Here is a 72,089-nt window from a genome sequence, read left to right as displayed (position 1 = left end):
ACTGTATCAAATACCACCTAACTGTATCAAAATGTATCAAAAGTGTATCAAATTTGAACTTAGTTAATTTTGGCCATGCTTGTGGTGTATCAAAAGTGTATCAAATTGAACTTTGCAGTTTTTCAGTGTATGTAAAGTGTATCAAAGTGAACTTTTTGGTGCTAGATGTATATCAAAAGTGTATCAAATTGGACTTAGTCAAATTCTGGCTGCATACAGTGTATCAAAAGTGTATTAAATTGGACTTTGCCTGTTTTTTAGTGTATGTAAAGTGTATCAAATTGAACTTAGTTAATTTTTGGTGTCTAGAGGTATATCAAAAGTGTATCAAATTGGACTTTGCCTGTTTTTTAGTGTATCAAAAGCGTATTAAATTGGGCTTTCATAAACTGACCTTTTGTAGTGTATCAAAACTGTATCAATAACTGATCACATGTCTAGATAATGACTCATCATTTTCAAATTTGCCCATGTGGCATGTATGCAGTTAACACCAGGATTTGCATTTGGAAATGTACTGTATTTTAGAGCAAATTATGGTGTTTTATTTATCATGATGACGATACAAACATGCTTGTAGACTGCACATTAGGTTACAATGTAGTTCTAATCAGGGACTGTGATTAAAGAGGAAATATCTGACTTTGTTCTGATAAGGTAAGCTTACTATATATTATATATAGGCAGTGTTCGAAATAAGCACTTATCCTCTTGTCCTCTTGTCCAAAATTCACTGGGGACAACCATATTGAGCTATGTACTTATCCCCTGGACAACCACTATTTGGATTCTTTGCACTCAAAATCATGATATTTATATTTTGGGGACAACCAAAATGTTTTGAGGACAAGCAGATTTCATGCTTTAGTTGTCCTCGGGACAACCTCCATATTTTCCCTATTTCGGACACTGTATATAGGGCCTCAATGTATATATGTATTAAGCATGAATATAGCACATGCCTGTATAGTAGATGTTATTGGTAGCCTTTTTGTCTCTTTATTGAGGGTAACAACTTCAGTGACAAGCACTGCATTCCAAGCAGGCCTTCTGATGTATGTATGTTCCATTTTGGTTGGGTTTTGCTTCTTTTTTTTTTGATTTTTTCACACATTTATCCTATTGTGTTGTAATTTTGAACGTTGATAGGGAAAGTGCATTGAGCTGCTCCGTGATGGGGGAAAGTGCTAGAGGTCAGCATTAGCAGTAGAGGGCAGTGTTGAATTTGAGCTTGATTAGACTAATTTCAAAATTTGACCTTTGACCCCTTCACTTTGGGGTCATTAATGTTTGCAAATATGTTTAGATCATGTACGGATAATTCTTGTTGAATTTGAGCTTGATTGGACCAATTTTGAAATTTGAAAAACTGTATCAAAAGTGTATAAAAAACTGTATCAAAAGTGTATCAAAACTGTATCAAAAGTGTATAAAAACTGTATCAAAAGTGTATCAAAAAACTATCAAAAGTGTATCAAAAAACTATCAAAAGTGTATAAAAAACTGTATCAAAAAACTATATCAAAGGTGTATCAAATGGCATGTATCAAAAATAGGGCGGTCCAGCTGGCCAGCATTAGAATTGGAACGCTGATTTGATACAGTGACATATTTGATACACTTTTGATATAATTATGTATAAAATGTGTATAAAATGAAAGGATAAGAATTTCAATGCTAATTTGATACAGTTTAAATTGGCACGCTGATTTCATACAGTGACATATTTGATACACTTTTGATATAATTATGTATGAAATGTGTATGAAATGAAAGGATCAAAATTTCAACGCTAATTTGATACAGTTTAAATTGGAACGCTGATTTGATACAGTAACATATTCGATACACTTTTGATATAAATTATGTATGAAATGTGTATGAAATGAAAGGATAAAAATGTCAACGCTAATTTGATACAGTTTAAATTGGAACCCTGATTTGATACAGTTACATATTTCATACACTTTTGATATAATTATGTATGAAATGTGTATGAAATGAAAGGATAAAATTTGAACGCTAATTTGATACAGTTTAAATTGGAACGCTGATTTGAAATAGTTACATATTTCATACACTTTTGATATAATTATGTATGAAATGTGTATGAAATGAAAGGATAAAAATTTCAACGCTAATTTGATACAGTTTAAATTGGAACCCTCATTTGATACAGTAACATATTCGATACACTTTTGATATAAATTATGTATGAAATGTGTATGAAATGAAAGGATAAAAATTTGAACGCTAATTTGATACAGTTTAAATTGGAACCCTGATTTGATACAGTAACATATTCGATACACTTTTGATATAAATTATGTATGAAATGTGTATGAAATGAAAGGATAAAAATTTGAACATAAATTTGATACAGTTTAAATTGGAACCCTCATTTGATACAGTAACATATTCGATACACTTTTGATATAAATTATGTATGAAATGTGTATGAAATGAAAGGATAAAAATTTGAATGTTAATTTGATAGTTTAAATTGGGAACGCTGATTTGATACAGTTACATATTTCATACACTTTTGATATAATTATGTATGAAATATGTATGAAATGAAAGGATAAAAATTTGAACATAAATTTGATACAGTTTAAATTGGAACCCTCATTTGATACAGTAACATATTCGATACACTTTTGATATAAATTATGTATGAAATGTGTATGAAATGAAAGGAAAATGAGGGTAAAAATTTAAACTGTATCAAATTATACAGTATGAAATTGGAACCCTCATTTGATACAGTAACATATTCGATACACTTTTGATATAAATTATGTATGAAATGTGTATGAAATGAAAGGATAAAAATTTGAACGCTAATTTGATACAGTTTAAATTGGAACCCTGATTTGATACAGTAACATATTCGATACACTTTTGATATAAATTATGTATGAAATGTGTATGAAATGAAAGGATAAAAATTTGAACATAAATTTGATACAGTTTAAATTGGAACCCTGATTTGATACAGTAACATATTCGATACACTTTTGATATAAATTATGTATGAAATGTGTATGAAATGAAAGGATAAAAATTTGAACATAAATTTGATACAGTTTAAATTGGAACCCTCATTTGATACAGTAACATATTCAATACACTTTTGATATAAATTATGTATGAAATGTGTATGAAATGAAAGGATAAAAATTTGAACATAAATTTGATACAGTTTAAATTGGAACCCTCATTTGATACAGTAACATATTCAATACACTTTTGATATAAATTATGTATGAAATGTGTATGAAATGAAAAGATAAAAATTTCAACGAAAATTTGATACAGTTTAAATTGGAACCCTCATTTGATACAGTAACATATTCGATACACTTTTGATATAAATTATGTATGAAATGTGTATGAAATGAAAGGATAAAAATTTCAATGCTAATTTGATACAGTTTAAATTGGAACCCTCATTTGATACAGTAACATATTCGATACACTTTTGATATAAATGATGTATGAAATGTGTATGAAATGAAAGGATAAAAATTTGAACGCTAATTTGATACAGTTTAAATTGGAACCCTGATTTGATACAGTAACATATTCAATACACTTTTGATATAAATTATGAATGAAATGTGTATGAAATGAAAGGATAAAAATTTGAACGCTAATTTGATACAGTTTAAATTGGAACCCTGATTTGATACAGTTACTTATTTGATACACTTTTGATATAATTATGTATCAAATATGTATGAAATGAAAGGATACATTTCATTTGATACTTTTTTGATACATTATCTTGGCATTTGATACACTTTTGATATGTATAAAATGTGTATGCAATGTTAATTGATACATAAAAGTGTATGAAATGAGGGTTCCAATTCAAAGCCTTTTATTTCATACATTTTCATACGTATCAAAAGTGGTGTATCAAAAGTGTATCAAATTTCAGCCAGGGGTCTTCCATATGGGGAGTATGGATTTCAGATGGAATTTCCTGATGATAACCCAGCTTTCTAAATTAGTTTCCTGTGGTCAGGTTGATCAGATTGTTTGACATGTGTGTTTATATGATGTTGATTGGAACAAAATTGAAAGCGAGTCTAAAAACGTTCTTTCCTTCAACCACTGTTTAGACTTTGCAAAAAGCTTTCATAAAAGTTGATGATTGATTTGTGCTCAGACAATCAAGAGTAGAAATTTATTTATTTTTGCACTTTTCACAAGCGTCAAGCAGCTATCACAAAAAATAATAATGTGAAAATACATTTTAAAGGTCACTGTGAAGAAGCATAGAATCATGAATTTAAAAATAAGTGAAATGCTTATTTTGAGTAGTGGATGCCGGCTGCCACTACGATAAAAATATTGGACCTGCCTGTCGTCTATCACATGGTAGAGGATAGTAGAAACAAAATTTCCTATCGTTTATTCTCATTCTTAGTCAGTTAACAAATAAACATGTTTTACCCCCCTTTTTCTGAAATGAACAAAACTTGTTTACCATTTTAGTTGCGCGTACTGCGATCTTATTCACGTATTATTATAGAATGCGCTACATACTTGTGCTTCGACAAGAGTCTTCTATGGCGGCAGTGGCGTAGTGTGGGTCATCACATGGGGGGGGGGCACCAACCATGATTGGGGGCACCGGATCTGATGGGGGGGGGCACAAGCCATTATTCGGCAATTTTCCTATGGGATTTTTCAAATTTCAGATCGATTTGGGGGGCCCCTATGACGCTATGCCACAGCATGGCGGCGCAGTTGCTGCCATCTACTGTATGATAGACGGCATGCAGAAACCAATGAAATTCCGCGCTAACGAGCTAAGCTACAGCCACTGACTAAGAATTCACAATAATTGATATGCAAAGCTTTAACAAAATCCACTTTTATAGCATCACAGGGCAGCTAAGATGCATGCATATGCACAACTCAAATCTGTGGCACACAAGATTTATTTTCTTAAAGCAGGATGGTTCGGCTTTTATTATAGATGATATTTCTACCCTTGTTGAATGATTTTGACACCCCTCTCCATCTGTGATGTTTCATGCAGGTATTCCAAATTTCTTTTGACACAAGGCCCAAAAATGTGTATTTAAAGGCTCATGAAATATATTGCATGAAGAAAATTATAGGTCAACTTTAGACACATTTTGGCCTTTAAGACCAACAAAATAGAGATTTGACTCAGGAGGACCACATGTCATGTAGCTTTTAATATTCAGATTTCAGTGCATTAGTTCGTTCGTTCTTTCTTTCTTTCTTTCTTTCTTTCTTTCTTTCTTTCTTTCTTTCTTTCTTTCCTTTCTTTCTTTCTTTCTTTCTTTCTTTCTTTCTTTCTTTCTTTCTTTCTTTCTTTCTTTCTTTCTTTCTTTCTTTCTTTCATTCTTTTCTTTCTTTTCTTTTCTTTCCTTCTTTCTTTTCTTTCTTTTCTTTCTTTTTCTCTTTTCTTTTCTTTCTTTTTCTTTCTTTCTTTCTTTCTTTCTTTCTTTCTTTCTTTCTTTCTTTCTTTCTTTCTTTCTTTCTTTCTTTCTTTCCTTCTTTCTTTTCTTTCTTTTCTTTTCTTTCCTTCTTTCTTTTCTTTCTTTTCTTTCTTTTCTCTCGTTTCTTTTCTTTCTTTCTTTCTTTCTTTCTTTCTTTCTTTCTTTCTTTCTTTCTTTTTTTCTTTCTTTCTTTTTTTCTTTCTTTCTTTTCTTTCTTTCTTTTCTTTCTTTTCTTTCTTTTCTTTCTTTTCTTTCTTTTCTTTTCTTTCTTTTCTTTTCTTTCTTTCTTATTTCTTTTATTTTGACTAGGGCAAAGAAAGAAAAAGAAAGACACATGTTACTTCTGTCTCTCTGTTCAATTCAATCTCCCTTACCCCCCATCTCTCATTTTCTCTACAACAATTGCCCAATCTGTGTTCCACCTCATGAAGTAAGCAAAGAGCAGCCCTTACATTGAGCATGTTCACCACGTATTCAAGGAGATCCCCAGTGATAACACACTGGGTTTATTTATACACGCTCGCTGCATGTTAGTTATTTTAGAAACATGACTTGCTCTTAAATTAACAAAAGTAAAATATTTAAGTGTTAAAATAATGCATTTCGTGGTTTGGATGTAAATGAAAGGTTTTATGCTACATGTGCTGTACGTTTGCCACTCTTCCAGGGTATGTATTTTTACAGAAGAGTTTATTTTTTTTCATCTTAATGCTCTGAGTACTGACCATAGGCTTCAACATAAAAATTTCAAGTTTTGAGATATTTTCTCAAAATATCAAGAGCTATCTCAAGAACCACTGAACCAATAGGCTTGTTTGTACTCATTTTAATGCATGTTTCATGCTGATTCCAAATATGGTCATGATAATTAACATTTCTGAAATTTTTGAGTTAAAAGAAAATTGAAACTTGTCGTCTGCAGTCGACACCCGCGTTGAGAGACTTAAAGGCATATTCAGTGATTTGCTCATCTGGCGTATAGTATAAATCATCAAAATTCAGATTTTGGAACCTTTTTTAGTTTCATAGATGTGTTAACATAGCCTGCTAGTGGTTAAGCTGAAAGCTGTATATTAAAGACAAAATAATAAGACATTTTACATGAATCTGTAATTTATATACCTCTATGCTCACACAAAATGTTAACTACTTATTTATTTAGTGTATAGACTGTTGGAAATGTTTCTATAAAAATCAGAAAATTGTATGTGTTGTGTACAGCATGATTGCTTTTTTTACGGAATATTTAAGTTTTTTCACAACACATTTCTGCTTTTTGCAAAATTTTTCTGGTTTAAAATGAAGAAATATATTTTTCTATTTAAAATGTACGTAAACAGACATCTAATTAGTACATTAGGCAAGTCCATTTGACTTTCATACACCCTCTGTGAAAGATTCAATCTGAATCTTCCACAGGAGGAGGGTGAGTTTCAAATAGAGTTGGCTATTCCATTAAAAATTCATCCTCCCCCTGTGGAAGATATTTCCAAAATCTTCCACATCGGGAGTGTGAACTCTAAATAGATAAGCCCATTTTACTGGAACTGTTATCTTACGAAACAGGTTTCACTATGAGCAGTGTTGTATGGCATGGAGGGGCACCTAAGGTATATAACATATACATATACGTATGCATCTATTGAGATGGGAGACGTGGTGTCGATGGTAGGATAAACATTGGCAGCGTGCAAAAGTGTGGATGGCATTTAGTCATTTGATGGTACAAACATGGTGAAGTTTCAATTGTTGATCATTGACACTGATAGCAAAGCTTCATTGCAATCTGAAGTGGTGATGAATGATGAGAGCAGTTGCAGTTAAAGATGATATCTTACCCTTCCCAGAATCCTTTGCAACATGATACACCTTATTACATCAAATGATATGATATGATATGATTTTATTAACCTGAACAACATCGCGGCCAAACGGCCGAATTGCATTAAAAACAAGAAACACAACAAATATTATGAAAGAAACCAATTACACATAATTATAAAGCAAAAAAAGGCAACTTGGCATGGAGGACAGCAGAGAGATGCAAAAGGGCACAATGGGAAGCCACCAGCATGCAAGCACTATACTGCTTATTCAGCAGATTAATGTAGTTGGGAATGGGGCTTTTGGGTCGATCCTTCATGTAATTATTTCGTGTAAGCTAATCCTAACTCTAACCCTAATCCTAACCCTAACCCTAAGCCTAATCCTAATCATAGCCCTAATCCTAACCCTAACCCTAATCCTAACACTAATCCTAACCCTAAACTAACCCTAACCTTAACCCTAACCCTAACCCTAATTTCGTGTAAAATTACATGAAGGAATAACCGGCTTTTGGCAAATCTGCTTGTGCGCGCTCGCAATTTGGAGATATGGGCTGCATTTCTCAGCTGCCTTCCATGGACTTCACTTCTACTAGGAGGGAGCAGCATGTTGGTACGCTCTGATTTATAAAGCGAATGTTGTTCCCTCCTGGCAGACAGAGAGTCTAGCTTACATACACTAGACACTCCTATTACTTTATACAGGTTTCCTTTGTTTTTTATGTTGAGAATAGACTAGCAAAACATGGGTTGATACTCATATATTGCAAGATCTGGATGTGTTCTGTGCATTAGGCTGCGTTCACATAGAAGTATACTATTCGGGTATACGGTGCACGTTTTGCAGGTTCACGCGTATAGCTTAAATCGAGCAAGGCAATGTCATAGTACCGGGTCACATAAGGCTACGATCGCATAGAAGTATACTATTCGGGTATACGATGCCCGTTTTGCAGGTGCACGCGTATAGTTTAAATCGAGCAAGGTAATTTCATAGTACCGGGTCACATAAGAGCTATTCGAAAAGGCCGTATACCTGCGTTTAGTATAGTATAGTGGGAATCGTATGTGTTCGATTTTAGTGCAAGCGTATACCGTCCAAATTTTAAAAACCTAAACCATATGTGGGTAAATTAATTTTTTAATAGATGCACTATCTAATTCTGCACATTATGACACCTCATTGAATGCAATGTGACCTCAAGAAGTAAAGTTACAAGCATTTGATAAGACGAAGAAAATGGGTAAACTGACATACCCGCTGTTCGCTATACGAAATACGCTCATTCGATCAGGCCGAGTTCACATAGTATACTCCTATATGAACTCAGCCTGATAGAATGAGCGTATTTCGTATAGCGAATACCGTATACCGTATACTTCTATGTGAACTCAGCCTAAAGGTACTTTTTGTCAATCAACCCATGTTGCACTAGATAGCAAATAGAACTAATGATGAATGTAGTGGCTTGTTTCAAATCTGTCATATTGCATAACAAAAGCCTTTGTAATGCATATTGTAATTCCTATTAGTAAGTTCAAGAAAGGTTGGATAGGGTGCACTGATGTGTGAAACCAAAGAAGATTTTGTACCCTTTCCCAAAATCCTTTGCAGCATGATATGTCCCCTTATGTCATCAAATGACACTCCTATTACTTTGTACAGGTTCCCTTTGTTTTCGTCTTGAGAATAGACTGGCTAAATATGGGCCAATAGTGAAAAAACACCACATTTTGCAAGATCTGGATGTGCTCCGTTCACTGAGGTACAGTTTGTCACTATCGACCCATGTTGCAATAGATTAGTACAGAAAATTGAAATGGGAGAAATGCATTATGGGAAGTGTACGATATCTACTCTGGTGTGAAACATCTATAAACAGTTCAAATGGTAACAAATTGGAATGTATAGCACACCTGTAATACATCCCACAAACAAACACATTCACTTAATGTACCTGGGTAACCTGTATTTTGACTGCTCAGTGCCAGAAGTGGTTAAGTGCAATAGCTGCCCTGTGAACAATTGGCAATGTACACAGTATATTGTACTCATCTATACATGGCAGCTACTCATGGCAGCTATTGTACTTACCCACTTCTGGCACTGAGCAGTCAATTTTTGTACTGGTTAATTTATGATAAATATTGCTATCTACCGAAGATAGCAAAATATCATACGAAAATTGGTATCTATAATAAAGCTCATACTCTTGCAACGGATGTAAGATTAAACATTACTATCTACCTCAGATATCAAAATATCATAAAATTGGCATCTATAATAAAGCTCATACTCTTGCAAGGGATGTAAAATTAAGCATATTACTATCTACCTAAGATAACAAAATGTAAAAAAATTGGCATCTATAATAAAGCTCATACTCTTGCAAAAGATGCAAGATTAAACACATTACTATCTACCAAAGATAGCAAAATATAAGAAAACTGGCATCTATAATAAAGCTCATACTCTTGCAAGGGATGTAAGGATTTCAGCAACAGTATGTCTGCTTAAAAGGTAAGTTGTTGATGATGATAGTACGGTAACTCAATTTTCAAAAACTGCCTCCTTGGGCCTGGTTGGATAAAAACATGTCACAGTTACTTTCTCAGTAGTGTAATGGGCTATTCCAGTTGAAATCCATATGCCCCCTGTGGAAGACATAACCTTAATCTCCCACATGGGTATAAATGGCATCACCCAATAGAGATAACACACTCCCTGTGTGGGAGATTAAGATCATGTCTTACATATGGGGTGTATGGATTTCAACTGGAGTAGCCCATTTTGGAGCAGACGACATTGAGTGGGTAACTCCATTTGAAATTCACACTCCCTGTGTGGAAGATTAACATCATGTCTTCCACAGGGGGTGTATGTATTTCAACTGGAGTAACCCATTTTGGAGCAGACGACACTGAGTGGGTGACTCCATTTGATATTCACACTCCCTGTGTGGAAGATTAAGGTCATGTCTTACACAGGGGGTGTATGGATTTCAACTGGAGTAGCCCATTTTGGAGCAGACGACACTGAGTGGGTGACTCCATTTGATATTCACACTCCCTGTGTGGAAGATTAAGGTCATGTCTTACGCAGGGGGTGTATGGATTTCAACTGGAGTAGCCCATTTTGGAGCAGACGACATTGAGTGGGTAACTCCATTTGAAATTCACACTCCCTGTGTGGAAGATTAACATCATGTCTTCCACAGGGGGTGTATGTATTTCAACTGGAGTAACCCATTTTGGAGCAGACGACACTGAGTGGGTGACTCCATTTGATATTCACACTCCCTGTGTGGAAGATTAAGGTCATGTCTTACGCAGGGGGTGTATGGATTTCAACTGGAGTAGCCCATTTTGGAGCAGACGACATTGAGTGGGTGAATCCATTTGAAATTCACACTCCCTGTGTGGAAGATTAAGGTCATGTCTTACACAGGGGGTGTATGAATTTCAACTGGAGTAGCCCATTTTGGAGCAGACGACACTGAGTGGGTGACTCCATTTGATATTCACACTCCCTGTGTGGAAGATTAAGGTCATGTCTTACATAAGGGTGTATGGATTTCAATTGGATTAGCCTATTTTGGAGCAGACGACACTGAGTGGGTGAATCCATTTGATATTCACACTCCCTGTGTGGAGGATTAAGGTCATGTCTTACATAGGGGTGTATGGATTTCAATTGAATAGCCTATTTTGGAGCAGACGACACTGAGTGGGTAACTCCATTTGAAATTCACACTCCCTATGTAGAAGATTAAGGTCATGTCTTACATAGGGGGTGTATGGATTTCAACTGGAATAGCCCATTTCAGGTAACCCCATTTGATATTCACACTCCCTGTGTAGAAGATTAAGGTCATGTCTTCCACAGGGGGGTGTGGATTTCAACTGGAATAGCCCATTTTTTGAGTGGGTGTCTCCATTTTAAATTCACACTTCCTGTGTAGAAGATTAAGGTCATGTCTTCCACAGGGGGGTGTGGATTTTAAGTGAAATAGCCCAATGTTTTTGAGGCTCTATGCACTGATCTAATAAATATTTCTCCTATGTGTGAATAACATTGACAACATATCCACTCCTCATCAGGCCATTTGACAAATTACCGACGACTAGCGGCGGTCTTATACACAAGACTGATTGACATGGCGCAGCGCGCAGACAGGGACACTTAATCCCGATGATATTTCATACATCACGACTCACGGATTTATAAACGGAGAGCTTTTAATGATGAGCTGAGGTTCCTATGGTTTTAATGCTCCCTGAGGACGGTTTTGCTTGACTTTGGCATATTGTCTAGAATATGTGTGTTGATTGGCGATGGGAGGCTTGAAAGTTAATGATTACTGTTATTGCTGTGTGTATGGAGGTGTGTGTGTTTTTGGGGGTGTTCCTGTATGGGGTGTTGTAGGCATTGGCATAGATTTCTTTTTGACATTGAAGCTAAACTGATCAAATATGGGGCAAAACGGGAATAGATTTGCGGGAAGCGCAAAAAAAATCAGCACTTTTGGGGCTAAAATGGCCAAATATGAGGTTAATTTGGTCAAAAACCAACGTACAAGCGTCAACATTGGGGGGATGATTGTATGGACCATTTCCCCAGCAAAATATCTAGACCTACGCCTATGGTTGTGGGATACAGCTGTAAAGACTGGCAAATGAGGACCCCCATGCACATAAAATACAGAGTACAAGTAGACTAGAATCTTTATGGCAAAAGTTGTAGGTCCTACTTTGTAGGTCTATACAGGTATCACAATACTAATAAATTTCCCTATACTTTGTGTACAAAATAGGCTCTATTCAAATGGCTCTACCTACCTTACGGCGACTCAATTTTTCAAGTAATATTTTCCTGAAAGATAAACAAATAATTAAGTAAACAAACAAAAAGATATATGTTGTTGACCATTGAATTTTCGAACTACTGGACTGCGAAGATTATCAAGTTTGTTCACCTAATTTTCAGAATAGCGCCACTTGTAATATTACCTAGAAACTGGCGCCTTGAGAAATGCATTTAAAATCTGAATAAAAGTACTGAGTCTTTTTAAATCTTGGCAGATGCTTGGATTCAAGCCTACATTTAATACCTGGCACAAATTTTTCACAAAATCTGCCAATTTCTTTTTGATTTTTGATATTGATTTAATGTTGGTCAACTTTTACCGAAATGCAAAAACACTGCATCGGGACGGAAAGCGTTTAGAGACATTATTTGGTGATGTGAAATCTACAGGTTGGGTTGTGAATGTGTGTGTGGGTGGGTGCAGTGGCAGCGCCAGGAATTTTTTATTAGGGGAGGGAGGCATAGTGCGGTGTGGCAGTGGTGGGGGGAAAAGTGACCAATTTTGTGCAAAATTGCTGCAAAAAGTGAAAATTTGTGGAATTTTGGGTTTTTAGGGGGGTGGAGGCAAGAAAATTATTGAGTGGGGGAAACCCCCTTGCACCCTAGTGCTGTGCTGCCCCTGACAGATGTGTGTGTATATCATGAGAGGAGATGGAGAAGATGTGAGAAATGTTGGAGAGATAGAGAGCCAATGGGCTATTCTAGTTGCAATCCATACACACCTCTGGAAGACATGACTTTTTTAACTGCTGCTGATGTAAATTTCAAATGTAGGTACCCATTCAGGTAACACCTTTTGGAATTTGTACTCCCTGTGTGGGAAGTTGAGGTCATGTTTGTCAAAGGGGGTGGATGGATTTCAACTAGAATGGCCTAATCAAAACATGCAGAGGGAAGACACCCAAACAGACAGACAAAACTAAGCAATAATGAGAAACGTGCACACAAACATAGAAAAACCTTTGGAGCATATGAAAAATTCACCGGGACAGAATACAAGAGAACCGTAGTTATTGATTTATTGATTAAATATTGGTTTTCCCTCATTTTTGACTGTAACTCCACAACTGTTGTCTGTGCTGAAATAAAATTTTCAGTGCAGTAGTTGTAGTCCTTGCCCCTGCACTTTAATTTTTGAGAAAAATGCAAAAGTAGGCACAAAATTGGCCATGGGTGTCATGCAAATTGTAGAAATTCAAGAAGAATTGAGGGTTCACATATTATCTCTTTAAGAGAAAAATTGGGTGACTTTTCAGTTATTTTACTCGCAGTTTGTGCTTAAATTTTTTAGCAAGCCTGAATCTAGGGCACAGCAAGTCAGGTGTCAAATCTTGTCTTTCCTAATCATCAAACCACATTGATTCCTGTTAATTTGACTCCACTATTCCCTGACATAAATACACCAGCTACAGCACGCATGCATACAGACATACATAAAAGACAGACGCCCCCATACAGACAATTAATATCTGGAGTGAAGAACATAACTAGGCCGCTTCAATTTAGGGTGTCAGCCCTGTCAACTACACATAAAATAGGCACCCACTTAAGGAATCCATCTTCTTTACACATAAATGGGCTGTTCCAGTTCAAATCCATACACCACCCTACGGAAGATGTGACCTTTATCGCCCACACAGGGGGTGTAGATTTCAAATGTAGTCACCCATTCAGGTAAGCCCATTTTAAATTCACAATCCATTTGTTGAAGATTATAATCATGTTTTCTATAGGGGGTGTGTGGATTTTAACTGGCATAGCCTAACCTATCAGGGTACATTAGGGATCAAACACACAACAGCAACCTGTTTCTTCTATGTTGCTGAAGGTGGAAAATTTTGCAGGGTCAATCTTTTCAAGTGGAACAATTTTAAACATTTTACCTATAAGGCGATAAAAAACCCAGTTCTACAGGTGAACAGACCTTTCAAATAGAGTTGATTGGTTGGTTGGTTTCTTTTTAAGCAATTGGCTCTAAAAATCACCAATATAAATTATATTTTTTTCACAATTTCTTTCCCTGGCATTGCTCAAGTCAAAATAAATGTACTTTTTAGTCAAAACATTATTTTACATGCATACAGCAAACAATTAAAACAAATGAAAGATCTGGGTCAGTTGGTTGGGTTTTTTTTATCACATAAAGTGCCCTTTCCTGTGAGAACTGTAAATCCTGACATTAACCCTACACCTAACCCAAACCCTTCCCTTTAACCAAACCTCTAGCCCTAACCCAAATCTTAATCCAAACCTCTAACCCAAACCCTTCCCTTTATCCAAACCCAACCCTAATCCAAACCCCTAGCCCTAACCCAAACCCCAAATCTTAATCCAAACCTCTAACCCAAACCCTTCCCTTTACCCCAACCCCAACCCTAATCCAAACCCCTAGCCCTAACCCAAACCCCAAATCTTAATCCAAACCTCTAACCCAAACCCTTCCCTTTACCCCAACCCCAACCCTAATCCAAACCCCTAGCCCTAACCCAAACCCCAAATCTTAATCCAAACCTCTAACCCAAACCTTTCCCTTTACCCAAACCCCAACCCTAATCCAAACCCCTAGGCCTAGCCCTAACCCAAACCCCAAATCTTAATCCAAACCTCTAACCCAAACCTTTCCCTTTACCCAAACCCCAACCCTAATCCAAACCCCTAGGCCTAGCCCTAACCCAAACCCCAAATCTTAATCCAAACCTCTAACCCAAACCTTTCCCTTTACCCAAACCCCAACCATAATCCAAACCCCTAGACCTAACCCCAAACCTTAACCCAAGCCTTCCTTTAAACAAAACCCCTAACCCAAACAGTAAACCTAACCCAAAACCTTCCATAACCCAAACCCCTAACCCTAACCCAAACCCTTTCTTAACCCACACCCTTAACCCCAACCCAAACCCTTCCCTTAACCCTAACCCCCAACCCTTAACACTAAAGCTAACTCTAACCTTAAACCCTAACCCTTAAAATGGGGTGCATAGGGTATTCAGAAAATCAACACAGTGCAAAAATTGTCCACTTTTTTTCATCAATTTTAAACCATTTGCTTGTACTAGCCTAGCCCACTGCTGAATAATGAATTCAGAAAAATACAAAGATGTGTCAGAATTATTTTTAAAATTACCAAATTCAATAACCATAGTAAAATCTGCACAACAAATGCATGAAAGTGAGTCTAAACATGTCTAGCATTGGCACAGTGGTTCTTTAACTCTCTTCACGCGGGTGTCGACTGCAGACGACATGTTTAAAAAAAATTCTAAATTCTAAAATTTCAGAAATGTAAATTTTCATGACCATATTTGGAATCAGCATGAAAAATGCATTAAAATGAGTACAAACAAGCCTAGTATTGGTTCAGTGGTTCTTATGATAGCTCTTGATATTTTGAGAAAATATCTCAAAACTTGGGACTTCTTATGTTGAAGCCTATGGCTAGCATACAGAGCATTAAATAGCTTTCAATGTTTATATTGATAAATATCTATGAAAGCTTAGAGACATGTGGCTTGTCTTAGGTTTCATGTGCGTTTGATGCATTATTCTATGGTACATCGTGATTGAAATCCTTCATTTAGTGTGTTAAAGCAAGAATGTAGTATATTGGTATAGGTGTTGTAGCTGAGTTACCGAATTTCGTCAAATAGTCGCCCCCCTCAAATAAACGCCCCCACCACTTTTTTCTACCAATATTGTTTAAAAAATGCCCATATTTTCATGCTATCTTGTGTAGTAAGCTTACCAATTTGCTCACATGGTTGATAATAGCAGCAATAAATGGCGAAAACCTGCATCGCCAACCCGGAAGTGAACCAAAAGTCAGTGTCAATAGTTCATAGTTCGTCATTTTAGCGTGACTTTTAAGCTTACCTAATGATTTTAACAGGAATTGTCGTGCTAAAAATGACCTCTAATAAACGCCCCCCCTTGAGAAAATGTAACGCCCCCGGGGGCGGTTATTTGACGAAATACGGTATTCACATAAAAAGGTTATATGTGATGTGATCAAGCAAAATCAGTCGGAAGTTGGAAATATTGATTTTGAGATATAGCCAACCAAAGGAAATATTAAATTGTTTCCTGTTAATTTGGACATTCTTTTTATTGCTGATATCTTTGGATCTGGTTGGTCAATTTCAATGGGTTTTTCTGAAAAATGCAGCTTTGTAAGTGCTTTTTACTATCCTATAAAAACTGAAAATTGAATTTGTCCGACTTCAGACTGATTTTGCTTGATCACACCACTTATTGGGTCTTGGAGTTTGGCTAAAATGTGCCCATTGATAAAACCACTAATTATTTTTTGAGAAAAATTGTAGCGGAGAACAGAAAATATGCTTTTTTGTGGCAACTGAAAAACGTACGCCTAAAGAGAGCCAAAAGCAACTATGATGTGATTATTTAGGTTTTAAAATTTTAAAACTGGTTAATATGTACAACAACATCCAAACTTGAGGTTTAAAAAGAAAAAAAAAGGTTTTAGCTACAATTCTTCACTTGATAGCCTAACCCCATGAGCACTACATGCCAAATTATTGGCATCTAAGAACTATTTTTATTGGTTACAAAGCAAGACTATGTCATATATTTGGCCAATCAGAGATATGGTAAGATAATTCAGTAGAGCTAAAGAGAATTATGCTTAAAATTGCTGAGAGATATAAAAGCTCCACTTTGATTGGTTATCTGGATGATTATATCAAGTAGTTAACCAATCGAAAGCACTGTGAGAAAGATAGCGCCTATGGGGTTTAAGTGCAAACATTTTTTCCAACACCCAAGATTTCATGAATACATGAATGGATTGATCTGTTTCTGTCTGTGCGATGGTTTTTAATTTGACAAATTGATGGTATGTATAATGAGGTGTACACTTCAATAGTAAAATATTGTAGGCAAATCATGTTGCAGGCTTGTCGTAATATAATATTCGCTCTCATGATTGAAGATGTTGGTTATAACCCATTCCACACTTCCACACAAGTTCAAAAATTGTTTAAAAAATTTTGGAATTGTACTTTTTAGTGACCATATTTGGAATCACCATGAAAAATGCATTAAAATGAGTACAAACAATCCCAGTATTGGTTCAGTGGTTCTTGAGGTAGCTCTTAATATTTTGAAAAAATATGATAAACTTGGAATTGGGCTTCTGTTGAAGCCGACTCGTATTTGGCCAGCATGCAAAGAAATCATGTATTGTTTGAAGCCTACAGGTGGATGCCATTGATGGTCATACTGAGAGGAAGAATGTAACCCTGTGGAGACAATGGGCTATTCCATTTAAAATCCATACTCTTCCTTTGGAAGATTTTGGAAATATCTGACACAGAGGGAGTATAAATTTCAAATGGAATGAGCACATTAGGCAGCTCCATTTGAATTTCATACACACTCTGAGAAAGATTCTGAATCTTCCACAGAAGGAGGGTGCGTTACTCCCCTGTGGAAGATATTTCCAAAATCTTCCACAAGGGGAGTGTGGATTTTAAAGGGAATTGCCCAATTAGAAATAGGGGGAAGCAATTTTGTTAAGCTGCAAAGGGGGAGGGGGGGGGGGCAAGAAATGTTGACAGTTTGAAAGAAACGATGGCAGGGAATTTTTGCCACAAGGCATAGAAAATTGTTTGGTTTGAAACTTTGGTTCCCCAAAAATGATATGCACAATCAGTCAACATTAATAGGTAAATTTTCACGGGAAAATTTTCTGGACACGTGACCAATGCGTATCAATGTGAGTGTAACCTCGAGCCTGATCTCTGACCGGCGGTGACCTCGCTATTCAAGTCTTAGTAATTTTGAATTGGAATAGTATTTTTGACCGCAATTTTGATAGAAATGTGTGCATTGCAAATTTATTGAATATTATGTTATCTTAATTTTTTCACAATATCATCAAAACGTAATTTCAAAAATATCTATCTACGGAAAAAAATATTTATCTACGGAAACTCTTACCATAACATTATTAACTTGCGACAAGTAACTTATTTTGCCTCAAAGAAGGAATTCTTCCTATTCAAATACATTGGAAGAACACCCGCTGTGCTCGGGTCACATTCCATAATGCTAATATGTCTGCGCCCATGGGTGTCACGTGTCCAGAAAATTTTCCCGTGAAAATTTACCTATTAATTCTGACTGACAATGGAGGAGGAGCAACCACTTACTTTTTGGCATTTTTGGCAGACATAACAGACCTTAGTGGTGCACTTCCTATTATATATACAAACAAAGGAGAGATAAAGAGGGATAAAGTGAGTGGGATTCACAGCTTTGCTTGCTCCATGATTGAAGATGTGCTATGATCAATTGTTTGTGCCCATTATGTATGCCCTGATATCAGTGGTCATGTAACAGAGGTTGATTAAATGTAAGCCCAGAATACATTGCAGCCACTGACAGCATGTTTGAGAAACACATGGTTATTTTCAGAAAACATCACGATGGGCTCCTGCTGTGCATGGTCAAGGTTCTTATACAACAAGATAAGCTATGCGTCTGCATGCATGCATGTGCAAGAAAACTTTGCTGGTTCCACCTCCTTTTCCCAAGCATTTAAAATATCTAAAATTGTTAAAAAACACACGACTTTTTAACTTTCTTGGTAGCAATGTATCAACAAACATTACCCGTACCCAATTATCAATTCAAAACATAAAAGTCGCGATGAATATTCCATCAAAACTACTGGTTCTTATTTTGCACATAAATTTGAATGTGAAATGGTGTTGAAATGGCTCATTTATTACATTGCACCTAATATCATACTGCATGCTGGGATTACATTGAATCAACCTCTGGTCATGTAATGCTGTTAAAATGCTTGTTGTGCTGCTCAGTGGAGAGTGGGAAGGGACAGTGGGGGCTTTGCTTTGTTGCGGTGGATGTTATGTCATTGTATTGTTTTCTGGTGCCAAAAACATTTTTGAAAACTTGATACAAAACATTCTTAACAGAATGTTATTTTGGGGTTGAAAACATATTTTGCAAAAATCTTTACCCAAAATATTTGCAATAACATTTTAAAAACATTTTCATGACATTTATATAACCCAACATTTAATGTTAGTAAAAAAACCACACACATTTTAAGAACATTTCTGTGTTTGCTGCGTGGGTAGCTATGGGTAACATGGTGGAGCCATTTGATGTGCATTGTGGTTGTGTTAAGTGCATGTTTTGCTCGCAGGAGAGAGGAGGGGGAATAAAAAAAGGGGTCAGGAGTATTGTTATACCTTTGCACATAATGTGTAGCGGTATACATTTTTTGTGGTTTGAAATGTTCAGAGAATTTTGCAATTACTTATATGCTCGATTACAAATTAAATTAAATTAAATAAAAAAAGAAAAAAAAAAGTTCAAAGGCCTTTATCAAACACAATTTACAGCTTTAAAACTAAAAATTAAAAAACCCTACCTACCCACCCTATTTTCTTATGTTACACCAGTCAAACATTTTTTTTAGGCCTTAGCTGCTTGGAACGTGAAAAGTGCGAAAATAAACGTAGCATGAAAATTTCCACTTTTGGGCACCTGTTTTGTATAGGAGTTGGGTAAATGTAATTCTGTAGCTTTGTGCACAGTATTTGGTCATAGGAAATGGGTTTGCTTGCATTGCTTGCAGGAGAGAAAAAGGGAAGGAAGAGAGAAAAAGGTGGCTTGAAGCCTTATCATAATAATCCCATACAAGTGGGAGGTGTATGACAATCTATGCATTTTACTTTCTATGTAAAAGCGTGTGGTTATCTGATGTTATACCAGGGAAGATATTATCTCCTTCCCAGAATCCTTTGCAACATGATGTATCACCTCATTTCATTAAATGACACTCCCATTTCTTTGTAGAGGTTCCCTTTGTTTTAAGATAACACCTCATGCTATCTACTGAAGATAGCACTTTGTTTATATTTTGAGAATAGGGATGTGTTGCACTATAGTCTGTCTCGTCTCAAGTTGAGAGTTACACCATCTTCGATTTTGCAATGGCAGATACTAATCAGTGAATGTTTGCAGTTGCGTCGCCAGCGTGTGGACAAATCACACTTCTACGCATGTGTATACGCTCCGCGGAATAGGCTGGCGGGTGTGATTCAAATCCAACATGGCATTACCCTCAACTTGAGATGAGACACACCATAGGTAGCAAATCAGTACAGGAAATTAAAATAGGAGAAATGCATTATGGGAAGTGTACGATATCTTCTGTGATGTTGTACAGATTGGGAAAGAATTCTAGTATTAGCATAGTGCTTGTTTAATTTGCTTACAGGGAAAGATCTTGGTTTTCATTACAAGGGACTTGTGGGTACATTACAAAGCAATACAGTTGTTTCTGGTCATGATAAGTGTTTGCTTGGCTTAGGCAAAAACTTGCAAAGATTTTAAAAATCCAGTGTGGAATGATGATTTTTCCATCTTTTTTTCTCCTCAACTCCCACTTGGTTAAAATAAGTTTAAGATTTAAAACTTTTAAACTTTAAAAAACTGTCATTCTGATACTCATAATGAAATCATATACTCTGATTATAACTAATATAAGGTGCTTATCATACAATTCTACCAAGATGGTTCTCTCAGAAAGCATATTTTAAAACATATGTTTAATGTTATTTTCATGCTATCTACTGAAGATAGCATATTGTGTTATCCCCTGGTATCACCTTAAGATAACACTTCATGCAATAACACATCGTGCTGTCTACTGAAGATAGCATTTGTTAAGATAACACATCATGCTGTCTAGATTGAAGATAGCATTTGTGGTATCACCTTAAGATAATACTTCATGCTATCTACTGAAGATAGCATTTTCTGTTATCATCTGAAGATAACACTTCATGCTATCTACTGAAGATAGCACTTTGTGCTATCACCTTAAGATAGCATATCGTGCTGTCTACTGAAGATAGCATTTGTGGTATCACCTTAAGATAACACTTCATGCTATCTACTGAAGATAGCATTTGTGGTATCATCTGAAGATAACACTTCATGCTATCTACTGAAGATAGCTTTTGTGCTATCACCTTAAGATAACACATCGTGCTGTCTACTGAAGATAGCAGTTGTGGTATCACCTTAAGATAATACTTCATGCTATCTACTGAAGATAACTTTTGTGCTATCACCTTAAGATAGCACATTGTGCTGTCTACTGAAGATAGCATTTGTGGTATCACATTAAGATAATACTTCATGCTATCTACTGACGATAGCTTTTGTGCTATCACCTTAAGATAGCTGTCTACTGAAGATAGCAGTTGTGGTATCACCTTAAGATAACACTTCATGCTATCTACTGCAGATAACTTTTGTGCTATCACCTTAAGATAGCACATCGTGCTCTCTACTGAAGATAGCATTTGTGGTATCACCTTAAGATAACACTTCATGCTATCTACTGAAGATAGCATTTTGTGCTATCACCTTAAGATAACACATCGTGCTGTCTACTGAAGATAGCATTTGTGGTATCACCTTAAGATAACACTTCATGCTATCTACTGAAGATAGCATTTTGGGCTATCGCCTGAAGATAACACCCCATGCTATCTGCTGAACTTTTGTGCTATCACCTTAAGATAGCACATTGTGCTGTCTACTGAAGATAGCATTTGTGGTATCACATTAAGATAATACTTCATGCTATCTACTGAAGATAGCTTTTGTGCTATCACCTTAAGATAGCTGTCTACTGAAGATAGCAGTTGTGGTATCACCTTAAGATAACACTTCATGCTATCTACTGCAGATAACTTTTGTGCTATCACCTTAAGATAGCACATCGTGCTCTCTACTGAAGATAGCATTTGTGGTATCACCTTAAGATAACACTTCATGCTATCTACTGAAGATAGCATTTTGTGCTATCACCTTAAGATAACACATCGTGCTGTCTACTGAAGATAGCATTTGTGGTATCACATTAAGATAACACTTCATGCTATCTACTGCAGATAACTTTTGTGCTATCACCTTAAGATAGCACATCGTGCTCTCTACTGAAGATAGCATTTGTGGTATCACCTTAAGATAACACATTGTGCTGTCTACTGAAGATAGCATTTGTGGTATCACCTTATGATAACACTTCATGCTATCTACTGAAGATAGCAGTTTGTGCTATCACCTTAAGATAACACATTGTGCTGTCTACTGAAGATAGCATTTGTGGTATCACCTTATGATAACACTTCATGCTATCTACTGAAGATAGCAGTTTGTGCTATCTAACTAAGATAGCAATCTTTAATAGTTATTATTATCATACCAATTATGTGCATTTATTATATCAAAACTTCTGTCTTATGTAATTTATGTTATGTTATGTTATTCCAGTTGAAATCTCTCTGTGTGCAGGACATGACCTTAATCTCCCACACAGGGAGTATGAATTTCAAATGGGATTACCTGAATGGGTAACTCCATTTGAAATCTACACCCCCTGTGTGGGGGATGTCTTCTATAGGGTTGTATGGATTTCAGCTGGAATAGCCAAATTTTAATAACAATTTTCACTTCAACCGATGATGATGATAAAGATTTCCTTACATTGCAGTATTCCATAACTGATATCCTATACGGCACCTCACAGGTGCATGCAATACGTGACTTAGGGGGAAAATATTGCTATTATGCAATTATAGGAGAAATACTTAAGGGATGTATGCTCTTAAAGCCAGGTGGGTAGGTGTCCAAAAAAGATTCTTGCATTTTTATCAAGAAAATATGTGTATTTATGATGTGCAATACAGAAAAAAAAACCAGAACAATACCCAAAAGTTTCCTTTTTTAATTGTTTAGTTAATAAGTATACCGTAAAAATTCAATAATAAGCATATGTGCCTATTAATGAGTTGCTCGGACAAGAATGAACTTTTAATGTAGTTTGTTAAACTTTTTCATTTTTTTATTTTATTTATAAATATCTGTAACACATAAAATATAAATTTGTTCTTGTCCAAGCAACTTGTTAATAGGCACATATGCTTATTATCGAATTTTTACGGTATATATGATTTTCCACAAGTTGCAATTGTTTGCACTGTGGGTGTGTCCATGGTCAGGATGATAGCAAAATAGATACATGTAACAACTGGAATAATATACAGAATTATGTGACAATACTGGCCGAAGTTATGTAATAATCAGATTAACTACCATTTAATATACCGCGCTGCACTGGTATGTTCATACGGTACCTTTGCATTGAACTATATCATGCTGATCACTCACACCTGTAAGATCAGTATCTTTGAAAAGTCCGGTAAATGTATTCAATCTACGATTGCAGACATACACAGGTGATGAATGCAACCTGCTTGTAGTGCAGTGTGATATATTCAAAATTGTTTTCACCTATTGCTATGGTAGTTAATCTGATTTATTACGTCACTTTGACAGCGTATTGCTTTTATGCATTTAACTATGGTTCAAGAGAACTACATGCTAAATTTTTACTTCGACTGATGATGATCGATGATGATGAAGATTTACTTCCATAACTTTATATATATCCTGTATTGCACCTCACAGGTGCGTGCCGTACATGACTTAAGGGGAAAATACTGCTCTTGTGTAATTATAGGAGAAATACTTAGGGCAAAGAGATCACTGAATTGAGAAGAGTTGTGCTTACTCATGAACGAGAGCTATCTAGTATATAATATTTATACTCTTGGCATGTCAACAGGAGGTACTCGGTACAAATGACCATACGGGATGTGCCGCAAACATCATGTTGCCTTTTTTGTCATTTAGTATATGAATGACCTATTTTCTAGGCCAATTTTGTTATGGATGCATCTTTTTTTTTTAATTGTTTTCTGAAAATAGGCCAATTTTGCCTAAATGTTCAAAATTTACCAAAAATTTGGGAAATGTTACCAAAAGTTTTATGACTTTAATATGGTATAGGTGATGGGTCCAATTTTTATGGGAAATTGTTATATGGATGGGTCCACTTTCAAATTCTCAGCAGTTCACCCCTACCAAACTTGAATCTCCCTGGTATATTAGTGATGTGTATTCATTGGGTACAGCTTCAAATTTGCTGAAAGTGTTGGTGTGCGTACATATGCGCACATTTAAAGACATTGTATTCGCAAGCAAAACAGCTGCCTCATCGCATTGACATCATTGAGCGTGTTTATAGTGAATATACCACATTTTGAGTATACCGTATATGATAATCCTTGTATATGTATACCGATACCCTTGCTGTTTATAGTGAGACACAGATACCGCACAAATTATATACCAACTAACATTATCGTACATTTGCAATGACCCCGAGGTCACACAGGGAATGTGTAAATATTGTGGCACGAGCTATAAACAGCCCATTCAACAATATGATCATGGCGGTGAACATGTAGCTTCTGTTTTGATAACTCTTGGGGTGAGAATCTTTCCGAATGTCCTGCGCGCATCCTACGCATCATGAAGAAGCTCCTACTTCCGGTAATACCGCACACAATTTATACTGGTGTATTTATAGTGGGAATATCTCGCCACAATATCCTTCAGTTTAGAGGGATATCGATGTACTGTACATACATATACTGCTAGTGTTTAAAGTGGGCAAGTATCCGGATAATCTCTAACTGGGTAGAAATTGTACCGCAATGTACCGCACATCTGCTCCCACTATAAACACGCTCATTGACCCGCCAAGAGTGAAAATGCTATATCATGGAGTTAGTATGCTAATAAAAAGGATTATAGATAAGCTTAGATAAGCTGTTCTTTTCAAGGTGACTTATTTGTAGAGTGCCAAAGAGATTGGAGAGATCAAAAAGAGGTCAGCATAAAGGCGGCTACAGATTCCGAGTATTCGACGTAGAATATTTGATGTACGTTATTTAATCTATTACATTCTATTTCCAGTATTGTTTAAGTTCTAACGGATGTTTGATGACGTAAACTCGATATTTTGTTATCGAGAATATCTGGTAGAAATATATCATCGATTTTACGTCATTAAACATTTGTTAGAACTTAAACATTACTGCAAATAGAATGGGAATATATCAAATTAAGGTAGATATGTTACATCAAATATTCTACGTCCACTGAAAAGTCTCAGTGGCGGATTTAGAGGGGGGCGCACCCGGCGCGCGCCCCCTCTATTTTTTGCAGATCGGCGCCTGACTCTGTGTATTTTTGCAGAGCGGCGCCTGACTTTGTGTGGGCGCCGAGCCGCAGCAGCGGCGGTGGTGGCTCGGCGCCCCCTCTATTGAAAATTCCTGGATCCGCCCCTGAGTCTGTAGGGTCCTCTAGGGCGGTTGGACTCAATATCAAAGACAGACCTTGTTTGGGAATATAGAGGGCAAACCAGTAATCATATGAATACACAGACACAACAAACAAACAAAAAATATACATGTAAACAAAAGCAATTACAATATTTGACCCTACAGAGAAGAACAACAGTCCCTTGCACTGATTGACACGAGCGCCCTGTTAATGACTGACATACTTTTTTTGCGCCGACCAACATTTTGACGCATTATCGGCCAATCAGATTACTGTGTCTGTTGTATGATTGAATCAGCCAATCAGAACCCCACTTCTGTGTTTACGCTGTGCACGCTCTCAGAATGTATACAAGTGCTGTTCTTCTTTGGCAGAAACTGTAATAGCTAGCATTCCTTTCCTGATTAGCTGCAAACAGAGGGGTGAGAACTTGCATTTTGTCCCCCCCCCCCCCATTTGCTGATTAATTTCACACGAGTTGGGTCAAAACCATTTAAGAAAAGTGGATTAATCAATTCTTGCTTCTTGACTTCTGTTAATCCCTATTATTTGCTGTGTAATTGGAGTCGACAATCAGTGCTTTATTTTCAGAATTGCATTTATGGTAACACAATAACCCGGGACCATATCCTTCTCCACATGGGTGTCGACTGCAGATGACAAGTTTCAAAATTTTCTAAACTTTTCACAAAAATCATAATTGTACTACATTTTCATGCCCATATTTGGAATCAGCATGACAAATGCATTATAATGAGTACAAACAAGCCTAGTATTGGGTCAGAGGCTCTTGAGATAGCTCTTGATTATTTCAAAACTTGAGACTTTTTATGTTGAAGCCTATGGCCGGCACGCAAAGTGCTAATGGGCTCTGGACAAATCATAATTATCATCAATTCAAAAGTACACATGATACAAAAACAATTTTAAAGTAATATTTTAACATTTCCATAAAAAAACCTATTTTTTTTCTTTATCTGCAAAATGTTAATTTCACTATCATGTGGTGTGATCAAGCAAAATCAGTCTGAAGTCAGACATATTCAATTTTCAGTTTCTTTTGCAAAGCTTCATTTTGTATAAAACCGCATTGAAATTGGACTCACAGTTCAAAAGATATGAGCAGTTAAAGAGTGTCCAAAACAATAGCAAGCAAAATGAAATATTTCATTTGTTTGACCATATCTCAAAATCAACATTTCTGATTTTAATTTTGAGCCTGCAGAAAATTGTCATTTCAATCCAGTGCCTATATAAAATCTGCCAATACATTGATCGTTACAGCGGTTGATGTTATAACCATTGTGTAGATTGGTGCATGGGCGTATAAATAAGATTATACCATAAAGAATAAACGTCCATTTTGACGTCAATGATTGCAAGACATTACAGCGAAACAAAAGTTTGAATAATCAATTGTATGAATTAAAACAACATATTCCGTCATTTGATTAACAATCTCAAGATTTGGTCACAAATGTAGCGCCTTTATTTTTGCAGAGTATGTTAGTTCAGTAAAGTACATTACAATTATTTAAGAATCCAAATCGCTGTCTGCATCACATACTGCATCAAGGCTGCCTTGTGTGACTTCTTTATAAGGGACCGTTCACAAACACTTGTTAAGGGGGCGCCTGATGCAAAAAAATGTCATCTCAAAAGTTTTTACGCCCCCCCTTTTCAGATCTCAAAAATTTCAGGGCCCTCCTTTTTGACATTAAAATTATGGGTCATACCCATAGAAAAGCATATAAACTCAATTTTCCCAGGTAAATTTGTGGTCAACTTTTTCAGCCCCCCCTTAGGAGTGTCAAAACTTTTAAGGCCCCCCCCATTTTGCATCAGGTCCCCCCTTATTCCAAAAAAGAATAAACATCCATTTTGATTTCAATGTTTAAAAGACATTTCAGTGAAACAAAATTTGAATTATCAATTGTATAAATTTAAACAACATATTCCATCATTTGATAAACAATAGTATGTTAGTTCACAAAAGTACATTAAAATCATTTAAAAGTCAAATATTGTTGTATGCATTACTTAGGTATTCAATCATGTTTCACCGTTGTTCATCACCATTTATTAAACAACGATGTGTCCGTGCCGTATGCGTGGTTCAGCTTTAGCTGCCCAAGCGTATACTGTTTTAGCGTATACAGTTTTAGCGTATACTGTTTTAGCGTATACTGTTTTAGCGTATACTGTTTTAGCGTATACTGTTTTAGCGTATACTGTTTTAGCGCATACTGTTTTAGCGCATACTGTTTTAGCGTATACTGTTTTAGCGTGTACTGTTTTAGCGTGTACTGTTTTAGAGTATACTGTTTTAGCGTATACTGTTTTAGCGTATACTGTTTTAGCATATACTGTTTTAGCGTATACTGTTTTAGCGTATACTGTTTTAGCGTATACTGTTTTAGCGTGTACTGTTTTAGCGTGTACTGTTTTAGCGTGTACTCTTTTAGCGTATACTGTTTTAGCGTGTACTGTTTTAGCGTATACTGTTTTAGCGTATACTGTTTTAGCGTATACTGTTTTAGCGTATACTGTTTTAGCGTATACTGCTTTAGCGTATACTGTTTTAGCGTATACTGTTTTCGCGTATACTGTTTAACGTATACTGTTTTAGTATAGGAAGATTTGTTGAAATAATGCATCAAGGCTGCCTTGTGTGACCTTCTAATTAGTGTCATCTAATTGTGATGACTGCAGGGACAGGCGATTTGCGTGGAAAAAATAGCAAAACTTTTTTCAGTGCAAATCATGTATCCCTGCCCATAGGGAAAAAATAGCCAATTGCACGGGAAAAAAAGTTTTGCGCAAATCGCTTGTCCCTGGATGAGATACACTGTCAAATAAACTTGGCATATATTAATTTTGAGATATTGTCACAATATTACAATCTCAAGTCCGTTAATAAAAGAAAGAAGCATGCTGACATATGAAATAACAATATGAAATGTACAGTAATGATAATAAAAATCACACAAAGCTGCCTTTTGAGAAATGAAAGTATATGTTGCAGACTATGAAATGTGCATGTCCTCAGCAAATGTTACATTGCTTTAACTCTCTCTTGCGGGTGTCGACTGCAGACAACATATTTTTTAAAAGAATTCAAAATTCAAAAATTCAGAATTGTAAATTTTCATGACCATATTTTGAATCAGCATGAAAAATGCATTAAAATGAGTACAAACAAGCCCATTATTGGTTCAGTGGTTCTTAAGATAGCGCTTGATATTTTGAGAGAATATCTCAAAACTTGACTTTTTATTGTGTTGAAGCCTATGGATGGTACGCAGGGCATTAACATTTACTAATATTAAAGCCTTAAGGGATCTACAATCAACGAAAAAAGTCTTGGGAACGCTTGCGTGTAAATAACGGAAAACTGTCACCCCTCTCCCCGTGCAATGTTGAGAAATACCAAAGTCTTCAGTGGTTTCCCAATGTGTTCCAACATTGTTTGATGGGGAGAGGGGAAGGGTAAATCATTGTTGTAGATCTCATGCTTGTTCCCAGGCAAATTATACGTCATTTCCATGATCATATGAGATTCTGCACGGAATTTCGACAGATTTTCACCACAAATTAGTCAAAGGGTGTAAAGTGGAAACCCATAATGGTAATCTGTTGGTAAACTGCTGCATTGAACAACGTGCATACTGAGCAGTTTGCCCTGCATTGATATTAATATATACGTATAGATATCTATTTCAATTCAAAATGGCAAACTGCTAACAAATTTCATAAATGCGATCAATGTGTCATTCCTTTTGTATTCAAACATTCTCAATTGGTAAAACCAATGTAAACGAACGTCACGCTTCATGAAATGCGGCCTAAAAACCATAAAAGGTCGATTTTGGACCATTTTGTCACTATGGTCAACTGATGCAGTTTGCCATTTGCACTATAATACAGCTTTACACTTTCCCCGATACCTGACTACTATAAAAGACCAAAACTGGTTACTTCGATTGCGAAATGGCAGCATGGCCCAACGGCTTAGTCCTTCGACTGGTAATCTTTTGACTATTGATTGATGCGAATGGTTCGAGTCCCCGTGGTGGTCGAAAAGTGTATTCAATTGTTGTTTTCTTTTTTTTTCTCACCGCAAAAGCGTATTTTATTATAAATAATATTCAGAAATGAGTTGTTTCAAATTGTTACATCATAATCTTTCTGATTCGTTGGGATAAGCCTATACTCAGCAAATGCAAGTTTTACAGAAAACATTTACATGTTGGGTTATATTGTACAGGGTACAGAACGTTTTAATAAAATTCAAAAACATTTTGGAAAACATGCTGCAAACATTCTAATATTTTTTAAACTATATTAATTTAGTGTTTTTGAATTATGAGACAAAAACAAGATTTTAGTCATAATTACGAAATGTGTGTAATTTAGCATAGGAGGTGTTTTCAGTGACCATTCCCTAAATAATCCAACATCTTTATCAACAATTTTATTATGATTCAAAGGGATATTATATACTTCCAAATCGTGTGCAATATGAAGCTCATACATCATTTTGTTTTTAAGTTATGGGACAAAATGACATTTTAGAGCAGTTTAGAGCCATAATTACGAAACGTGTGTTGTTTAGCATAGGGGATGGTTTCAGTGACCACTCCCTAAATAAACAAATTTATTTATCAACAATTTTATTATGATTCCAAAGCATATAATCCACTCTCAAATCGTGTGCAATATGAAGCTCATACGACATTCCGTTTTTGAGTTATGACACAAAAACGAAATTTAGATGAAATATTTTGCATTCGGTAGAGACAATCAACGAAAAAAGTCTTGGAACGCTTGCGTGTAAATAACGGAAAACTGTCACCCCCTCTCCCCCGTGCAATGTTGAGAAATACCAAAGTCTTCAGTGGTTTCCCAATGTGTTCCAACATTGTTTGATGGGGAGAGGGAAGGGTAAATCATTGTTGTAGATGTCATGCTTGTTCCCAGGCAAATTATACGTCATTTCCATGATCATATGAGATTCTGCACGGAATTTCGACAGAGTGTACCAAGCGTTCCAAGGACTTTTTTTCGTAGATTGTAGAATGAGCGTTTATTGCGTTTCGACAGTATTTTTTGTGGGACATGAGAGCACCTCAGACCTATCAAATTGCATTCTGAATACGAAGCATGTCTTTCTGATATCAAATAATTTTCATTTTTTGAAAATCACAATATAATACAAATTTTATGACAAATTATAAACATTTGATATTTGTCTAATTTTTGATATATAACAGTCCTCGAAGTAAATTATATAAATCTAATGATATATTCTTAAAGTATATGTATAGCTGGGAGGAAAAGCCGACGATCAATTGAAAATTTTGAACTTTCATATTGAAGACCTAATTTTTTTTGGTGTTTTGGGAAAAAAAATCCATATCTCCAATACTTAACGGTCAAAATTTTCAATTGATCGTCGGCTTTTCATCCCACCTACATACACTTTAAGTATAAATCATCAGATTTGTAAAGTTTACTTCGAGTATTGTTAAATATCAAAAATATCAATTTTTAATGATTTGCCATAAAATATGTATTAAATTGCTAATTTCAAAAAATCAAAATTATTTGATATCAGAAGGACATTCTTTGTATTCAGAATGCAATTCGATATGTCTGATGTGCTCTAATGTCCCAAAATAAATACTGTCCAAACGTTCATACCCCTTCCCTTAATGTACGATTTTTTTAAATTTTTAGATTTGTCTTTTTTTTCCCAAAATGATAAAATAGTTAATATGCAATCATTATGAAAGTTCCCAATACATTTGGACGCGAAAAACATTGGAAATTTGCAAAGAAACAACATCATAAACTTCACCTCTATCACTCAAAATATCTCACACTTTTTGGATTTGGAGGTGTGCAGCCTCAGAATTAGTCTCCCACGCAGCCAGTTTGGTTATGCTCCCTCCACTTGTGTGTGGAGGGACCATAACTAAGAGATTTGCGATCGTTCCGACATATTATCGTAATCTGAAAATTATGATAATATGTCGGACCAACAGAAAATCATCCCGTTTTACTACAAATAGGGCGAATTTGACAGTTTGCTCATAGATGTAAGTTGGAATATGTATAAGTATTACAAATATGCCAAAAAATCTGTTTTGAAAAAAATAAAGGTATACTCTTTTTAGTATTCTGAAAAAAGAACTTACATTAAGGCTTTAATCTTTACAGTTATATCAAACCTGAAAAATATTCTGTTTTTTGTGGGAACAGGTCACAGTTAGTGATGCAAGGCTGCTATGCACTAAAGGTTACTACCAGCCCCAAGCAACCTGCAGTGCAAATGATCTGTGTGGCCAATGAACCAAGCTTAAATCCTGCTTAGATATTTGGTTAGTCCTATCCCCGGGTAGATGACAAGATCCATTTGGTAGGCCCAAGGTGGCAATTATTGTAGTCTTGGTGTGTTGCGGATATACAGGTGTTTAGCCATGTTCATTTATTACAACTATGATTAGTATACAGTATGAAGGGGCAAGGATGGGTTCATGGTGAGGATATTATTAGATAGAGGATATTGAAGTCTCTCAATCTTTCTCTCTCCTCTCTTCCAATATTGAGTTCTGATGCAAAGAGTGATATATTATCCATTTTTCTCGATATGAGATATAGGCAAAATTAATTTGTCAATAAAGAACATAAGAAAATAATTATGTGTTTTTTGTCATAGTTTCAAGATATACATTGTATTTTTGAAAGTAGGGTGTCAATTTAAAGCTGACATTATCAATATTTTGATCATAATAATTAAACATTATTATCCATTGTATCAATGGTCATACAATTTAATGTATCATACTTATGTTTTTAGTATGCATTACCCTATTGTATTATTATATTATGTATCAATTGTATGAAGAAACATTTAAAGTGTACTTCTGCCTTCACTTTATAATAAGAAAATTACAAAAATATTATCATTATACTATTACATGTATATTATTATGTTGTTATATTGCATTATTATTATATTATCATATTCTTATACAATTATATTAAAAACATTGGAAATGTTAAATATTATTATTATTATCATGTATTACGTTTAATATGTTTTTATTATGTATTTACTGAGCGTGTTTGTAGGTGAGCCAGCTTATCCGTTAATTGGCATTTATCAGCGTATTCACATAAGTACTGCCAAATCAATTACCATCACGGTTGTATTTCCATGTTAACTACTACAAGCACACACTGTTGTTCTCGGTTTATATTGATTTAATTGTTACTGCTTAAAATGTATTGCTATTTATTTATACCATTGACTTTTGTTTACATTTAATATTATTACTCTGTTAAGCTACTAGTGTCACTTGTAATGTTGATGATTGATGAAATAAAATATGAATGAATGAACATCTGATCTTTTTATTCAAAATCACAGATTTTATCACAACTATGTCCAGCACCTAAAGCCTTGATTATTGCCGGTTATATTAGTTTACTAAAGTACATTACAATCATGTAAAAAATAGAATCTTGAAAAACATTGTGGGTGTCCTCCTCAGCAAATGTTACAATATATAATATGTCTTTAATATCTGTTCACCAAATCACCAAAAATAGCTTTCTTCTATCAATATTATATGTGTGATGCAAAGCATGGACCCCCGATGCCACAGATTTGGTTTGTACTTTTAGGTTGAAGCAGTATATCTACCAAAGCATCTTTATTAGGTTTGATAATTTCAAAACTATCTACTGAAGATAGCACTTGTTTTGGGTTTGATACAGATGTAATTAAAATCTAATTGAAATCTAACATAACTAGTTTTAGTAATTTCCCACAAGCTGGTTCCATGCATGTTGCCCCAAAACTTTTTTAGGGTTGTCATTGATGCCACTATCTTGTCAAAGGCCAATTTTTATCATGTCACTTGTCCATCACAGGGTTGTTTTGCTTTCCTGTCTCTTTCCTGGTTATGCCCTGTTGATTGCATTTGCCTGTCATCAGTTTGTTTGTGATCCGATACACTGCTTGCTATGATATTCATGTATGCAATTGTTTTGTTAATTCTGGCTTTTGTCATATCCAGGGACAAGTGATTTGTGCGCAACTTTTTTTCCGCGCAATCTCCGCGCAATTGGCTATTTTTTTCCTATGGGCAGGGATACATGATTTGCACTGAAAAAAAGTTCTGCGCAATCCCCATGCAATTGGCTATTTTTTCCGCGCAAATCACTTGTCCCTGGTCATATCATGTATCTGAAGTTGTGAAAGAAATGTATCTTGAATTGAATTTTTAAAATTAATTGCATTTTTTCTTTCTATTTTTCTTTCCATGTGCTGACCACATATTGCAATATAACACAGGTAAGTGAAATGTCAATTATTGTCATAGATTAAGATGTACAGATAGCACCCCAACAGGCAAAGTCCATGTGCTTTGTACGAATGAGAAATCTAGCACTGGATGATGCTGAACTTTGCCAGTTCAGGGGGTGCATCATCTTTTTATTATTAGTCTATGGTAATGGAATGAGAGAAAATAATGTAAAAATTTAAACTGTTTTTGTTTTCTTTCATAAGTTTAATAATGTGGTTTTGCATTATCTTATTTTCAAAAAGTTTATATTTTCATAAATAATTGTAAATTGTTTTCTTGTATCCATAAAAGTCAATAGGGTGATTATTTTTCAAACTTCTACTCTCTTGACTGCTTGAAATATTTCTAATGCTTGATGATTGGAATTAAACTAAATAGATTGAAAAATAGATTGAAATGGATTTTTAGATTGACTCTTACTCCTTTTGTAGACGTATTTCACTATCCAATCAAGTGTTACTCCTTAATATACTGCCAAATGGTATAAGTTGGAATGAGATTTCAAACTTTTTATCTGGTGAATATTTTCATTTTTTTAATTGGTACCAACTGCAGTTGGCAAAAGATTGAAAAACAATCACATCTTTTGATTGATTTAAGTGATTGAAAATTCAAATCATTCAACTGATTATCTAGCTGAACATTATTTGTCTCCAACTGCAATCGGCGAAAGATTGATGGAAGATTCAAGTGGAAATTCAAGAGAGTGTAAAACACACCCTCCCTTTAAACTTTAACTCTCTCCACATGGGTGTCGACTGCAGACAACAAGTTTTCAATTCTTTTGTTGTAAATTCAAAAATTTCAGAATTGTAAATAATCATGACCATATTTGGAATCAGCATGAAAAATGCATTAAAATGAGTACAAACAAGCCTAGTATTGGTTCAGTGGTTTTGAGATAGCTCTTGATATTTTGAGAAAATATCTCAAAAGAGAGTGTAAAATACACCCCCCTTTAAACTTTAACTCTCTCCACATGGGTGTTGACTGCAGACAACAAGTTTTCAATTCTTTTGTTGTAAATTCAAAAATTTCAGAATTGTAAATAGTCATGACCATATTTGGAATCAGCATGAAAAATGCATTAAAATGAGTACAAACAAGCCTAGTATTGGTTCAGTGGTTCTTAAGATATCTCAAAACTTAGAATTTTTATGCTGAAGCCTATGGCTAGCACACAGAGCATTAAGGAAAGTAGGTTATAGGATTGGTGGAATACATGTCAAGCAGATCACCTTACAGGTTTATTACTAAATTGTGGTAAGTTTATAATATCCTGACACATGTTTCAATAAATCATTTACACGAAACATGATACTAATTATTGACTGTGTCAGGCAACAGTGGATGCAGCTTTTTGAGACCTGAAGCAAAACAGAACAAAATGCTATCTTCAGTAGATAGCGCAAACTGTTAAGCACAAAATGATATCTTTAATAGACAGCACAAAATGCTATCTACACTAGATAGCGCAAACTGTTAAGCACAAAATGATATCTTTAATAGACAGCACAAAATTCAATCTTCAGTAGATAGCACAAACTGTTAAGCACAAAATGATATCTTTAATAGACAGCACAAAATGCTATCTTCACTAGATAGCACAAACTGTTAAGCACAAAATGATATCTTTAATAGACAGCACAAAATGCTATCTTCACTAGATAGCACAAACTGTTAAGCACAAAATGATATCTTTAATAGACAGCACAAAATGCTATCTTCACTAGATAGCATAAACTGTTAAGCACAAAATGATATCTTTAATAGACAGCACAAAATGCTATCTTCACTAGATAGCACAAACTGTTAAGCACAAAATGATATCTTTAATAGACAACACAAAATGCTATCTTCAGTAGATAGCACAAACTGTTAAGCACAAAATGATATCTTTAATAGAGAGCACAAAATGCTATCTTCAGTGATAGCACAAAATGATATCTTCAGCAGACAGCAAAAATGCTATCTTCAGAAGATAGCACATGTTATTTTCAGTAGATAGCACAATGTGTTATCTTCAGTAGATAGCACAGAATGTTATCTTCAGTAGATAGCATGAAGTGTTATCTTTAGGTGATAGCACAAAATGATATCTTCAGTAGACAGCAAAAATGCTATCTTCAGAAGATAGCGCATGTTATTTTCAGTAGATAGCACAAAGTGTTATCTTCAGTAGATAGCACAGAATGTTATCTTCAATAGACAGCACAAAATGTTATCTTCAGTAGACAGCAAAAATGCTATCTTCAGTAGATAGCATGTAGTGTTATCTTCAGGTGATAGCACAAAATGATATCTTCAGTAGACAGCAAAATGCTATCTGTAGAAGATAGCATAAGTTATTTTCAGTAGATAGCACAAAGTGTTATCTTCAGTAGATAGCACAGAATGTTATCTTCAATAGACAGCACAAAATGTTATCTTCAGTAGACAGCAAAAATGTTATCTTCAGTAGATAGCATGTAGTGTTATCTTCAGTAGATAGTGCAAAATGTTATGATAGCAGAAAATCTTATCTTCAATAGATAGTACAAATTTATTTTTTAATTATAATAATAATTAACAACATTTATCAAGTGCAAAATACAAAGGTTTCTAAGTGCTAACTACAACTTAAACTACTACAAAATGACATGAACATGATAAGCAAGAAATACAGAGTCAATTAATTTTTTAGGTCTGATTGTTGTTCATTTGGGGTGTAGTTAGACAAAATACTGTAAAAACTTGATAGTTAGCATAATATGTGCTTACTATGAAGTGCTCCATCCACAAAAGGGTAAAGGGTTTTGAGCAAATCATCGATACATATAGTTATATAAGGACAAGTAAACCTGCACATTTGTGTCTCAACCCCATTAGCTCATCTGGTAAAGCGCTGGACTTTGGTACAAAATTAATGTTTTCAAAAGCGGTTAAAGGGAGTCTCTAGCAGTCATAACATAATACCCTATATGTTAGAAAAATAATTATCAAGCACGAACCACATGGTTTTTAAAACAAACTCATATAAAACCGTATAAAAACAGTCGGCTCTCAACACGCTATATTCAAAATTCCCATGCCAAAATTGTCTAAGTGCAATGACGTAATGGTTTGTGCTCAATTGTCGTCAGCCTTTATTGTATTTCTGGGATGTCATTGCACTCAACAATTTCAGTACCCGGGAATTTTGAATATCGGGTGTTGAGAGACGGCTGTATTAATATGTTTCTATGGTCAATATGAGTCTGTCTCAAATAAAACCACTTGGTTCATGCTTGACAATTAATTTTCTATCATATAAGACATAATGTTGTGATTGCCGGAGTCATCCTTTAAAGTAAACATATGCTAACTATTGAGTTTTTACGGTATGTTATCAAAAAAATTCCTTCAAAGCATCATATCAATTACGTCACAATAATATATACCATTGCTTATAATGGTAAAGATGTGTATCTACCACACATACAGCCTCTTTATATAATATTGCAGCCTTCACTTAACCCTCTCCACGCTGGTGTCGACTGCAGACAACAAGTTTCAAATTTTCTTTAAAAATTTAAAAAAATTTCAGAATTGTACATTTTCATGACCATAATTGGAATCAGCATGAAAAATGCATTAAAATAAGTACAAACAAGCCTAGTATTGGTTTAGTGGTTCTTGAGATAGCGTTGATATTTTGAAAAAATATCTCAAAATTTTGACTTTTTATGTTGAATTACCTCATAATAATATGCTATTGCTTATATAATGGTATAGATGTGTATCTACCGTACATACAGCATCTTTATATATATTGCAGTCTTCCCTTAACCCTCTCCACGCTGATGTAGACTGAAGATGACAAGTTTTAAATTTTCTTTACAAATTCAAACAAATTTCAGAATTGTACATTTCCATGTACATATTTGGAATCAGCATGAAAAATGCATTAAAATGAGTACAAACAAGCCTTGTATTGGTTCAGTGGTTCTTAAGATAGCTCTTAATATTATGAGAAAATATCTAAAAACTGAATTTTTAAGTTGAAGCGTATAGTCAGCACGCAGAGCATCAAGTCCTATATCGTTATATACATAACTGTAAACATGGGGTGTGGGTTAAAAGGGAAATATTGATTTGTACCTTAGATGCACTAGTCTCAAATGTCAAATTCCACAGTCGATATTCTGATACCGCTTAATTTTGACAAATTTTTAATTTCACAAGACTTCATGATGGCTTTTTATAAGCTATTTATTGCCACTAATCATGTAAATAGTTTCTTTTATTGTAATCCTTTCATAAAAATTTTTTTTTAAGTTTTGATAATTTTCTTACATGAATTAATTGTTATTTTGTTACACTTGTGAAAAAAAAATAAACAAAAATTAAAAGGGTTTGAAAGAAAATGGGTTTCTTTGTTGCAAACTAAAAGAAGAGTGTTTCTAGACACTTGCTGATTGAAAATAAATTATTCAGTATAAACAAAATCAATAACCTGATTTTTTTCAGGAAGGAGTAGATTTGAGGGTGGGGTATGAGCGTTTGGACAGTATTTATTGTGGGACATTAGAGCACATCAGACATATCGAATTGCATTCTGAATCGAAGAATGTCCTTCTGATATCAAATAATTTTGATTTTTTGAAATTGCAATGTATAAAAATTGATATTTTTGATATTTAACAGTACTTGAAGTAAACTTTATAAATCTGATGATTTATACTTAAAGTGTATGTAGGTGGGATGAAAAGCCGACGATCAATTGAAAATTTTGACCTTTCAGTATTGAAGATATGGATTTTTTTTCCCAAAACACCAAAAAAAAATTAGGTCTTTTTGGGAAAAAATCCATATCTTCAATATAAAAGGTCAAAATTTTCAATTGATCGTCGGCTTTTCCTCCCAGCTACATACACTTTAAGAATATATCATTAGATTTTATATAAAATTTATTTCGAGGACTGTTATATATCAAAAATTTGAAAAATATCAAATTTTAATAATTTGTCATAAAATTTGTATTACATTGCAAATTTCAAAAAATCAAAATTATTTAATATCAGAAGGACGTTCTTCGATTCAGAATGCAATTCGATATGTCTGATGTGCTCTCATGTCCCACAAAAAATACTGTCTAAACGCTCAAAACGCTCATTCCAGTTCCCTTAATCTATCTAATAATCGCACAAAATGTGTTGTGTCAATACTAATGGAAAGAGAGCGGAGTTCAAATGTATTAGAACATGAATTAGACTGGAATAATCCATTTTTGTGATTGAATTCAACAATTTTAGTCCATACTTATCCCTTTGTAGCACAATAAAAAGCTGTGTGCATGAAACTTTCCTCAAATAAAATTTTAGAATTTGTCATTATCATTCACATATTTGTAATCTACATAATAAATGCATTGAAATGAGTACAAACAGGCCTAGTATTGGTTCAGTGGTTTTGGAATTTCAGTGTTTGAAATAACAGGTTGGATAGAAACTTACCTAATTATGTATGGATCAAAGCCTATGATATAACGGCATGCATGGTATTAGTGCCTGGAGAAATAGGTTAGGGCTGTGATGTAAGCCTACATGAATAGGAAATGGAATCCCTGTTGCCATATGTGTAGTTAATTTCCCACATGATTGGGCTCTTTTTGGTATTGCTTGCCACACCTATGAAATGGTCATTTTTCCCCCAATTAAGCAAAATAATTTTTGGAATTTGGATCTGAAATATGTCGTAAAAACGAGAGATAGATATTGTAGGTTGAGAGGGAGGGTGTGTGTGTATGTAGGAGTGGGGGTGGGGTGCGTTTGTAAATGCCGTCTAACGAGGACCTACATATGGATACACACCGTAAAACGAGGACACACCTCCAAACGAGGACGTCCTCGGTTTGAAACTAGGCCCAGGATGACGTAAATGATGCAAATATGCATATAAGATAGCATATAAGATAGTTCCCCCTTAGCGGGTAGAGGACGGGTATCAGTTGGATAGTAAGTTGTCTGGTGTGTTTGCGTGAGGTCCACGGTGTGTCGATTAAAAGCGGGTGTGTAAGTCCTCGGTTAGATCCTTCTAAAGTCGAGGTCCTCGTTTGAACGTATTTACAAACAGGGGTGTGTGTGTGTGAGGTAGCAACTAATTAAATTCAGGGTTTTTCTTTATAAACACCACAGTGCTGTTAATATTGAATGAAATTGGGTGAATGAGGTATCAAAACGTGTGTAGCCGCGTACATAAACCACCTGTTTTTCTATGTTAAAATGTTGTGAATACGATTAATAGACATGTTTGTAGCGGCTGCGTTACATTTTGTGAAGTCTTTAAAAAAGTTATACACAAACATGAGGTACTAGGTTTCTGATGGTATAAAAATCTTAACTTCTTTGGAGAAAACGGGGATGAAGCTGTGGATCATGAAGTGCCCCTTTAAGAATGACAGACAGATATACACAAACAGGGACATACACACATGAAGGCAGACAGACATAAAGACAGACAGACATGAATAAGGACTTTGTCTTCAATAGAGGCCTGGATTTCAACTGGAATAGCCTATTTGCCACAAAGTTTTACTGTCTGGGAAAATATACCATGGGAGAGAAAAGAAGCCATAATAGTTTAATGAAATACAGACCGTTTGTGCCTCGACCTGATTTCAACTAAGCAATAATCTGAGTTTTCTGCAACACGTATGGAAGTCTCTCTGGAAACCTAAGTTAAAGTCACAAGAGAAGGTAATACTGTAAAGTCGGTCCATATTGTGCTATTCAGTTGAAATCCATACACCCCCTATGGAAGATGTGACCTTAATATCCCACACAGGGAGTGTGAATTTCAAATGGAGTCCCCCACTCAGTGTCATCTGCTTCTGAATGGGCTACTCCAGTTGAAATCCATACACCCCCTGTGGATGATGTGACCTTAATCTTCCACACAGGGAGTGTGAATTTCAAATGGGAGTAGCCCATTTTGGAGCAGACAACACTGAATGGGTGACTCCATTTGAAATTCACACTTCCTGTGTGGAAGATTAAGGTCATGTCTTCCACACGGGGGTGTATGGATTTCAACTGGAGTAACCCATTTTGGAGCAGACGACCCCGGGCAGACGACACTGAATGGGTGACTCCATTTGAAATTCACACTCCCTGTGTGGAAGATTAAGGTCATGTCTTCCATATGGGTGTATGGATTTCAACTGAGTACCCCATTTTGGAGCAGACAACACTGAATGGGTGACTCCATTTGAAATTCACACTCCCCGTGTGGAAGATTAAGGTCATGTCTTCCATTGGGGGTGTATGGATTTCAACTGGAGTACCCCATTTTGGAGCAGACGACACTGAATGGGTGACTCCATTTGAAATTCACACTCCCTGTGTGGAAGATTAAGGTCATGTCTTCCATATGGGGTGTATGGATTTCAACTGGAGTACCCCATTTTGGAACAGACGACTCTGAATGGGTGACTCCATTTGAAATTCACACTCCCTGTGTGGGAGATTAAAGTCATGTCTTTCATAGTGGTGTATGGATTTCAACTGGAGTAGCCCATTTTGGAGCAGGCGACACTGAGTGGGTTAATCCATTTGAAATTCACACTCCCTGTGTGGAAGATTAAGGTCATGTCTTCCACAGGGGGCGTATGGATCAACTGGAGTAGCCCATTTTGGAGCAGACGACCCCGGGCAGACGACACTGAATGGGTGACTCCATTTGAAATTCACACTCCCTGTGTGGGAGATTAAGGTCATGTCATCCATAGGGGGTGTATGGATTTCAACTGGAGTAGCCCATTTTGAAGCAGACGACACTGAATGGATAACTCCATTTGAAATTCACACTCCCTGTGTGGGAGATTAAGGTCATGTCTTCCATAGGGGGTGTATGGATTTCAACTGGAGTAGCCCATTTTGAAGCAGACGACACTGAATGGATAACTCCATTTGAAATTCACACTCCCTGTGTGGAAGATTAAGGGCATGTCTTCCATAGGGGGTGTATGGATTTCAACTGGATTAGCCCATTAGTTGATTTATGATGATTACTTATTTTCCTTTTTACTATCCCATGACAGATGTTACACAAGCCTTTAATTTCCTGTGATATTGCAACTTATCCTCTTGTTGGCCTGGATATTGACAGAACAAAATAGGTCAAAATATTCTTTATAAATGGGTCAAAATTTCAGTATCCGGTACATTACAATTCAAAATTTACATTCAAATTGAAATATTAAACAGGTTTGTTTTGATTCAGAACGATGTAGTGGGGATGGGGGTACTCGGTACAAATGACAAACAGGGATATGCCACAAACATGGGGCACATTTTCAGCAATCTGGTACCCCCCTTTTTCGGGGTCATTTTTGGTGCCCAATCGCAGTGAACTTTTGAAAAATCTCATTAGCAAAATCGAGAGTTCTAAACTGGTTTTGGCTGTCCTTCAGGGGAACCTTTAAAGGTTCTTCACAACAATAGCCATTAAAGGTTCTTTAAAGGGTCTTTCTGTTAAAATTCATACACCCCTATATGGAATACATGACCTTAATCTCTCACACATGGGGTGTAGATTTCAAACGGAGTCACCTGACCCATTCTGTGGATTTCAACTGGAATAACCCAATAGTTTTGCATAACACAGCATCAAATTTCAAATTTTGACGAGACAATAATGTACTCCCTGTAGGTAAGCTGAGCTGGAAAACAATACTAAACATGATTTCTGAGAAATAGGAATAAAACAGGCAGCTTATGAAAGGAGGAACACTTGTAGGCATTATGTTATACTTCATGTGGTGGATTCAATTTGATTTAAGGAAATATGAGTTATATAGCTAAGATTTCTGGTCTAAAGGAGAAAAAAAAAATATATATCTGGGGCTGAGAGAATTGCCAGAGAGGCACGAACAACGCAGAACATGGGAATCATGATCACTGCACATTCCTTCCCTGTCAATATCAGTAAGTGACCGGCCTGGAAAGCAGTTTAAAGCCATAATGTACGATCTTATAATATGAAATTGGCCATAATTTTTCAAACCTGAGTTTTTGCTCTATTTGTAATGTTTACACATGTCCCAACTTACACCTAAATGGAATTGACCAAATTTGTTGCATTTGTAGGACAACAAACAAATTGTGATTTATAGTCATAATATGACTTAAAGTCCCCCATAGAACTCCATGTTAAACTGCCAAAATAGACAGTGCAGTTTTTTTGTTGTCACTTTACCTTAGTGACACGATCAAGGGGAATGAGTCGGATGTCGCTAACATTGATTTTGAGATACTGGCAAAGAAAGTGTCAAAATTCTTTTGTTTTATATTGTTTTCAGCGATTGATAAAGTGTTGTAACTTTGCAAAGAAAAAGTCGTATCAGCTTGGGATTTTCAGTTTCTGAAAGCTCTAAATGTCCTCTTTAGAAACCTATGTAAAACTCATTTTCGACCAGGGTCGACATGCGACTCATTCCCCTTGATCATGTCACATTTATGCTTACAATGGGCAGAAACCCTTCCTGACAGTTTTACTAAAATTACTTGGGTAAAGAATAACAAAATAAAAATTGACGGAAATCGTACATTATGGCTTTAATAGGCACTATATTTTGTACAGAATATATCTGATTCTCTGTTTTATATGTCAAATGATTTTTTTTTTAGAATTGTCTTGTGAAATCTTGCCAGAAGCATCACACATTACTCACATTCTCTATTTTCTTACAAGTATGATAGAGACCAGATAGGTCAACTATATCACTCTTTAATGTCAAACTTCTTTTTGGCATAGTGGTGAAAGCTGTACCCAAGTCATGTGAAATTGAGACTATGAGACATGGGCATTTATCTTTCACTTCCGTAGTCCACTCTTGGGCAGAACATAAAAACATAACAAATCAAGAGTAAATATATGTCTGAATTAATATCCAAAAAGTTCCCACGTTTTACTTTACTCATTTAGGAGTTATTTGGGGTTAAAATTAGTTTTTCAGTGATTTTTTTCCATTTTGCCCAAAATGTCAAATATTAAAATAGCTGTAACTTTAAAAATAAATTGAGTAGAAATTTCATTTCTATTGTAGATGTTACATGTCATATGGATTTCCAACACTGGTGAATAAAAATGTCACATTTTTGTGCTATTTTGGCCATTTTTGACCTAAAAATGTAATGTAATTAGGCTGAAAATGGTACTTTTTTGTAATTTTAACAAAATTTTCAGTGTTTGGAAAGTGGGAACTTCACATATATTATGGATATATTATAGTACTTTCATTTTAAGCTAGTTGTAGATCCACTGGTAGCTCGGTTTCCATGGCAGAAGCAATTATATCGTCAATTTTACTACTTTCAATGCAGCAAAATCATTTTAGTCATCATTTTACTGCATTGAAAGTAGATAAAATTGCTGCTACCACGGTAGCGGGCATACTAGTGAAATGTATTTTAATGTGCAGCATAACCAACATATTATTAGATGCTTCTTTTCTTTGTTGCATTTCTAATGACAAACAACCCATCCCAAGTTGCTCCTTTAATGTTACTCTGACTTTTTGGATTTCATTGGTTAATAGAACGTTGGTTCATTGTAATACAAATTGCAGCTATTGCTTCTCTCTGCATATAAGACATGCTCTCACACTCACAGCACCCTGTTCCTTTTACAAACATATCAAAATTCAGCAGCAAGAATCAGACAGGTGCATAGCCCCTGCCATACAAACAATACAGACCTATCATGTAACATTTGACTGTAACATAAGATGTACACAAGTTTGTCTAGTGATTCCAAAAACCTGAATTCTAGTTTTGTGATATATTTTATATGTGTTCTGATGTCACAAATGGGCATTTCATGGCAGATTAAAACATAAAGAAGTAACTTCAAATGGTTTCATAGCATTATACTTCCTATTACTGCTGTTCAACACTTAAAAATGACAGATTGTTGCTGTCTATTGCAGCTGAGATTGATACTCTTACAACCAAAGTTATATCCAGGGGGCTATGCAGGGGTTGCAATGCACCCCTCATATGCTAATCTGAAAAAATATCCACTTTTTTCTGCTAAAAGTAATTGAAAATCAGCCCTTTCTTGAAGGAAAAAGTCACAAAAGTTCACTTTTTGGAAAATTCTCAAAAGGTCCACTTCTTAGTGTACCCCAACAAAAAAAATCCTGAAACACCATTTATGGTTTGTAAAATTAGATCACTAAAAAACATCATCAGTGGTGCATGGGAGTGAATTTGTTGTCTTATCCTGTGCCCAATGTGACATTACACCATGGGCATGATACTTTGAGCGATCTACCCAGGATTCCAGTAGAAGTGGAGGGCCAAAGGCTTTTTGACACACTGAAATGGAAGATGAAAATCTTATTTGCTTTTTGCACCCTTTTTTCTGTACCTTCAATTTGTGTTTCCGATAAACCATTATAAATTTGTTCTCCATTCTAAGATCTTCTTTTGAGGTTCTTCATCTGAGATATTAGTACCTGTATATTAATGTTCAAGTCACTCTCTTTTGAATATCTTCACAACATGTTGATTAATTTCTGCTACAAACAGTTGCTGTCCATCCTCTGAGATAGCAATACCCATTGGGTAATCAAGTCCTGTGATTACACAACCCAGACACTGATCACCATTGGCTGTGTACCGATATACAGCTGCAGGGATACAACGGTTCACAACAAATACCTCACCTTGCTTGCTACAGCAGACAGAGTAAGGATTCCAATCAGTGACTCCTTGAGGGGCTGCACTTCTTTGACATTGTTACCAGAGTAATCCATCAGTTGAAGGGTACTAGAGTAACCAGTTGTACGTGTAGCAGCAATATCTCCCTTGGAGGTGACAGCAAGCCATCTTGGTGTATCAGATGTAGCAAACTTAGATATGAGTTGGCCATCTGCATGATGGATGGAGATTGTGTTGCTTTCTAACCCAGCTATGATCCTGCCTCTTGAGTCTACAGCTAATGCACGCAAATTGGATGGTTGATTGCTTGTATCATAGGTAGATGCCTTGGGATAGTTCAACATTCTCCCTTGACTATCATAAAACAGAAGCTCAGCCTTACCAGGGAGGACATATCTGTTGTCTGGAGCGATGGCAATGTCATATAGGGATGCATCAAATGGGCCTTGGAAGGTGTACTTGACATCTCCTGTCTGTGAGAACACTTTGGCAGAACCAAGCAAGCTAGTCAATGCCACTTCACCCTCTGAATTGACAGTAATTCCATATGGGTAAGATAATTCAGGTTCAGTCCTAAACTGTCCAGTTTGTTTCCATCTCTCACCTTTTAGCACATTGACTACATCAGGAACCTCTAGCTTAGTGACTTTCTCTACACCAACATACCCCAACATCTGCAAAAATGGCGAAAATGAAAAAGCAGTTATTACAAATGACATCAATTATCTCCAAAATGAAACAGACTAAAATTTAAGGACTGGTCACGTGTGAGAGCTGGTACTCAGTGCGATGATAACTGGTGCAAATCAAACAACAATCTGCGCATGCGTAGGTGGGATGACCGATACAACATGGTGGAAATGCACGAAAATTGCAAAATTCCGTATAAATAGGGCATAAAATATGACAAAATGCTATGAAAATTGTGTTTTATATATTCATATGAATTTTTATGGATGATCTCAACCTGAAATGAACAGAAAAGTTTTAAAAATAAATTTCTCATTCAAACGATGGCCTCTCTCTTTGTACCACTACTTTTTGTATAAATGTAACAATGGTAGAATAGCAGTTATATTTTAATCACGGATTCAAATAATTTCTAGGGAGTCTCCCGTTTAAATGTTTGGAGATTAGTCAACAGAACTGGCAAAAAATTTTTAATTTCCACGTTTGCTATTTTTGGCAATATCAAGATTTTTAAAGAAAGAAAAGCCTTGTTTTGTCAAAAATAAGACATATTTGACCACGCATTTTAAATAAACTAAAACCTTTACAGCCCAACAAACATGGTTTTATGAACTGGTAGTTTGTGTTCTATTACTGTTCCAAAGGGCCCGGGGCACTCGAATTTTTTTGGTAGGGCTGTGCCACCACCATTTTCGAACTTGAGGTCTAAGGAACTGATCGGCCAGCCAAAAGGAGGGTCTAGGGAACTGATTGGCGGTCAAAAGGGGGGTCTTGGGAACTGATTGACTGGCCAAAAGGGGGGGTCTTGGGAACTGATCGGCCGCCAAAATCTGAAAAATCTCGGAAACTAAACCCGCAGGCCAAACCGGCCAAACCAGGGTTCAATTTTGTTGCGTTTTTGCCACAGATTTTTGAAGGAATCGATTTCACTTTGAATTGTGCATTAAATTATTAATCAGGAAAATCATTAATGCAAAATAGGTCTGGTTTGGCCCATTACGATGGAAACCTCAACAAAGCAAAACAGCATTCAAATCAAAATTACTAGACCCTGTAGACCTACAATCTATGCTATTAGCCTACTGATAATTATAGCAGCATTACAAAAGCCCACCATAAAAACAAACCCACAAGAATTATTTTTTTCAGTGCCGAATAGAAAAACATTTAGACTACATTGAACTGTCATGCTTGAGTGTTAACATTTTATAGTTTATAGTTGTAGTTGTAGTTTATAGTTGTAGTTATAGTTGTAGTTGTAGTTATAGTTGGAATTATAGTTGAGTTTATAGTTGAGTTTATAGTTGTAGTTGGAATTATAGTTGAGTTTATTATAGTTGTAGTTGGAATTATAGTTGAGTTTATAGTTGTAGTTGGAATTATAGTTGAGTTTATAGTTGGCTATAGATCGAGTTATAATATAACTAAAGACATTGTACTATTGTTGAAATTATGCCATAGCTTCCCATAATGCATTGTTGAAACTATATGCTATACCTATACTCTGTAGCGGAATGTCTTCCCATAATGCATTGCTGTAGATTGTATTGGAATGCTTTCCCATAATGCATTGTTGGAATTCTTGCCCATAATGCATTTTTAAAACCACGTTATTGTCATGTTATTGTTAAATCATAGACCATGGAAGGTACCTTCCATGGTCTATGGTTAAATAGGCCTCCATGCATCAGCTGTACCTTATATTCCCATACAAAGTATTGATGAAATGCCATAGCTTCCCATAATGCATTGTTGATACCATGCTATACCTGTAGTTAAATGCCTTACATAATGCATTCCATACCCTGTACTGGAATGCTTTCCCATAATGCATTGTTGAAACTATGATATAGTTTCCCAAAATGCATTGTTGGAACTATATGCTATACCCATACTCTGTAGTGGAATGTCTTCCCATAATGCATTGCTGTAGATCGTATTGGAATGCTTTCCCATAATGCATTGCTGGAACTCTTGCCCATAATGCATTTTTAAACCATGTTATTGTCATGTTAAATTGGCCTACATGTACACTATGTATTCTTCCCAGAATGCATCACCTGTACCTTATATTCCCATACAAAGTATTGATGAAATTATGCCATAGCTTCCCATAATGCATTGTTGATACTATGCTATACCGGTAGTCAAATGCCTTCCATAATGCATTCCGTACTCTGTACTGGAATGACTTCCCATAATGCATTGCTGTACCCTCTATTCGAATCCCTTGTTGAAATGGTAAGTCACAATACATCGATACATCCTGTTGTGAAATTGTGAAATTTGGTGGAAAAAAAAACAAACTTATTGTCATTTTGTGGTCATATGGGGTCGAAACGCCATAGATTGTTGCAGAATTTTGGGAAAGACCAAAGAAATGAGACAAAATCCTGGATTGTACAGGGCAAAATATCCTTCTCCATCAGCATGTTGGTCGTGGTATGTCAATCAATCATAGGCGTAGATCGGGGTCTCCCAATATTTTGGCCGGGGGATGGTCCATACAACGCCCCCATGTTGATGCCTGTATGTGGGTTTCTGACCAATTTAAGCTTCTATTGGCCATTTTAGCCCCGAATTTATTCCCCTTTTGCATCATATTCCATCAGTTTAGCTTCAATATGGCAAACATTTTGCGCACATTTGTACCATGAACTTATTTTTTAACCAAAAGGGGCTGGATTCACTATACTTCAAGAAATTTTTTCCAACCTCATACCCCCCAATGTCAAAAAGAAATCTACACCACTGCAATCAATGCATAATGCATTTTTTGCAAAGTATGAACAATGGACAAACGATACAATACTCTGAAATGGACATGTAATCCAAATAACCAACCAATTATAACAATTAGCCTCAATATTGACCCTTTGGCATTGTTCATAATTCTGCATTTTTTTCAATATGATGAAGCCCTTCCTGGGTTCACTGTGAAATGTTACATGAGTCCTTTTTGTCAAGGTAAACAAAGATACTAAACTGGGGTCCTGGGAGTTCTATAACTTCATGCTTGGAGTTGAGAAACACAGTGAGGGGTCAATGTGTTTCCCAAATATGCAACCCAAATATGCAATTTATAGATAGCTCATGTCACTTCATGACTTAATTAATTTTTATAGCATGATCCTTCATCAATTCAAAGACCCAGAAGAGAGCTCAGAAGAGCAGAGGTATACCAGCATCAGCAGTAATGGGGAGTGGGAGAGGCTGGTCGGGGGGTTCACTCAACACAAATGACCATACGGGTATGCTCCCGGAGAGACACCTCTTTTGGATTTCGCAGCTCGAAAGACCCCTATATATTTGACCAAAATAGAACTCCGAAAGACCCTTGATTTTGATAATTTCAGCTCTGAAAGGTTTTTTCAGGCGATTTTCAACCAGAAAGCCAAGATAGACCCTTGATTTGGACTGTCCGCAGCTCCAAAAGTCCCTGTTTTACTTGTTCACAGCTCCAAAAGACCCCCTTTTATCGGTACGCAGTCAGCTCCCCACTCCTGTAGAAGAGTTTATACGTCGTCTTTTGAAGGTGAAAATAAATAGGGTTCTATGTACAGGCCTGTCAGTGGTTTTACTTTTGGCTCCATCACCCAAACACCCTCATTTTGGACTGTACACTAATTATGAGCTGTGGGGATTTGGCACTTTAAATGAGGGGGCAGTACCCCGGGCAGTACAGAAATGTGTGCAAAATGTAATGCTTGCTATGCTCGCAAATAAACTATTTAGGGACCGTTCACAAACACGTTGTAAGGGGGGGGGGGCCTGATGCAAAAAAAAGGGGCACCATTATGTATCATTGGCCCCTGGGCACCACAACCCCTGAACTACACCACTGAACACTAATTAAACTAATAGAGTGCAATTTGCACTAATTATGTTATGCTATTAAATGGTACTAAATGGCACAATTGTTTTTAAGTACCGTACCGCATTGTTTAAATACACCCACCCCACTATCATGACTATTTTAGCAGTATAGGCATGGTAGGTGATCAGATCTATACCAAGTCACAGCACAGATCCTGGAATTTATTTCCAGGGTCTGTTTTCACAACTACTAATCATGCTAATAGTCTCCCACAGTGAAAACATTTAATATGGCCATAAAACTAATTCCCCTTTGTTGTGCCCTCAAGTATTTTACCCAGGTCTTCCAGAAAAAAAGAGTATCTAATGTTGGAGTATAGTCTAAGAAGATTTGAATCTATAGACCTAGGTTTTGAATTTACTAGGTTAAATACCTGATCATCATGAAAGATTTCTTACTTCTGTGATCATATGTAGCATAACTGAAATATTCAACCCTAACTCTAAACCTACAACTACTATAAAGTAACTATAAACTCAACTATAACTCTAGACTCAACTATAACTCTCTAATTATAACTCTCAATCCAGCTACAATTCTAACTGCAACTATAAATGCAACTATAATCCAACTACAATTATAAATGATTATAAAAATGTGATAACAACTATAACTACAACTATAACTACAATGTCAATGATAAAAATACATTTACTCGTCATGCTTATACCATGAGATGATTGAGTGAAGTGTGCAGAATTTGACAGCCATTCCACTCCCGATTTTACTAGACCAGTAGATCGTAAATTACCTTTTAATTCATTGTTTATGGAGAGCTGCAAGGATGTGTACAAAATTATTAAGGTACTTTTCCTCATATTTGGCAATTTTATTCCAAAAAGAGATCTCAAAATCATTTATTTCTAGCTAAATGTTCACCAGCTGGACTCTCGCGATCGGCATTGCTGCAATGTTTATTTATTATCAGTCAACCAGTGTTGCCACTACTAAATGAGCCCAAAATCCCACCCAAAGTTCACCTTATTCCTTACAATGTGTTTCAATGGGGAAGAAATTAATGGAAAATTCCTTTGAAGTTTTTGGGCTCATAAAAGTAGCTTTTGGGTCTGCTTTTGGGCTTGAAATAGTAGGACAGAAAACACGCCTCTCAAGATGCCGATGAGAGCGGAAATCGATGATTTGAGGGTCTATGGAGCGGCTAGAAAAATTTTGGGGCTTCAGAGCGGGCAAACAATGAATTCAGAGGGTCTAAGGAGCGGCCAGTGGCTCTGAAAAAGGGGGTCGTCGCCGCGGCACATACCCGTATAGCTGGGAAATGTGAGTGCCCCCGGGCCAAAGGGCAGCATTCTCCATTCTTTAATTCCCGAGAAAATATAGAAAATACAGCAATTCCTCATTTCAGCCTCTTATTTCCCTTTTACAAAAACGACTCAATTTCACCAGGTGACTCTAGACCATTGATTTTATGCTAATGCTGTTACGTAATCATGTGTGTGATATAATTTTTACATGTGTTGTTTGAAAGACAAAGGTACAGTGTTTATGTAATCATTGAGAAATGCCATGAAAACGATCCACAAATGACGTCACGAGTCAACTCTTAAAACATACTGACTGCCCCTCGTATATCGTGAAAAAGTCAAAATTCACGCTCTCTTATGAACTGCAATATTTACGTGTAGGAAGGTGAATTTTCAAAATAAAAAAATACTTGTGACCCTTCTGAGGCATGATTCAAATTATAAAACTTGGATGATTTAAAATAAAAAAATACATGTCATGAGGCATGCCAAAAATGTTTGCTCCTCCTTATTATCCACCATTAAGTGTTACACGTAATTATTGCATCACCCATAGAAATATGTTGGAAGTAATGTATTTATTATCATGTCTTCGGTTTTTAAATATATTTTTTGTACATGTAACTTAAGCGGGAACTTTTAGTTTCTCCATATCCAGTTTTTTGTAGAGTATTAGGGGTTACACATAATAATTGCACCATCCCTTAGAAATGTGTAGAAGTAATGTTTATTTAAGTATTATCAAGTCTTTGGTTTTTAAATTAATACATTTTTGTTCACATACCTTAAGTTTCTCCATATCCAGTGTTTCTTGTAGAGTATTAGCCATAAAATGTGCAGGAAAACCAGACACTCCTTGTTTTGGTACTGCTGTGGGATTCCTACAGTTTGGACACAGAATGTGTGTCTTTCCTTGACAATATCTTGACAAACACTCATGGCAGAAGCAATGTAAGCATGGCAATCCTCTTGGTTGATTGTATCGATGCAAACAGATCCCACACTCCAATAAATCCTGTATGAGTTTATTAGCAGCCATTTACAGGTTTCAGTAGGGAAGCTATAGGAACAGGTGTATGTATACAGTGCAAGCACTACTACGCCTATATGCGTAAAGACTGGATATCTGTATGAAAGTTACTGTCTGTCTAATATGAACAAACAACAAACTTTTTGTGCCTTGCGCACACTGTAACTACTCAATAAAAAAGTAACTTTACACACAAAATTTTTCAGCCAATTGGCACACAGGAGAGTAGACACACCTACATTGGTTCTTTTGTCTGATTGCTTCTGACCTCGAATGACCCCAATTTTCATTCAACTGGTATGAAACTTCTGTCCATTAGTTTTTCAAATTTTTCAAATTAGATTCAAGCTTAATATCTTATCTTTCTAACAGTACCAATCATATAGGTCGACTGTTACCACAAATCGTCGACTTTCTTGTTAAAATTGTGCATGTAGAAAAGTTAAAAATATCACATGAGACCATCAACTGCATCTCTGACAGTATTGATTTATGCAAATTTTCATTCACAACAATATAAACTTTATTGACTAAGTGGATTAAGTCATGGTCATAAACGTGTAGAGCTATTGATTTGACTCAACCGCTGCAAGGTCGTGACCTACTGTTCACTACATTTATATTTTAACATTTATAATAATGTAATAAGCATTTATTTAGTTTTATTTAAGTGCTTTGACATTATATTAAAAATAATTTGAGTTTATTTAAATATTATTTAAAATATTATTTAAAAACTCATGCAAAATTGAGAATTGTTTTGTAATAATTATTATAAATACAAGTGTACGAGCCTCATGACTTTTTCACAGTCAGTATAGGGACTAGTTACAATGTGTTGCGTGATAGTTACATGTACATGCATTCACAGCAGTATTGCACCCGATAATTGCACATGCCAGGGAAAGTCCCTTCCGTTTCACGCTCTGCAGACTAAAGTGAACTTGGGAGGTGAAAGTTCAATAGGATACTTCCTTGTATATACATTTAAACTTTTTTTAATGTTCAATATGGTACTTACTTCGGATCTTGCCCTTGTGGAATGCTGACCTACGCGGTTTTAAAGTTGTTGATTTTTATATTTTGGGCCCATTTTCGGCAAATTTTCTCCCATAAAAGTCGCATGGCCTCTCTCTTGCCTTTTCTCCCAACAACTTTTACGGGGTTTCATCACATTGTATCAGAAATAGTGTAAACATTATGCACCAATATACGAGCGTAAATATAAGCAATTGGCTTCATTACGGCCGGTCAGGGGCGTAGCCAGGATTTATTGGGGGCTGATTTTGAAATGATGGCCCTGTTTTGGACCTTTTCCTAAAATTTTGACCAAGAAAGCATAAAGAACCTAATTTTTCGCTTCGCTACACTCGCATGAATGGGCAATTTTGTCCTTTTCTGACGGAAAAAGCATTTTTTCTCGCCACGCCGCAAAGTGGACCTTTTCGCTTTTAGTGATCATAGGGGCACCTTCCAACGCTCCTGGTTTCTGACTAAAGTAACCTCATATTTGGCCATTTTAGACTAAATAGTGCCAATTTTTTCGCGATTCGCGCGACTTTATTTTACATTTCCACCATATTTCACTTCTCGCACATTTGTACCATGAACTTATTCTGTTGCCAAAAGGTGCTGGATTTGCCTAAAACCAGCGGGCTGAAAGTCGGGCCCGTGAATGAAATCCATAAAAATATGCGGTTAGAAAATAAATAAATAACCCTAAAAGGGGTGAAAATGGTGCATCAAATGGCTTCATTTGTGCTTTCATTTTGAAAATTTTCCCAATTCTGAGGGGGGCACATCTCCCCTCAGACACCCCCCTGCGTCGCGCAAGCGCGACGGGGGGCGCGATGCATAACAAATTTCCAAAATTGTTTTGCCCCCCTATCAAAATACCCTGGCGCCGCCCTTGCAACACAACAATTATATTGAAAATGACTGACATTAACTAAAATGTTTTCTAGAAACTATTCTTTGTCAAAAATGGTTGATTCAATCAATGTAGTAAGTTAATGAGCTAAAATTTTGACAATATTTTGCTAAAATCCATGCATAAATGTTCGGTGTATTTTAATTTTGCATAATTTTGCCTTTAAACTTAGTCAAAGTGTTTCTAATATGTTTTAATGTATAATATTGTGTAGCAACCCTCAATTTTCACAATTGCATAATTATTGAGCTATTTTGCATAAATGCTAATTAATCATGCAAATTAGAAGGTAGCTAGGCTATATAGAACTTTCAAAAGTTTCAAGGCGAAAGTATACAAAATATAAATATATAAGTTGTAAAAGTTTCAGTATTAAAGTTTCCTCAACATAATTATACTACAAGCAAGGCCCATAGCAAAGATTTGTTATGGGGGTGACATTGTCAAAATGTGGACCTTTTCACCAGTAGGAGATGCAACTCCTAGTAAAAATGGTCTTTTCAGGCAAATCTGAAAGGTTTTTGGTCCCTTTGTTAATATTTCTTTTTAATTTGCAGCTTCTTTGGTACATTCTTACTTTTTTGTCACTGAAATGTGGACTGTTTTGTCACTTTTGGGGTACATTATGTTGCACCCCTGGCTACAGGTCTGATAATATACCTCACTATGGACCACAATGGCCTCAATATGCTTATCCCAATGACATAGTTCAATAACTTCAATTTAACAATCATAGTGCTAAATTTGATTGCAGAGCATGAGTTTTTGTACCCAAATTTTCAAAGGTCATTCAATAAATGTACAAGTGTATTGGGGTTAAAGAACTGTGCCCCTGGTAGATGAGTATGTTGTAATAATAAAGCGCCGGTTCCGGCGTTTTATTCAAAATCTCGGATTTTGACAAAACTACAGCACCTAGAGGTATATTGGTTTAATAAAGTACAATTTAATCATGTAAAAAAAGGAATTTTAAAAATTCAGTGAGGACGTCTTCCTCAACAAATGTTATAATATGGCTTTAACTGAATGGATGACTCCATTTGAAATCTACACCCCCTGTGTGGAAGATAAAGGTTGTGTCTTCCATAGGGGGTGTATGGATTGGGCTATTCTATTTAAAATCCACACTATCCCTTTGGCAAATTTAGCTAAAGTCTTCTACCAGAGAAGATGAGAAAAGAGGAGATCGCTCGAACATATAATCCGATTACTCACAGTTAACCTCTATTCACTTTTCTTTGTTTGGGGTACTTAAAACACCACTTGAAACTTCCTTTGTGGTAATCTGTTCATCCGCCACACGCTCGTCTGATTTGGTAGTTCTCTCCAGTGGAGAAAATATTCCACACACGGAAGTACATCGTTAAAGTCCCAATTTTGCAGTCAAATCATGCTTTTTTGTTTAAAAAAATAATACTAACCAGGGTGACCATGATTTTTAAGCAGTGAAGAAGCATTATATATATTGCAACTCCCATTAAAAAATCAAAAAATTGTTAAGTTATGGAAAGTCAAGCATAATTAATTTTCCAGTCAAATTAATATAAGGTCAAAGGAAAAGAAATTTAAATGATAACTATTTGAATATTTGCGGCAGTTTACGGAAACATAAAACCAGTGTAATCAGTAATTGAACCTCGTGGCAGTTTCTCCATATACTCCCGTTTTGTGTCCAAAGCGTGTCCAAAAATGCTATTTGGATCCAAAATGCGGGTCTTTTCACAGGGATCTCGGGTCAAACTTAGCAGCCAGTCATGCCAAACAATACAGAAATTATATTTCGCGGTCAACTGACGTAACAAATTGATATCCGGGCATGCGTCGTTTAGAGCTAGACAGTCGTGACTCATAAAGCCACTTATCGTATTAGTTGATCAATCGGATTAGATCATTGTTTCCATCAATAGGCGGATGCACACATTATTTATTTGATGTGGGCATTGAGCGACCTCCTCTTTTATCATCTTCTCTGCTTCTACAGAGGGAGTATGAGTTTTGAACACAATAAAATATGCAAGTAATTTCCATTTGCAACACACACTCCAGTTGTGGAAGATATTGGTAAAGACATAATACTGGAGGACTATGGGTATCAAAACGATTAACCCTGACCAATTACATTTGAAAAACATCCCAGCAAACACAAAATGTTTTCGACATCATTCGCACAAGGTTATAAAAGGTTGTCAGAAAACGTCTAAATGTCGGGTTATATGAAGGGTACATTAATGGTATAAAACGTTTTCATATCATTAAATAACATTTGTTGGTAATTTAACAGAAAACATTTAAATGTCGGGGTATATATAAAGGGTATAAAAACGTTTTAATAACATTCCAAAAACATTTTTGAAAACTTGGTACAAATCATTCTAAACAAAATGTTATTTTGGGGTTGAAAAAATATTTTGCAAAAAATGTTTGCCCAAAATATTTACAATAATGTTTTTAAAATGTTTTCATGACCTTTATATAGCCCGACATTTAAATGTTATTAAAACGTTTTGTAAACATTTCTGTGTTTGCTGGGTGCAAATATTTTAACATAATGTTATTTAAGTGTTGACAAAATATTTGGCCAAAAATGTTTGCAATAATAGTTTACAATGACAATTCAAAAACATTTTAAAAATATTGTTGTAGTGTGTTTTCATACAAAACGTTTTAAAACAATTTCATGACCTTTATATAACCCGACATTTTAATGTTATTAAAACGTTTTTACCTAAACCAAAACCCAAAATATAACTTATGTGTTTGCTGGGATACTCCTCCTGTGGAAGATATTTCCAAAATCTTCCACAGGGGTAGTGTGGATTTCAACTAGATTAGCCCATTAGTTGATTTATGATGATTATGTATTTTCCTTTTTCCTATCCCATGACAGATGGTACACAAGCCTTTAATTTCCTGTGATATTGCAACTTATCCTCATGTTGGCCTGGATATTGACAGAACAAAATAGGTCAAAATATTCTTTATAAATGGGTCAAAATTTCAGTATCCGGTACATTACAATTTGAAATTTACATTCAAATTGAAATAACAGGTTTGTTTTGATTCAGAAGGATGTAGTGGGGATGGGGGTACTCGGTACAAATGACAAACAGGGATATGCCACAAACATGGGGCACATTTTCAGCAATCTGGTACCCCCCCCCTTTTTCGGGGTCAATTTTTGGTGCCCAATCGCAGTGAACTTTTGAAAAATCTCATTGACAAAATTGAGAGTTCTAAACTGGTTTTGGCTGTCCTACAGGGGAACCTTTAAAGGTTCTTCACATAGCCATTAAAGCTTGTTTAAAGGGTCTTCCAGTTAAAATCCATACACCCCTATATGGAATACATGACCTTAAAGCCATAACCCAGCAAACACAAAACGTTTAGAAAACGTTTTCTCTAAGTTCTAGTTTGGTCTTTTACGTCTTCGTCTTCCAAAAGCGTTTAAAAAGCGTTTTAAAAGCGCTTTTGACTTTGTTAAAATAATGTTCGTTTTACCATGACGTTCAGAAAAGCGTTTTTAAAGCGTGACAAAATATTTCGATTTTTTACGTTATTTTGCCACGTTCATAATCGTTATTTCCAGACGCGTTTTCCTAACGTTTTGTATAACCTCAATTAAATGTCTTTCTAAAGCGTTTAATTATTATTTCATATTATCAAAATGTTTTAACACGTACTCTGGTTTAAGGCACTGTATAGGCGTAAATCCTAGGGGACAGGGGAGACACGTCCCCATACATGCGTTATCAAATGTCACCCCACCCGTTTTGGCAAACACTTCCCTGCATGGTCTATAGTATATTTACTCTAAAAATACAGGCAAAAGGCCTATTCGGTATTATACCTTGATTTTTGGATGAAATAGTTTAGAATTGAAAAGTTTTCTGGCGCTCCACCAGGTAAAAAGCAATTTGTGTATGTCTTACCCCGGATATCTGGTACGTCAGCAATTAACAGAAAGGAAAAGAGGGGCTATCATGTCAGGAGACTGAGGAAAAGGACGGAAAGGATTGAAGAAAGTAAAAAAGACAAGATACACATGACAAAGCCGACTTAATATTAATTAAATCAACAGGGATTAAATAATTCCTTGAATTCTTATGACAATCACCCCCGACAACTCAAAGAAAAAAAGTGAAAGAAAAATTCCTTGTTCTTTATAGATTGCCCTAAACGCATTGATTTGGTATAAAATAGTGTAAAATTGCATATTTTTTTGCTTTTCGTGGGAAATGAAACCAAATGTGTATCAACTTTCACTTCAAAATATGAAACTAAAATGTTCGCGTGCTGTGCGCGCATAAATCCCAGCAATTGTGAAGCCAATGATGTCTGTATATTGTTGATGAATACAAGTTTAACTGTTTAATTCTTTATATATGTGCATCAATCAGGAAACATGCACCTAATTTGGCAAGTGTTTCACGCAGTCCTTTTTATTATAACAATCTCATCATCACAGCACGGTTCAATTATATGCATTCGACAACATCACTTCTCGGACGTTGATCTCAATTTGTAGAGTTAAGCTTTTGCACCCAACATTTTAAAGTCAGCCTAAGCCTAGCATAAGCTGCTGGTTAATGAGGAACTGTGTCTTAGAGATTGTGATGTATGACCCGGTGTTTGACTTGCTTGAGATCTTTAAGTGTGACCTATATAAAAGTTTTATGGTTTTGTGAATCGTCTGGCAACCCAAAATTCAAACCTGGAATGTGAAAAATTATACGTTTTCACATGTACATGATCGTTTATGCTGGCATGCTGTTCTAAGGAATATATACATCAAGTTGCTCATCAAAAGGAATTATTTGCATCTGTTTCGTTCAGTTCTACCAAACAAAGGTAAGATTGTATTTTATTGTTACTATATTTGCATTAAACATGATAAAGCGTGTATGTTTTTAGTCAATTTAATCAGTGAAGTACAATGAGTAATTACATACATGACATATGGCATCCACAATGACGGTTGATGTAATTTGAATTCGAGGAAAGTCTTTAAATGCTGAGGAGTTAAACTTAATAAGATGTTTTTAATAGGATATTGTGTTTCTAATTATTTACCATTCTTGACTTAAAAGTATGTTGTAAGATTTGATGATATTCATGGTTTAATTCCGTATTCCGTACTACTAAATAAAATACTAAGTATGTTCGTGATGCATTCGTGATAGCTGGCCTATTAAATGCGTGATTGAGCGCTTTATAATTGCAACCTCAAAATTGAAAAAGATCGGCGATGTTGTCAGAATTGAAAGGCCGTGCCTACAATTAATTATTTGATTGAAATTCAAGGTGGTTTATTGACTTGAGTTTTGTCATGTTTGTCAAATTATTATACCTATTTCATAAGTCTGATCTATCTGACATAATGTGTTAGATGAGTATTAGATTAGCATGACACTCATCGACACTCGATCATCAGATCGTCGGACAACTTAGTATACCCGATTTAATTACAAGTAATATTATTATTCTCAGCTATATCATATATATTTACACAGACAAATTCCTGAAAGTAGTAAGAGAAGTCATCAAGTATAAAAATAGAACACGTGAGAAGTAACATTAATAATTACAAGTGCAAAAAGAGTGGCCGTTGTTGCCCAATATGTAAGCAACATGTGATTAAGGGAGTATTTAGCGCCCAAAACTTCACAATTTGAATAATTGCTTTAAAGTCAACCAGAAGGGTTTACTGGAAATCCATTGAAATGATTATCGTATTGCCGGTAATTGCACCCAGAGGTGTATTTTGTGCACCCAGAACTTCACCTGTACCACCTCAGTCTTGACCTATGTTCTGGGTTAGTCACAAACTCCAAGTCCATGGTTAAAGACAACAGATGGTATGACCTCATAAATCATATATTACCCAGAGAAGTTCAAGTACGCTAATTTTAGCCCTAAACAATGGAATGTTGCAATATTTATGAAATGATTGCAAATGAATAATGATGTATATTGATTGCTTGGAAGTGGACCACATCTGTTTTTATTTTTAGTTTAAAATTAGGTTTGTGTTGCCTGAAAGCACTGAATTAAAATGGGACGTCTGAATTGCGCTTCTGTCTGAAAAAAAAATCAAAGAGGTCGATGACCAGGACGATTCTGTAGGCCTATGTATGCATGCATATGAGTTCAAAATGATTAAAAACAACTAGTAGAATTTTTAGCTGTAAATTAAGACCAAAATCAAGTTCATGTAGCCCTGTAGTCATTAATTTATTCAAGTTACACATGCGAAACGCCCTGTTCCCATAGACTTTATATGTGCTCCTCTTCCCTATCCTTCCCTCACAACTTTCGATCAACCACACATCTCCAGTAGTTGAAAAGCTACTAGTATATTGTTCATATTTACAGGGTTGTTAGTGGTGTTTTAGCTTTCAAATGTGACCAAAACAAAATATGACATTTTATCAAATATGATCACAATTTAAAATACATAACCCCACCACCCTGTTTGGGTGGCGACTGGGAAAACGAATGGCCATTAGTATTAGATTAAAATAGGTGGGAGAGAGGGGATGGCAGGACGTCAAGGTGTAAACCGATGGCTCACAGGGAGGAGAGAGAGAAGGTGTATCACCCTTAAAATAGAAATCCATGAGTATTCATCCAGAGAAAGTTCCACGTATGGAACTTGAAAAAAACTAAGAGCAAAACGTATCCGTTTGCGGTTTGACACTTGAAGAGAAGATAGGAAACATTTAGATTTTGTATGTGTTGTTGTTCTTCTTAAGCGATGAAATTCGACACAGATGACAGACACATGTCTATCTTCATGACTTTGCTACATTGCCTTTAGTTATGGTAAAAATGAAGTTTTGTTTTAATTTTAAAGTATTCAAAAGCAACATTCTGCATGTTTTGTGGGACCTGAGAGCACATCATACACCAAATTGCATTCTGATTTTAAATACGAGGAATTTCCCTAGCCTATATCAAATAATTTTATTAAAAGATGTGTTTTGATATTTAACAGTCCCCGAAGTAAATCTAATGGTATGTGGGCCCTACTTACCAATGCTTAAAGTATATAGCTGGGAGGTAAAACCGTCCATCAAATTTTGACATTTCAGTATTGAAGACAGATTATTTCCTCCAAAAGAAAAGACTTTTTTTCAAATGATGGACGACTTTTCCTCCCATCAGCTACATACACTTCAAGTATTATCATTAAATTTATAAAACTTACTTCGAGGACTGTTAAATTTTTAATAATTTGTCATAAAATTTGTATTATATCGAAATTTCAACAACAACAAAACAAAATCAAAATTATTTGATATCATAGAAGGCCATTCCTCGTATTCATATTGCAATTTGATGTCCCACAAAAATACTGTGCAAATGTTGTCCCGATCTCTTAATGTAATTTATATTATTATTATGAGAATGACTGCCATGTTTTGGAAATTATTGGAGATTTTTAACACGCACATGCCCATAAATTAAATATGACCACTATAATAATTAGTAAATCTATTTTTTGTTGTTGGATGAACCGGCCACGGAATACCGATATCGAAGAAACCTCTTAACCAGGTTAACATGATTCACTTATCAAATCAGCATGATTAAATCTAAAAATGTGTAATATTTCGCGCACTTGGCCCATCTTGTTATGTAGGCCTACACGGCTATATTCTAGGTGTATGTTTATGAAATCATTTATTATGCTTTTGTTGTTATTACAGATGGGAGAGTACGCTGTGGTTATTTTCGTGTACGAATCTACCGTTGATGTGATATCTTCATCGTGGATTGAAGAGGAGGAGGAAGACATGAAGAAGGAGAGGCAAGTTAATTATAACAATAATTTGCGATAATACGGATTTATAATTTCAGCGACATTTTCAATGCGGATTCTTCAAACCGGTCAAATATCGTTGAGCTGATAACGACAAAGAGAAAGGGAAACAGATAAAATATAGTGCCGTAGACCCTTGTACAAATTTCTCTAATTTTTTTTTTTTTTTTTTTTATTATATACAGGAGAATTATTGCTACTGGCCAACCCACAACCCAGCTTACAAGGCAAGAAAGCACGACATTCCTGATGAGGAGCGGTGGGGCAGATGCAAGATCAGGGTGATTAAACTGACCAGTAAGTTAAACATCGATAGATCGTGAAAGAATCTCTACTTTTTAATATGATATACCACTTGTATTATTAAATTAAATTAAATTAAATTATTAAATTGGTATTATTTTCCGACGTCTTATATATAGCAAGCATGTCTTTCTTCGGTAGACAAATGAAACGATAATCAGAAGTAAAAAAAAGGTCTTAAATCTAACCTGAAACCTGAAATCAGAACAAATTGCACTATATTTTGCTCAACATTATTTGTTCAATACTTTTACGCCTTTTAGGCCTTAATATTATACATATATGAAAAAAAGTACAGTGGTCCTATTGTCCTATGCTGTCTTGTATGTGATGATCTTTTTCATACACAGAAGATTATATGAAAGCAAAGAATTGTGCGAGGAAGGCGGAGGAAACTTCAAATCTGGAAACAGACGATGAAGGCACGATGCAACGAAAAAACGCCGTCCTGCCAAACTTGATTCAGGCAGTGATGCTGGCGCTGATGGTGAGAAACTGATCATAGTGAAGACATTTAAAGCAAATCTAATAGTAACGAATCATAAATTTGTATATTTCGAAAGGGTCAGCTAGGGCTGTTTCTTTGAAAATTATCGCATGGGCCAGGGCGGGGCTCAGACTCTTATTATAACATATTTGTAACGTGAATGCTTCTTATAACATGTTTGCAATTTCCAGATCATTGAAGAAGGAAAAGCTAACCGCACGGTATATCCGAGTATCTGATATAATCACCATTGTAAATATGTTCATGTTTTTTTATATATAGATAGTGACTCCGAGCCAGATACCACCAAGCAAAAACTACGTCGTAGTCCAAGAAAACAGTCCATGCAGAAAGTGAGCCTACCCAAACCCCCTCAAGTACATGTAGGTCTACCACGATCCAGGGATCCAACTCCATCCCCCAAACCAGTCTCCAAATCCTCCAACCTGCCAACAACTCCTCGTCACCACGATCCTCAGCTGGCTTTAACAAGCACTATGAGATCAACACCAACCACTCCAGGTTTTCGGAGAGTGACTACTTCAGAGTGTAAGTCTATTTTACATTTATTTTAAGTTTTCTCCATCAAAATAACCCCTCCCTCATTGCTTTTTTGAGCTACTCATATTGCTTCAATGAGCTAGCCATTAAAAGTGAAAATAATAGCATGATAACAGGCCTCACGAAGTAGATTTGATCGATACTTCTGTAAAAACAGAACATAATTATTATATAGTGTTATATACACAATTCTCATTATTCTTCCTCTTCGTAGTTTTCCTCCTCTTCTAGCTATATAGTGGCATATATTAATTTTAATTAATTTAATGTTAATATTTTTATGTTAATATTGTTATATTTTGTTGCATTATATTTTTGCAGCTAGTTTCCAAGTCAGTGTGCTTCTGAAACTACAGAAACTTGAGGAAGCACAGGACGAACAACTTACATTGTTGCGCACCCTTATTAACAGGCAGCCAGAGAGAGGTGAGGCACACGAGGCAGAGGAAGATCCTCTTGAAAAACCGTTGCAAACGGTAGAGGAGTTTAAGGATGTTTCCGAAAGACTTGAGACACAACTATTCCGGAAGAAAATGGTAAGTTCGTTGTGAAAAAAAAGTATATAGGTGTCGTTCAGGCCAATACTTTTCACGTTATAAATATGTATAATATTCAGGAAATGAATGTTATGCTATTTTCCATATAATGTAAATTTATTATCTTTCCCTATATTTATATAGAGTATTATTAATTGCAAGTGGAAGTTAGCCTGCTGTACTTAAATATTGCTTTAGAAGTATGAAAGTGCACAATCTAACATGTATCCGCCATTTGTCGCGGATGAACAGGCCAATATTGCTGCAAGTAACACAAAATAGAGCTACATACATAAATTTTACATTATATTTCCAAAATGAGACAATAATTATAATCATGATCATTTATAAATAGGCCATAATTCAAAATATGTTTGACATATTGCACTTGCAATGAAAATCACAGTAACTTTATTCAGTTGTGTGCCAAAGTATCACAAGATACTGAACCATCAACAACGGCAACATCATAAACGATATTGACTTCCAAATTCCATGCGATAATGCATTAAAAATATTTAGCTTTGATTCACATGTCTTTATTCCAGATCGACACCTCAGTCTTGTTGGAGGACATGAGATCTCAACGAAACCATCAGGAGGGTGATGAGGAAGCTGGGAACGAACAATTTGTGGTCCTCCTACAGTGTATTAGGGAGAAAGGGCAAGCTGAGCATTAAAGATAGCCCTTTCTACAAAGTTATCGTCAGTAAGTTTCATAAGCCCAAGATATAATCTATGATTAACATAATATGTCAAATCATGTAGGCCTTCCTTTTATTTCACAGTATGTTTCCAAACATTGGGTGAGAAAACAGATCCATAAGCTTCCATAGAGCTAAGATCGGCTAAGCCTAAAACAGAATGCATATAATTTGTCATGCTGTCTGAACCAATCATAGTGGGTGTAAAATTAAAATATGGATATTTAAATCGGACCCCTAAATCGGACGTCTGTTTCCAATTAGTTTTTTGTTATTTTAGATTATATTGTATACTTTATTCATAAACTTATCAAATAAAAAATATTTCCCCTAAGACCACAGACCGCACGTATGGTAACACGTCGACATGTAGGCTTTTGGGAAATCCTAATATTGAGATACAGACCGTTTATTTTGATAAAGGAGTTTAATTTAATACTGAACTCATATCATTTCCACCTTTCTATAGAAGCTTGCATGAAGAATCATCCTCAAGCTAAGGAGGTTGGGATAGAGAAGGGACTTGGAGATTATCTGAAAAGAACACCAAATCTTCCAGGTGGAAGAAAGTATAAAAGTAAGTTCAAATATCATTGCTGAAATGCCAAATTCATTTATTTAATTCATGTAGGCCTAAAACAATGTCTAGGGGTTATAATATAAGCACTCATTCTAGACACCACCTTGTCCTCTATTTGTAAACACGTTTAAATGCTAAACATGTTTATGAATTAAATATGTCTTGTGTTTAGATATTAAACATATGATGTTTTGAAATTTGACATTGGTGTTTAGGTTTTAAACGTATTTACAAAAAAAGGAAAAAAAAAGTGTTCAATCTCTAGACACTGTTTTTGCAGTGTATTACTATATGTTTCTGTATCTGAATATCAAAAAGTGCATAAATATTGTTCGTTGAAAATAAAAAAAAAAAATTTCGCATATCGCACAGCTCATTTTCTTAAAATAATGTTTAAAAAAATAATAAAGCATAGCACAAAGCTATTTTACCAAATGTATCTGAGACATACTTTTTGGCCTTACATTTCACATACCTACGTGATGTTTCTTTCTCTATGGGGCATTTTTGTTTATTTTCACTTCTCTTAGGTTTTTAGGGGCACCATGCCCCCTCCCCACACTACGCATTATGATTTCGTTATGGTTTATACAGAACTTGAAAATTACTCAGAATTAATGATACTGATAATATAAATAAGTTGTCTGGATATCTAAGGGTGACCATAACCTGATAGAATTTTTTTTATTCATAGAATTTCTTATGCCTATTTATATATATTTTGTCAGGGCTGCTATTTTAGTGAGCTGATATATTTAAGGGGAATCGGGTTTCAGTTCAATTTTAAAAATGATGTTTCCCAAAATGATGATCATGCTTATAAATAGATTGTTTTCCATTTTATCATCTATAGAAAGCTGGGAATGTGGATGTAGCGGTACCTGTAGGGGAATTGGAGGATGATGAGCTGGCGAAAATGAACGTGTCCCCAACAGGAAGAGGAAGAACAAGACTAGGGGACACATTGAAACTGAAGACCACAGACACTGTACTGGTAAACATGCTAGTTTTATACAACATTGTCGGACAAGGTGCTCACTGTCTATTGAAGTATATATATTCCATAAATATAAGGTTTAAGTTTAAAATAACTGTGATTATATATCAGACTTTTATTTTAAAACATTTCTCATGTCTTAAGCATGTTAAGATGTTTTTGTTTCTGTACTTATAGCTTTTAACTTTTCCTATCCGATATACGCTGGCTAAGTGACGTCCTAATCGGATTCACTACCATAGCAATAGATTAATACAATTTTTGAATAGATCGCTCTGCACTACAGCAGGTTGCACTCATCACCTGTCTTCAATCATATAATAGATTGAATACAATACCGCTCTTTTTAACAGACTAATCTTACAGGTGCAAGTGATTAGCATTTCTTTGACATATATGGTTCAATGCATCGGTACCGCATGGACGTTGTAGGCCTACTACGGGGATACAGTCAACATTTTATTCATCTATTGCTATGGTAGTTAATTCGATTAACTACGTCACTTCACCAGTGTACATGTATAATCACACTAGTATTCGCTGAGTGCGTTTCCACAATCGCTGATTATTAAGCCTTTTTGAAGTATGGCGGGCACAAAAGAGGGAGTACTTTGATTTGGGTAATCTTTTGTACATGCTGAAAGAAAGCATACACAAGATTAGGCCACCCAAATAAAAATACACCATCTCCATTTGTGCCCGTCATACTTCAAAAAGCCTTATTGTTGCAGCGTCGAGGTCCGTTCAAACTACGCCGCAATGCAGTGCGATGCGGTACCGATATATCGATTACTTTTTGCCTCAACTCAACGCTACTCGTCGCATTTCCAAGTTAAAATATATTGAACTTCATTGCAATATCGTAAGTATTCTGGAGTGCGGCACCGCACCGCAATTGCGGCGTAATATGAACGGCCCTTTGGTCAAAGTTGCATTAAAGGCCATATGCTTGCGACTTGACGCTCGAGGGCATGCTATAATCTGAGCCCGAATTAAAAAGACTAATTTGCGTCTGACATCCTGCCAACCAGACCGAAAATGTTGTACCGGTGCTCGGACTTTTAAATTCTGCCTCAGATTATAGCGACTTATCGATTATAGTAACTACCGTTTAATTTGCTGTATAAAACTTTTGACGAGAGCATACTTCCGCGATGTTCACAATGCGCCTCCGATCCGAAGCGTAGGCCTACTATGTGTGTTTTACACGCCGTATGTGTTGTTATTTCTGTCGCCATACTCGCAAGTTGCGCCTTGTCAACATCGCGCAAGCACGCTCTTGTCAACGGTTTACAGTTAATCGCTCTGCCCATCAGCAACGGAAGTGATGATATTATTTGTATGTTGCGTAAACAATGTAAATTAGTGGTTTTTACGTAGTATTTGGGGACACTAGTAAAGAGGTAATAATTCAATTTGAGGAGTTTTCACACAACACTTCAATTGAACTTTATTTTATCTTTGAGACTAGACTGTGCGTATTCAAATTATTTGATGTGTTTAATGACATTAAGGGATCTGGAATGAGCGTTTCGACAGTATTTTTTGTGAGGAATGAGAGCACATCAGACATATCGAATTGCATTCTGAATACGAAGAATGTCTTTCTGATATCAAATAATTTTCATTTTTTAAATTAACAGTATAATACAAATTTTATGACAAATTATTAAAATTTGATATTTTTCACATTTTTGATATCAACAGTCCTCGAAGTAAATGTTATAAATCTAATGATATATTCTTAAAGTGTATGTAGCTGGGAGGAAAAGCCGACGATCAATTGAATATTTTGACTTTCCATATTGAAGATATGGAATTTTTCCCAAAAGACCTATTTTTTGTGTGTGTTTGGGAGAAAAATCCATATCTCCAATACGAAAGGTCAAAATTGTCTAAATTGATCGTCGGCTTTTTATCCTAAATAAATACACTTTAAGTATAAAACATAAAATTTATAAAGTTAACTGCAAGTACTGTTAATTTCAAAAATTTCAATTTTTAATCATTTCACATAAAATGTGTATTACATTGCTAATTTTAAAAAAATCAAAATTATTTGATATCAGAAGGACATTCTTCGTATTCAGAATGCAATTCGATATGTCTGATGTGCTCTCATATGTCCCACAATAAATTTTGTCCAAACGTCATACCCCATCCCTTAAAGGAACAACCAAAGAAGATCGACGTTTTTGGGAGTGGGTTTCTAATCTCAATGACGTTTGTAAAAATATTTCTTTTAAGAAGATAATTTTCAACATTTGTGGATTTACGTTTCTGGCAGGGAGGAGATGATGGCCGAACGAAAGTAGTTTCGTTTATAGGAATAATTTGCTCGTTAATGCTTTGGGTACCGGTAGTTCCTAGCACTCTGTACTCTGATACCTGTATGATGATTTTCCACTGCGCTCGCTGCTCGCTCCGCTCGCTGTTCGAGAGAGGCGTCGCGGTTTGAGAACGGGCTGGTTCCATAAGGGAAATGCAGACTTATCACCTTTATAGGCCTACATTTAATCAATTTAGGTAATGAGCCGTGAAAAGGCTCATGAACTGTACATTTGCCAATATTATGCCTAAAATAAATGCATAAATGTTCATGGTACTTTTATTTCACAGAATTCTGCCTTAAAACTTGGTCAATCAAAATACGTGTTGTTAATTCCGTACGCCATATATTCGTTGTGAGTTGTGACTTGTCAACATCGCGCAAATACGTTCTTGTCATAGTGTCAAACCGGACCACGTTACTTTGCAAAAATGCGAATTAAATTACAAAGGGGCTAGACATTATAACTCATTACGAACACAGTAGGCCTATGGCAAAATTCTACAAAATTAAAGTAAACCATGAACAATAATTATGACTTAATTTTAGCAAAGTGTTGGCAAAAGTTACGAGCACTTTCAAGTCTAGTCATCATCAACTCACTAAGAAATAATTGTCATCTCAGGAGAACCCGACCTCTTAGATCTTGAACCTCTTGGGGGCCATTTTCGATGGTCTTGGAACCATATTTGGTTCTTTAGAAAACGTCTAAGGGTTCTCTTGAGAAGACAACTTTAGAATCTTTTTAGAACCTTTATTTCTTAGAGTGTTAACTGCGCTTTTAATGCGTGAGAGTAATCAATTAAGTTTGTCGAATTTAACTGAAGACCGAATTGAAAACATTAGTTTGCGTCTGACGTCAGGGCAAAGGCGCGGTGTGATTGGTTGCTGACCTGCGCAGAACGGCATTTTTGGTCTGGTTGACAGGACATTATACATAAACTAGTCTTTTGAATATTATTCTGTCTTCAATTATAAATAGTAACTTATATATATTTGAGGGTTTCATGTATATAAATCATGTTTTAAAACTTTTTATCCTATAAATGTACAATAATCGGGTTTCATGAGTATTCCATCCATGCATATGTATTAAACAATAATTATTATAAATCGAGTAATAGAGTGTATATAAACAGTCATCAATGGTCATGACAATAGTTGACTCGATACATGGTAACACAAGTTCCACATGTTCCATGGGGTGATTTTGCATAGCATGTTTGTATAAAATTAATTTATGTTTCAGCAGTATTTTCAACGAAAATGAATGAAGAATAATATTCATACACAGGAATAAAGTTTAATGAATCACACATCAAATCAACATTAATTGTCTTGTGTGATTTATTATGTGTCGTGTAAGTCGTAAGTATCACTAATTTGCCAAACTAATTTGTTTCATGAATTTTGTATTGGCCTAATTTGATAATATTTGATATTTGTTTTGGACTTTTAACTAATAAAACATAGCACGTTTTCTAAGCGTCACTAAAACGTCAAGAAAACGTTCTAAAAACGTAGTAGAAACGTAACATACGTTTTCTGGTGGTGAGTAATGCATCCTCCAATACGTTTTTTACGTTGCTATAACGTTTTCAGGACGTTTTGGACGTTTCTGCAACGTTCTTAGTACGTTAGTTGCGTGCTAGAACGTCCAATACGTTTTCTCTAGGTCCTGGATACGTCTTGGGTAACGGAAAGATAGGCCTTAAAACGTCTTTTACGTTGTGAAAACGTTTTTAGAACGTCTTTAATAACGTTTTAAAACGTCAAAACCCTCCACAAAATTACGTTTTAAAAACGTTTTATCAAAACGTCTAGAAAACGTCAACGGTACGTTCTCACAACGTTCAGAAAACGTTTTTTGGTTAGCTGGGAATGTGCGATTTGCTTCACAGCGACACCCTCAATTTTACAAGGATTTCTACTTTTTGCATGATTATAATGCCCAGTGGTATACTAAAATACAAGCCTGAAGTGCTTTGATAACAGTAAAATTTAACTTTTTGTATTAAAACCGGGTCAACCAGGTTTTTTAGAGTTCATCGATCGACTGTTTGCTAACATGTACCGTGGATGTATGTACACACGTCGAGCGCGATGCTCCGTGCAGTTACATGTGATCGGCGAGCGTTTAGTACACGCATTGTAGACGTTGGAATGAAATCACAATTTTCTTCGTTATTCCTCATTTGTTTGGCTCGAAATAAAAAGGGGATAATGTGATCAATGATAAGAATCTATGATTTATGCAAATCACACATTATTGCTTTAATCTCTCACACATGGAATGTAGATTTCAAACAGAGTCACCTGACCCATTCTGTGGATTTCAACTGGAACAACCCAATAGTTTTTCATAACACAGCATCAAATTTCAAATTTTGACGAGACAATATTATATGTACTCCCTGTAGGTAAGCTGAGCTGGAAAACAATACTATAAAACATGATTTCTGAGAAATAGGAATAAAACAGGCAGCTTATGAAAGGAGGAACACACATAGGCATTATGTTATACTTCATGCGGTGGATTCAATTTGATTCAAGGAAATACGAGTTATATAGCTAAGATTTCTGGAGAAAAAAAAATTCAATATCTCTGGGGCTAAGAGAATTGCCAGAGAGGCGCGAACAACGCAGAACATGGGAATCATGATCACTGCACATTCCTTCCCTGTCAATATCAGTAAGTGACCGGCCTGGAAAGCAGTTTAAAGCCATAATGTACGATCTTATAACATGAAATTGGCCATAATTTTTCAAACCTGAGTTTTTGCTCTATTTGTAATGTGTACACATGTCCCAACTTACACCTAAATGGATTCGGCCAAATTTGTTGCATTTGTAGGACAACAAACAAATTGTGATTTATAGTCATAATATGACTTTAAGTCCCCCATAGAACTCCATGTTAAACTGCCAAAATAGACAGTGCAGGTTTTTTTTGTCACTTTACCTTAGTAACACGATCAAGGGGAATGAGTCGGATGTCGCTAACATTGATTTTGAGATACTGGCGAGTGTCAAAATCCTTTTGTTTTATTTTGTTTTCAGCGATTGATAAAGTGTTGTAACTTTGCAAAGAAAAAGGCGTATCAGCTTGGGATTTTCAGTTTCAGAAAGCTCTAAATGTCCTTTTTAGAAACCTATGTAAAACTCATTTTCGTCCAGGATCGACATGCGACTCATTCCCCTTGATCATGTCACATTTATGCTTACAATGGGCAGAAACCCTTCCTGACAGTTATTACTAAAATTACTTGGGTAAAGAATAACAAAATAAAATTGGACGGAAATCGTACATTATGGCTTTAATAGGCACTATATTTTGTACAGAATATATCTGATTCTCTGTTTTATATGTCAAATGATTTTTTTTTTAGAATTGTCTTGTGAAATCTTGCCAGAAGCATCACACATTATTCATTCAAGTCCTATACGTTCTCTATTTTCTTAACAAGTATGATAGAGACC

General features: G+C 35.6%; 2 protein-coding genes across 2 annotated transcripts; one reads left to right on the top strand and one right to left on the bottom strand.

Annotated features, from left to right (window-relative positions):
• Positions 1–43,800: 43,800 nt before the first annotated feature.
• On the bottom strand, positions 43,801–52,509 carry LOC140162608 (uncharacterized). The gene is made up of 2 exons (XM_072185876.1): positions 52,115–52,509; positions 43,801–46,175 (listed from the first exon to the last, which is right to left on the bottom strand). The coding sequence occupies exons 1-2, from the start codon at positions 52,367–52,369 to the stop codon at positions 45,489–45,491; spliced, it is 942 nt and encodes a 313-aa protein (XP_072041977.1). The 5' UTR covers positions 52,370–52,509; the 3' UTR covers positions 43,801–45,488.
• Positions 52,510–62,301: 9,792 nt separating this feature from the next.
• On the top strand, positions 62,302–64,472 carry LOC140163243 (uncharacterized). The gene is made up of 5 exons (XM_072186641.1): positions 62,302–62,409; positions 62,766–62,902; positions 63,185–63,451; positions 63,785–63,999; positions 64,419–64,472. The coding sequence occupies exons 3-5, from the start codon at positions 63,247–63,249 to the stop codon at positions 64,470–64,472; spliced, it is 474 nt and encodes a 157-aa protein (XP_072042742.1). The 5' UTR covers positions 62,302–62,409; positions 62,766–62,902; positions 63,185–63,246.
• Positions 64,473–72,089: the final 7,617 nt, after the last annotated feature.

Source organism: Amphiura filiformis, chromosome 10 (assembly GCF_039555335.1).
Source record: "Amphiura filiformis chromosome 10, Afil_fr2py, whole genome shotgun sequence".
In the NCBI taxonomy this organism is placed as follows: domain Eukaryota; kingdom Metazoa; phylum Echinodermata; class Ophiuroidea; order Amphilepidida; family Amphiuridae; genus Amphiura; species Amphiura filiformis.
Note: the sequence above shows the minus strand (reverse complement) of the source record. Positions and strands in the feature narration are given on the sequence as shown.

What these genes read in the sequence shown, in the direction of transcription:
- LOC140162608 (XM_072185876.1), bottom strand. Translation starts at nt 52,369, where the DNA reads ATGGCTGCTAATAAACTCATACAGGATTTATTGGAGTGTGGGATCTGT. An exon ending in TGGATATGGAGAAACTTAAG is followed by an intron (nt 46,176 to 52,114) that starts GTATGTGAACAA and finishes CCATTTTTGCAG; the next exon opens with ATGTTGGGGTATGTTGGTGT.
- LOC140163243 (XM_072186641.1), top strand. Translation starts at nt 63,247, where the DNA reads ATGCAGAAAGTGAGCCTACCCAAACCCCCTCAAGTACATGTAGGTCTA. An exon ending in GAGAGTGACTACTTCAGAGT is followed by an intron (nt 63,452 to 63,784) that starts GTAAGTCTATTT and finishes ATATTTTTGCAG; the next exon opens with CTAGTTTCCAAGTCAGTGTG. An exon ending in AACTATTCCGGAAGAAAATG is followed by an intron (nt 64,000 to 64,418) that starts GTAAGTTCGTTG and finishes AACTTTATTCAG; the next exon opens with TTGTGTGCCAAAGTATCACA.